The 70,614-nt window shown below is 49.1% G+C and overlaps 1 protein-coding gene and 1 long non-coding RNA gene across 2 annotated transcripts; both read left to right on the top strand.

Annotated features, from left to right (window-relative positions):
• The first annotated feature begins 22,191 nt into the window (after positions 1-22,191).
• On the top strand, positions 22,192-62,219 carry NSUN4 (NOP2/Sun RNA methyltransferase 4). Its single transcript, XM_073563951.1, has 6 exons — positions 22,192-22,649; positions 23,305-23,606; positions 61,021-61,172; positions 61,250-61,404; positions 61,474-61,598; positions 61,673-62,219. Exons 1-6 carry the CDS (start codon positions 22,560-22,562, stop codon positions 61,947-61,949), a joined length of 1,101 nt encoding a protein of 366 aa, XP_073420052.1. The 5' UTR covers positions 22,192-22,559; the 3' UTR covers positions 61,950-62,219.
• Positions 29,367-31,736, top strand: LOC141076468 (uncharacterized). The gene is made up of 2 exons (XR_012227501.1): positions 29,367-29,700; positions 30,261-31,736. It is a non-coding gene; the product is annotated as an uncharacterized lncRNA (long non-coding RNA).
• Positions 62,220-70,614: the final 8,395 nt, after the last annotated feature.

Genomic DNA, 70,614 nt, shown 5'->3' with positions numbered 1-70,614 from the left:
GGCCAAAGGGATTGTCTAGGCCAGTAGAATGTACAGGTTACCTGGCCGTTAGACTTGGTCCTGTCTGTTGTGCTCCCCCCAGCGTGTAGCTGAGCATGGCGCGCCCCTGCTCCATGGGTCTGACCGATGATGGGCTTCTGCAATCTTCTACCTGATCATAAACCAGAACCTGCAGGTTGATGCCGCAAGAAGCAGAGCAGTAATCCCCCCCCCCCCCCCCACACACACACACTACCTGAGCCTTCTGCTTGCTGCTTGGATCTGATGTGTTCGTGGGGGCGCAAGATGGTTATTCCAGACTTTAGGGTATAGCCCAGCAATGAAACTGCCTGAATACATAGTGGGGCCTGTGTCAGACGACGTCCGAACATAGATCAGCCTGAATTATACCCATTCACCCAGCTATTCTTCCGACAGGTATGTCCATCCACCCAGCTCTCCTGCTCTCCTGCTGTCTGTCTATGAAGGACACACAGTGCGTCACCCAGCTTTGCACATAGACTTGCCTCTGCACCTAGCATTCACATGGTATGTCCATCCACCCAGCTCTCCTGCTCTCTGTCTATGAAGGACACACAGTGCGTCACCCAGCTTTGCACATAGACTTGCCTCTGCACCTAGCATTCACATGGTATGTCCATCCACCCAGCTCTCCTGCTGTCTGTCTATGAAGGACACACAGTGCGTCACCCAGCTTTGCACATAGACTTGCCTCTGCACCTAGCATTCACATGGTATGTCCATCCACCCAGCTCTCCTGCTCTCCTGCTGTCTGTCTATGAAGGACACACAGTGCGTCACCCAGCTTTGCACATAGACTTGCCTCTGCACCTAGCATTCACATGGTATGCCTTTCAGCTAACCCCAGCTTACCCCAGTGTTATTTATGACCTTGTTTACTCTGGCTTGATCATATACATCTGGTCCACTCTTAATTGTCTGGCCAAGATGAGCAGAGACCACTCCTCTCTGCTAAACACCTGACTGCACTTAGTTGTACATATATTGCAGAGCACAAGTCTGCATACACTTCAGTCTGCATTGTGATTGCTATAAGTGTGTGCTAGAAGTGTGAAGATTAATTTAAGAATTAAAACCAGAATTGAACCAGAAGGGAACTGAAGGTAACTGGACACAGTCACTGTAAACAATGTTTCTGTCACTTTCACCCCAATAATCCTTCACTTTCTGCTAATTCCCCTAATCCCTACTCCTAGTAAGGAACTGTTCATCTCTTCTTCAATCCTCCCCATCCACCTCACCTCCGCCTCAAAACTGTTCCTTAACATACAATCCTCTGTCTCCAAACACAGACAGCCCCCTCATGCCCTCTCCTGCTCCCACCTGCTAACACTTTCTCTGCTCCTTCTCACTGCTGGTGATATCTCTCCAAATCCTGGTCCTCCTCACCACATTCCCACAGTCATTTCTACCTCCCATCCACGCTCTATCACAACCTTCCGTAACCTCTCCAACCTTATACCCATTCACCCAGCCCCCGCTTCCCCAGTCCCACTAACAGGAGCTCTGTGGAACGCTCGCTCTGTCTGCAACAAGCTTTCCTACATCCATGATCTTTTTGTTACTACCAAACTCTCCTTCCTCGCCATCACCGAAACCTGGCTCACCCCTTCTGACACAGCCTCTCCTGCTGCACTTTCGTATGGCGGCTTCCACCTTTCTCACACCCCCCGCCCCAGCAGCAAACATGGTGGAGGAGTTGGTTTTCTCCTGTCAGATACCTGCTCCTTCACCCCAATCCCACTGCCACCCTCTGTTACCCTCCCTTCCTTTGAGGTGCACTCTGTGCGCATCTACTCCCCCTCCAACCTCCAACTGGCTGTCATCTACCGCCCCCCAGGGCCAGCCACCACCTTCTTTGACCACTTCACCACCTGGTTACTTCATTTCCTTTCCGCGGACATCCCTACTATCATCATGGGCAACTTCAACATCCCCATTGACACTTCCCTCTCAGCTGCCACTAAACTTCTATCTCTCACTTCCTCCTTCGGCCTCACTCAATGGTCTTCTACAGCCACCCACAAAGATGGCCACACACTGGACCTCATCTTCACCCGCCTCTGCTCCCTATCTAACCTCTCTAACTCACCTCTTCCTCTCTCTGACCACAACCTGCTCACATTCTCTTCCCTCTTCACTCCATGTCTACAATCCCCACCCCACAAACTTTCACACCCTCGCAGGAATCTTAAACACCTTGACCTACACTCATTCTCCGAATCCCTCCTCCCTCTTACAGATATAAGTTCCTTACACAATGCGGATGACGCTGCCGCTCTATATAACACCACAATAGCTGTAGCTTTGGAATCCGCTGCCCCACTTACACATACCAAAACTCGCAAAATCAACAGACAGCCCTGGCACACCAGCCTGACCAAAGAGCTGAGGCGAGCTTCCAGGGCTGCTGAGCGCAGATGGAAAAGATCCCACTCCAACGAGCATTTCATCGCATTCAAACAGTCCCTCACTACTTTCAAGACCACACTCGCCACAGCTAAACAAACCTACTTCTCATCTCTCATATCCTCCCTGTCTCACAACCCTAAACAGTTATTCAACACCTTCAATTCTCTCCTCCGCCCCCCAGCACCTCCTCCCTCCCCACTCATCTCAGCTGAAGACTTTGCCTCATTTTTCAAGCAGAAAATTGATAACATCAGGGACAGTTTTGGTCAACAACCCCCAGAGCCCTTCCTCCCGACTTCCCAGCCCTCCACCTTCAAAACCAACTTCTCCACCATTACAGAAGATCGACTCTCCACTCTACTCTCAAGATCACATCTCACCACCTGTGCACTCGACCCGATCCCATCCCACTTCATCCCAAACCTCACCACAGTCTTCATCCCAACCCTAACCCATCTCTTCAACCTATCACTAACAACTGGTGTTTTCCCCTCAAGCTTTAAACATGCCTCCATCACACCTATCCTCAAAAAGCCCTCTCTTGACCCATCCTCTGCATCTAGCTATCGCCCTATATCACTTCTCCCATACGCCTCCAAGCTACTGGAACAACACGTCTACCTTGAACTGTCCTCCCATCTCTCTTCTTGCTCCCTCTTCGACCGCTTACAATCTGGCTTCCGGTCACACCACTCCACTGAAACTGCCCTTACTAAGGTCACCAATGACCTCTTAACTGCCAAGAGCAAGCGACACTACTCTGTCCTCCTCCTCCTGGACCTGTCGGCTGCCTTTGACACAGTGGACCATTCCCTATTATTACAGACCCTCTCATCCCTCGGCATCACAGACTTGGCCCTCTCCTGGATCTCATCATACCTAACAGACAGGACATTCAGCGTCTCCCACTCACACACCACCTCCTCACCTCGCCCCCTATCTGTCGGAGTCCCACAAGGTTCAGTCCTAGGGCCCCTGCTGTTCTCTATTTACACCTTTGGCCTGGGACAGCTCATAGAATCTCATGGCTTTCAATATCATCTTTATGCTGATGACACACAGATCTACATCTCTGGACCAGATATCACCTCCCTACTAACCAGAATCCCTCAATGTCTGTCCACTATTTCATCCTTCTTCTCCACTAGATATCTGAAACTCAACATGGACAAAACAGAATTCATCATCTTTCCCCCATCTCACGTGACCCCCCCTACGAACCTATCAATTACAGTAAATGACTGCCCACTCTCCCCAGTCCCACAAGCTCGCTGCCTCGGAGTAATCCTTGATGCTGATCTCTCCTTCAAACCACATATCCAAACCCTTTCCACTTCCTGCCGACTTCAACTCAAAAATATTTCACGCATCCGTTCATTCCTCACCCAAGAATCTGCAAAAACCCTAGTCCATGCCCTCATCATCTCTCGCCTTGACTACTGCAACCTCATGCTCTGCGGCCTCCCCTCAAACACTCTCGCACCCCTCCAATCTATTCTAAACTCTGCTGCCCGGCTAATCCACCTGTCCCCCCGCTATTCCCCAGCTTCTCCCCTCTGTCAATCCCTTCACTGGCTCCCAATTGCCCAGAGACTCCATTACAAAACCCTAACCATGACATACAAAGCCATCCACAACTTGTCTCCTCCATACATCTGTGACCTCGTCTCCCGGTACTTTCCTGCACGCAACCTCCGATCCTCACAAGATCTCCTTCTCTACTCCCCTCTTATCTCCTCTTCCCACAATCGCATACAAGATTTCTCTCGCGCATCACCCCTACTCTGGAACTCTCTACCACAACATATCAGACTCTCACCTACCATCGAAACCTTCAAAAAGAGCCTGAAGACCCACCTCTTCCGACAAGCCTATAACCTGCAGTAACCACCGATCGACCAAACCGCTGCACGACCAGCTCTACCCTCGCCTACTGTATTATCACCCATCCCTTGAAGATTGTGAGCCCTCGCGGGCAGGGTCCTCTCTCCTCCTGTACCAGTTATGACTTGTATTGTTTAAGATTATTGTACTTGTTTTTATGTATACCCCCCTCACATGTAAAGCGCCATGGAATAAATGGCGCTATAACAATAAATAATAATAATAATAATGTGATGGTTCTGTGCCCCCGTAGTGGGTTCCTTCCAACTGCCTTTAGGTACATGGTGGGAACCACTGTGCCGAGTAGTGTGAGCGGTGATCTACAGCCTGAGACCGTGCGGACCCCCACACTCCGTGGACAGCACAGTACACATCTGCTTCCCTGCATACCCATCACGGTCTCACCTACAGCCTCTTCTGCCGTTTCTCACCTCTTTTTTGCTGACCTGCTTTCATTGTTCCACTTTTTGTACTGTGCTTCTCTGCCCCCCACTTCCTCTATGAACCCTCCAACTTTCCTCCGCATCCTATATCTCATGCCCTCATATTCTCCAGCCTCGACTTAAGCAACATCCTTTTCTGTGGCCTCCCTGGTAACACCCTCGCACCTCTCCAGTCCATCCTCAACCCTGCCGCCCGACTAATTCATCTCCTCGCTACTCCGCTTCTCCCCTCTGCAAATCTCTTCACTGACTCCCATTCCCTCAGCGTGTCCAGTTCAAATTACTAATACTGACCTACAAGGCCATCTATAACCTGTCTCCCCCATATGTCTCTGAACTAATCTCCCGATACCTTCCCTCACGTAATCTCCGGTCGTCCCAAGACCTCCTCTCCTCCACACTTATTCGCTCCTCACCCAACCGCCTCCAAGACTTCTCCCGAATAGCCCCCATCCTCTGGAATTCTTTACCCTAACACGTCCGGCTATCAACCACATTCGGATCCTTCAGATGGAACCTGAAAACCCACCTCTTCAGGAAAGCCTACAGCCTGCAATGACCCCACTACCTCCTCACCACTACCGGAGATATCACCTCAACCAACACTGGAACTGCTGCAAAACCCCAACCTACTGTCTCCATCCCCACCGTCCTGTAGCATGTAAGCCTGAAAGGGCAGGGTCCTCTCTCCACTCTATATCAGTCTGTGATTGTTTGTTTGCTGTGATAGCTGTAATCTGTATGTAACCACCCCCCCTTCTTATGTACAGCACCATGGAATCAATGGTGCTATATAAATAAATAATCTCCCCTCTTTCAGCTCTACGCTGTCCCTTACTCCTCCACCCCCCCCTTCCACTGTCCACCTTTCTCTGTCTTCTGTCTCCCCTATTCTCTACCCCCTTCCTCCTCTGCACCCTTGCGTTGTACTTTGTAATTCCTCCGTGCACCTTCTGTCTGCCCCTTCTCCACACATCTGGTCCCCTTTGCTGCTCTGGCCCCCCCTTCCTCCTAATCCATGTCCATCTCGCTCTCCTGTGTCCTCTCGGTCTACCCCTCCTCCGGTCTTCCCTTCCTTCTCTGTACCTCCTGTCTTCCTTTTTTTTCCTCCGTGCCCCCTCTGTTCCTCCTCCTCTGTCCATCCCCCCCCTCTTTTCTGTCCCCCTTTCTCTTCCTCCTTTCCCCCCTCGTCTGTTCCCTCTTCTCTTGCGCCTCCTGTCTTTCCCACTCTCTTCCTCTGCCCCATTCTCTTCTGTTTGTTCCCTATTGTCTACTGTCTGTTCCCCGCCATTCTCTTGCACCTCCTGTCCCCTGCCCTTCTCTTGCTCCTCCTCTGTTCCCCGTCCTTTTCTTCCTCCTCCATCTTTGTCTCCTCTTCCTCCTCGTCCCACTTCTCTTCCTCCTGTCTATCCGCCCTTCTCTTTGTTCCCCCTTCTCTTGCTGTTCCTCTTGTCTGTCCCCCCTTCTCTTCTGCCTCCTTTTCTGTCCCACCTTCTCTTCTACCTCCTTTTGTCTGTCTCCCCTTCTCTTGTCTGCCCCTTGTCTGTCCTTCCTCCTCTTCTAGTCTGTTCGCCCTTCTTCCTCCACCTCACTTCTCTTCCCCTCCTCCTGTCTGTCCTTTCTCCTCCTGTCTGTCCCCCTTCTCTTCCTCTTGCCTGTCCCCCCTTCTCTTCCTACTGCTGTCTGTCCCTCCTTTCTGTCCTCTTCCTACTCCTGTCTGTCCCCCTTCTCTTCCTCCTCCTCTTGTCTGTCCCCCTTCTCTTCCTCCTCCTCTTGTCTGTCCCCCTTCTCTTCCTCCTCCTCTTGTCTGTCCCCCTTCTCTTCCTCCTCTTGTCTGTCCCTCTTCCTCGTGTGTCCCCCTTCTCTTCCTCCTCTTGTCTGTCCCCCTTCCCTTGCTCCTGTCTGTCCCTCTTCTCTTCTTCCTCCTCTAGTCTGCCTCTCTTCTTCCTCCTCTAGTCTGCCCCTCTTCTCTTCTTCCTCCTCTAGTCTGCCCCCCTTCTCTTCCTCTTGTCTGCCCCCCTTCTCTTCCTCTTGTCTGCCCCCCTTCTCTTCCTCCTCCTCTTGTCTGCCCCCCTTCTCTTCCTCCTCCTCTTGTCTGCCCCCCTTCTCTTCCTCCTCCTCTTGTCTGCCCCCCTTCTCTTCCTCCTCCTCTTGTCTGCCGCCCTTCTCTTCCTCCTCCTCTTGTCTGCCCCCCTTCTCTTCCTCCTCCTCTTGTCTGCCCCCCTTCTCTTCCTCCTCCTCTTGTCTGCCCCCCCTTCTCTTCCTCCTCCTCTTGTCTGTCCCTCTTCTCTTCTTCCTCCTCTTGTCTGTCCCTCTTCTCTTCCTCCTCCTCTTGTCTGTCCCCATTCTCTTCTTCCTCCTCCTCTTGTCTGTCCCCTGTCTCTTCTTCCTCCTCCTCTTGTCTGTCCCCCTTTTCTTCTTCCTCCTCCTCTTGTCTGTCCCCCTTTTCTTCTTCCTCCTCCTCTAGTCTGTCCCCCTTTTCTTCTTCCTCCTCCTCTTGTCTGTCCCCCTTCTCTTCCTCCTCCTTCTCTTGTCTGTCCCCCTTCTCTTCTTCCTCCTCCTCTTGTCTGTCCCCCTTCTCTTCTTCCTCCTCCTCCTCCTCTTGTCTGTCCCCCTTCTCTTCTTCCTCCTCCTCCTCTTGTCTGTCCCCCTTCTCTTCTTCCTCCTCCTCTTGTCTGTCCCCCTTCTCTTCTTCCTCCTCCTCCTCCTCTTGTCTGTCCCCCTTCTCTTCTTCCTCCTCCTCCTCCTCTTGTCTGTCCCCCTTCTCTTCTTCCTCCTCCTCCTCCTCTTGTCTGTCCCCATTCTCTTCTTCCTCCTCCTCCTCTTGTCTGTCCCCCTTCTCTTCTTCCTCCTCCTCTTGTCTGCCCCCTTCTCTTCCTCCTCTTGTCTGTCCCTCTTCTCTTCTTCCTCCTCTTGTCTGTCCCCCTTCTCTTCTTCTTCCTCCTCCTCTTGTCTGTCCCCCTTCTCTTCTTCCTCCTCCTCCTCTTGTCTGTCCCCCTTCTCTTCCTCCTCCTCCTCTTGTCTGTCTCCCTTCTCTTCTTCCTCCTCCTCCTCTTGTCTGTCCCCCTTCTCTTCTTCCTCCTCTTGTCTGTCCCCCTTCTCTTCTTCCTCCTCCTCCTCTTGTCTGCCCCCTTCTCTTCCTCCTCTTGTCTGTCCCTCTTCTCTTCTTCCTCCTCTTGTCTGTCCCTCTTCTTCCTCCTCTTGTCTGTCCCCCTTCTCTTCTTCCTCCTCCTCTTGTCTGTCCCCCTTCTCTTCTTCTTCCTCCTCCTCTTGTCTGTCCCCCTTCTCTTCTTCTTCCTCCTCCTCTTGTCTGTCCCCCTTCTCTTCTTCTTCCTCCTCCTCTTGTCTGTCCCCCTTCTCTTCTTCTTCCTCCTCCTCTTGTCTGTCCCCCTTCTCTTCTTCCTCCTCCTCTTGTCTGTCCCCCTTCTCTTCTTCCTCCTCCTCTTGTCTGTCCCCCTTCTCTTCTTCCTCCTCCTCCTCCTCCTCTTGTCTGTCCCCCTTCTCTTCTTCCTCCTCCTCCTCCTCTTGTCTGTCCCCCTTCTCTTCTTCTTCCTCCTCCTCCTCTTGTCTGTCCCCCTTCTCTTCTTCCTCCTCCTCCTCCTCTTGTCTGTCCCCCTTCTCCTCTTCTTCCTCCTCCTCTTGTCTGTCCCCCTTCTCTTCCTGTCATGATACCAGTGCTGGGTGACCGGCACTTTTGGGTTTAATGTTTTGATCCCAGTGCATACTCTCACCTGGAGCTATGATTGTGGCCTCTCCCTGGTTCTGGGAGAGGCTTCTTGTAGCCTCAGGAAGCTTCCATCCCCCGTCAGTTATACTTTCGCCCTTGGCATAGTGTGGTGACCCCTGAGTGTGTTTTTGCTGTGTTCTGGTTGCTTGATTCTCTGTGTATGACTCGGTCTGTTCTCTGGATATTGCTTTGGATTCTGCTTGGTACCTTCTATGTCTGTTTGGTTTTGACTTCTGCTTGGCCCTGACTATCCGTCCTGTCTCATCCCTGGTACGTTACTGCTATCTCTGTGTATGACCTCCGTTTCTGTATAGTGTCCTGCCATCTCTGAAAGCAGGATGTTAAGCCCCGCCCCCTTGCAGTCACATGACCGTAGGTCCCGTGTCTGCTTGCTAAACTTCAGTGTCCACTGGTCCTGTGTATCTGTGCTTTCCGGCTGTACCTGACCCCGGGCCCCCCTACAGTGCGGGTGAGTCCCTGCTTAGCGGAGGCTGCACGCCAGCGCTGACAGGATCCTGACATTATAACGGACCATTAAGTTTTTTGGGGGTTTTTGTGCAGAGAGTTATGGATCCCATACAGTCTCTGGCTGACCGGATGAAAAGTCTGAGTCAGATGTTTCAGGGTTTATCTCTGGAGCAGCAAGCTCTGGCTCGTTCTCAGCAGCAGGTTTCAGAGACAGTGCGGGGGGCTTTATCTGCGGGGTCTCTGGGGGTTGGGGTGAGGGATGTTGTTCTGGTGTCCCCGGAACCACCTGTTAAACTGCCTGACTTTTTTTCTGGGAACAAAAAGGAGTTCAGGGTCTTCATGGAGGGGTGCAACCTTTTTTTAGTTTGAGACCACGTTCCTCTGGGGACAAAAACCAGAAGGTTGGGGTCATTATGTCGTTTTTAAGAGGGTCCCCACAAGCTTGGGCTTTCTCCCTTCCTCCCACTGCCCCTGAGAGAATGTCTGTGAATGCATTCTTTGAGGCCCTCGGGCACATTTATGATGAGCCTGACCGAGTGCGATTGGCAGAGGACATGGTGATGAGTGTCTGTCAGGGGAAACACACGGCTGAGTGGTTTTGTACTGAGTTCCGCCACTGGGCCGCAGAGGTCTCTTGGGACGACGACGCACTCCGAGGACTCTTTCGCAGAGGCTTGTCCGAGCGGCTGCAGGATGCCTTGGTGTCACATCCCCCACCTAACTCTCTCGAGGACGCCATGACCCAGGCCATCCGGATGGACCGCAGGCTGCGGGCCAGAGGGGTGATGCAGGTGGAGACTCCATTGTTCCCCAGTGGAAAAGAGACTGCCCCTGAGCTCACGGATGTAGCGCCCTCTCCCTGAAGGATACAGAGAGAAAATGCCGGAAGGACAAGCAGTTATGCTTTTACTGCGGTAAAAGGGGACATTGGAAAAGGGAGTATCCTGATTGCCCGTCTTCGACCCGGTCGGCGGGAAACGACTAGGTCTGGGTAGTCAACGGGGAGACTGCTCAGACCCTCAGGTACCATTTTCCTCGTTTTCTAAAGTGTTACTGCATGTGGAACTGTTTGTGGATGGTAGTTCTTTTCCCTCTACAGCCTTCGTGGACTGCCGATCATCGATTAACCTCATTGACTCCCAATTGGTCACACACTGCAAGATAGGGACAGTTAGGCTCAAGGTTCCGATCAAGGTGATGGCCATTGACTCATCTCCCCTCACTAAGGAGGGAATTCACTTTGTCTCACTTGTTTTCACTCAGAGTGGGCGCTACTCATCTGGAAAACTTAAGTTGTTTTGTTCTGGACAATCTACCTGCAGGGTTGGTGTTGGGCATGCCCTGGTTACAACGCCATAACCCAGTTATTAACTGGAAAACGGGGGAGATTGTTCAATGGGGGTTTAATGATTTTAAGTTATGTGATAAATCCGCACTGCTGGTTGAACCTGTTAAATCTGTGTCTGTATCATCTGTCGAGCTGGAAGGTATTCCAGAATGCCTGAAGGACTTCGAAGATGTATTCTCCGAAAGCGAGGCCGAGACGTTACCGCCACATAGACCCTTTGACTGCGCTATCGAGCTGGTCCCGGGGGCTAAATTACCTAAAGCCCATCTGTTTAATTTATCCGGCCCTGAGCGCTTGGCTATGAAGGAGTACATTGCTGAGAGTCTGCGCAAGGGACACATATGTCCTTCAGTCTCACCTGTGGCGGCAGGTTTCTTTTTTGTAAAGAAAAAAGATGGCGGGTTACGTCCCTGTCTCGATTTTCGGGAGCTTAATCAGATTACTGTACGGAATACGTACCCTCTTCCGTTGATTCCCGACTTGTGTAACCAACTATCAGGGGCAAAGTCGTTTTCTAAACTGGATCTTCGGGGGGCATATAATTTGATAAGGGTCCGAGAGGGGGATGAATGGAAAACTGCGTTCCTCACGTCCGAGAGACTGTTTGAAAATTTAGTCATGCCGTTTGGTCTTACCAACGCCCCAGCCATATTTCAGAATTTCATCAACGTGGTATTCTCGGATCTCATTGGTCGTTTTGTTATTATCTACTTAGATGATGTTTTGATATACTCCTCCGACAGGCATTCTCATCTGGAACATGTACGAACTGTTCTCCAAAGACTGAGAGAAAATCATCTGTATGCCAAATTGGAGAAATGTGTATTCTGTGTGCAAGAATTGTCTTTTTTGGGATTGTTTCCTGTGAGGGTTTTCGCATGGACCCCAAGAAGGTGCAGGCCATTGCGGATTGGGTGCAACCCCGAGATCTTAAGGGTCTTCAGCGCTTCTTGGGGTTCGCCAATTATTACCGCAAATTTATCCTGGGGTTTTCGCAGGTGGTCAAACCTCTCACGGATCTAACATGCAAAGGTGCGGATGTGAGAAATTGGTCCTCGCTCGCAAAAGAGGCCTTTCCGACGCTGAAAAAATGTTTTATGTCTGCTCCTGTGTTGGTACAGCCAGATCCTTCCAAACCATTTGTGGTGGAGGTGGATGCCTCTGAGGTTTCGGTGGGGGCAGTGTTGTCCCAAGGGCCTGCCACTCTAACCAACCTCAGGCCATGTGCTTTCTTTTCCAGGAAGTTCTCTGCTGCTGAAAGAAATTATGATGTAGGCAATAGAGAGCTTCTTGCGGTCAAGTTGGCGTTTGAGGAATGGAGGCACTTTTTGGAGGGGGCCAGTCACCCGGTTACTGTGATCACTGATCACAAAAATTTGTCATACATTGAGTCTGCTAAAAGACTAACGCCCAGACAGGCCCGTTGGTCACTTTTTTTTTTTCTCGTTTCCAGTTTACTATTACATTCCGTCCAGGGTCAAAGAATGTCAAGGCTGACGCCTTATCTCGTAGTTTTCACCGTGTCTGTCCCTGAGCCACCGTCCTCCATTCTGCACCCTGGGGTGGTGTTAGCAGGGATCTCGTCTGAATTGGAACGGGAAATTGAGGGGGCCCAGTCGCTGGCTCCTGCGGCCAAGCCAGGGGGCAAGTTGATTGTCCCAGAGCAACTTCGCCTTAAACTCTTGCAAGAGTTCCACGAATCCAAGTTGTGTGCTCACCCTGGTATATCAGCCACACGACTGGCGGTGGCTAGGATCTTCTGGTGGCCTACCCTTGGTTCTGATATAAAGAAATTTATATCTGGTTGTGGGGTCTGCGCTCATTCTAAAAGCTCCCATAGCCGGCCGGCGGGGGAGCTGATGCCCTTGGAAGTTCCCGAAAGACCATGGACCTATCTGTCCATGGATTTTATTACCAATCTTCCCTCTTCCAGGGGTAATACGGTGGTATGGGTAGTGGTGGACAGATTTTCAAAGCAGGCTCATTTTGTTCCCCTGTCCGCATTACCTTCAGCTGAGACCTTATCCAGATTGTTTGTGCAGCATGTGGTCCGCTTGCATGGGGTACCCCTGAATGTGGTGTCTGATCGTGGTGTGCAGTTTGTGGCTAAGTTTTGGCGTGCTTTCTGCAAAAAATTAGGGATATCTCTGTCCTTTTCGTCCGCATACCATCCTGAGAGTTATGGTCAGACAGAACGCACTAATCAGTCTCTGGAACAGATCCTCAGATGTCTGACTTCTGCTAGACAGAATGACTGGTGTGATATACTGCCGTTGGCTGAATTCGCCTTCAATAGTTGGGTGAGTCAATCCACTGGTATGTCCCCTTTCTTAATCAACTATGAGTTCAGTCCTCATTTTGGTGAGTTTTCTCGTCTGGATTCGGGGTGCCCCGGGGCTGAGGACTCTGTTCAGCGGCTAAAAGATACATGGGCAGAAGTCCAGCGGCGTATATCTAGGTCTCAAGGCAGGTATAAGTTTTTCGCGGACAGGAAACTAACACCTGGTCCCATGTTTCAGGTTGGAGAGAAAGTTTGGCTCTCCACGCGAAACATTAAATTAAAGATTCTGTCAGCCAAGTTGGGCCCAAAATTCATTGGCACGTCCAAGATTGTGGAAAACATCAACCCAGTAGCGTACAGGCTGTGCCTTCCACCCTCTTTCAAGATCCCTAACGTCTTCCATAGATCTCTACTGAAGCCTTTTGAAGCAGTCCGTGGAGAATCCGAGTCCGCTGCTCCTCTGGTTTCGGTTGAGGGACATGTGGAATATGAGATTGGTCACATCGTAGATTCTAGGTTGGTACGGCGGTCAGTACAGTACCTAGTTCATTGGAAGGGGTATGGGCCGGAGGACAGGTCATGGGTCCCGGCCCGGTTGATGCATGCGGATCGCCTGGTTCGGGCTTTCCATGCTAGGTACCCGGGCAAGCCTGGGGGTCCAGAGGCCCCCCGTTGAGAGAGGGGTACTGTCACGGGGTGGCTCAATTGAATTGATCAATTTTTTTGCCAAATATCTCATTTTTGAATACAGTTGGATATTATTTGCATATGCACTTCAATTTATGCGTTCTAACCTTAAGCAGTGCTGGCTTCCCCCCTATTTTCTTGTTGTTGGTTTGTGGCTCACCACCACTGCTGCCGTGCACGCTTGGCTATGTCCGCTATAAATTTTTCTGTGTTCATTATGATGGATCTAGGCTGCTGTGCACACACACGGCAGCCCCGCCCTGCCCCAAGCTTTATTTAATTGTGCACCTGTGTCCGGGCCAATATCGCCCTTCATCTATGTTTGCTGGTCGGGCAATGTGTGGAGGTCAATCCTGATATGTCTGTGTTCAGACCTGGTTGGCCTTCATCTGCACTTGTTTCATCTGGCTTCATGGGAGCGATCCAGCAATGTTCAGGTACAGATTGCACTTGATGTGGTCATGCTCTTAGGAGGCCGTAATGGCACAGTATTTATTATAAATGTAGAGTAGGACCCCCCACATGAGATTGCCTTGGCGCGGCGGGGTGGCTCAATTGAATTGATCAATTTTTTTTGCCAAATATCTCATTTTTGAATACAGTTGGATATTATGTGCATATGCACTTCAATTTATGCGTTCTAACCTTAAGCAGTGCTGGCTTCCCCCCCTATTTTCGTACTGTCACGATACCAGTGCTGGGTGACTGACACTTCTGGGGTTAATGTTTTGATCTCAGTGCAGACTCTTACCTGCACACCTGGGGCTATGATTGTGGCCTCTCCCTGGTTCTGGGAAAGCTTCTTATAGCCTCAGGATGCTCCCATCCCCATCAGTTATACGTTCGCCCTTGGCATAGTGTGGTGACCCCTGAGTATGTTTGTGCTGTGTTCTGGTTGCTTGATTCTCTGTGTACGACTCGGTCTGTTCTCTGGATATTGCTTTGGATTCTGCTTGGTACCTTCTATGTCTGTTTGGTTTTGACTTCTGCTTGGCCCTGACTATCAGTTCTGTCTCATCCCTGGTAATTTACTGATATCTCTGTGTCTGACCTCCTTTTGTCTGTCCCTCTTCTCTTCCTCCTCCTCTTGTCTGTCCCTCTTCTCTTCCTCCTCCTCTTGTCTGCCCCTCTTCTCTTCCTCCTCCTCTTGTCTGCCCCTCTTCTCTTCCTCCTCCTCTTGTCTGTCCCCCTTCTCTTCTTCCTCCTCTTGTCTGTCCCCCTTCTCTTCCTCCTCCTCCTCTTGTATGTCCCTCTTCTCTTCCTCCTCCTCTTGTCTGTCCCTCTTCCTCCTCCTCTTGTCTGTCCCTTTTCTCTTCCTCCTCCTCTTGTCTGTCCCTCTTCTCTTCCTCCTCCTCTTGTCTGTCCCTCTTCTCTTCTTCCTCCTCTTGTCTGTCCCTCTTCTCTTCTTCCTCCTCTTGTCTGTACCTCTTCTCTTCTTCCTGCTCCTGTCTGTCCCTCTTCTCTTCCTCCTCCTGTCTGTCCCTCTTCTCTTCCTCCTCCTGTCTGTCCCTCTTCTCTTCCTCCTCCTCTTGTCTGTCCCTCATCTCTTCCTCCTCCTCTTGTCTGTCCCTCTTCTCTTCTTCCTCCTCTTGTCTGTACCTCTTCTCTTCTTCCTCCTCTTGTCTGTACCTCTTCTCTTCTTCCTGCTCCTGTCTGTCCCTCTTCTCTTCCTCCTCCTCTTGTCTGTCCCTCATCTCTTCCTCCTCCTCTTGTCTGTCCCTCATCTCTTCCTCCTCCTCTTGTCTGTCCCCCTTCTCTTCCTCCTCCTCTTGTCTGTCCCTCTTCTCTTCCTCCTCCCCTTGTCTGTCCCTCTTCTCTTCCTCCTCCTCTTGTCTGTCCCCCTTCTCTTCCTCCTCCTCTTGTCTGTCCCTCTTCTTCCTCCTCCTCTTGTCTGTCCCTCTTCTTCCTCCTCCTCTTGTCTGTCCCTCTTCCTCCTCCTCTTGTCTGTCCCTCTTCCTCCTCCTCTTGTCTGTCCCTCCTCCTCCTGTCTTGTCCCCCCTTCTCTTCTTCCTCCTCCTCCTGTCTCTTCCTCCTCCTGTCTGCTCCTCCTGTCTCTTCCTCCTCCTGTCTGTCCCTCCTTCTCTTCCTCCTCCTCCTCCTGTCTTGTCCCCCCTTCTCTTCCTCCTCCTCCTGTCTCTTCCTCCTCCTCTTGTCTGTCCCCCCTTCTCTTCCTCCTCTTGCCTGTCCCTTCTCTTCTTCCTACTCCTTTCTATCCTCTTCTTCCTACTCCTGTCTGTCCTCTACTTCTCTTCCTCTTGCCTGTCCCCCTTCTCTTCCTCCTCCTCTTGTCTGTCCCCCTTCTCTTCCTACTCCTCTTGTCTGTCCCCCTTCTCTTCCTCCTCCTCTTGTCTGTCCCTCTTCTCTTCCTCCTCCTCTTGTCTGTCCCTCTTCTCTTCCTCCTCCTCTTGTCTGTCCCTCTTCTCTTCCTCCTCCTCTTGTCTGTCCCTCTTCTCTTCCTCCTCCTCTTGTCTGTCCCTCTTCTCTTCCTCCTCCTCTTGTCTGTCCCTCTTCTCTTCCTCCTCCTCTTGTCTGTCCCTCTTCTCTTCCTCCTACTCTTGTCTGTCCCTATTCTCTTCCTCCTCCTCCTCTTGTCTGTCCCTCTTCTCTTCTTCCTACTCCTGTCTGTCCTCTTCTTCCTACTCCTGTCTGTCCTCTTCTTCCTACTCCTGTCTGTCCTCTTCTTCCTACTCCTGTCTGTCCTCTTCTTCCTACTCCTGTCTGTCCTCTTCTTCCTACTCCTGTCTGTCCTCTTCTTCCTACTCCTGTCTGTCCTCCCCTTCTCTTCCTCGTCTGTCCCCCTTCTCTTCCTCCTCCTGTCTGTCCCTCTTCTTCTTCCTCCTCTTGTCTGTCCCTCTTCCTCCTCCTCTTGTCTGTCCCCCCTTCTATTCCTCCTCTTCTTCCTGTCTTGTCCCCCCTTCTCTTCCTCCTCCTCCTGTCTTGTCCCCCCTTCTCTTCCTCCTCCTCTTGTCTGTCCCTCTTATCTTCCTCCTCCTCTTGTCTGTCCCTCTACCTCTTCCTCTTGTCTGTCCCTCTACCTCTTCCTCTTGTCTGTCCCTTTTCTCTTCCTCCTCCTCTTGTCTGTCCCTCTTCTCTTCCTCCTCCTCTTGTCTGTCCCTCTACCTCCTCCTCTTGTCTGTCCCTCTTCTCTTCTTCCTCCTCCTCTTGTCTGTCCCCCCTTCTCTTCCTCCTTCTCCTCCTGTCTTGTCCCCCCTTCTCTTCCTCCTCCTCCTGTCTTGTCCCTCCTTCTCTTCCTCCTCCTCTTGTCTGTCCCCCTTCTCTTCCTCCTCCTCTTGTCTGTCCCCCTTCTCTTCCTCCTCCTCTTGTCTGTCGCCCTTCTCTTCCTCCTCCTCTTGTCTGTCCCTCTTCTCTTCCTCCTCCTCTTGTCTGTCCCTCTTCTCTTCCTCCTCCTCTTGTCTGTCCCTCTTCTCTTCCTCCTCCTCTTGTCTGTCCCTCTTCTCTTCCTCCTCCTCTTGTCTGTCCCTCTTCTCTTCCTCCTCCTCTTGTCTGTCCCTCTTCTCTTCCTCCTCCTCTTGTCTGTCCCTCTTCTCTTCCTCCTCCTCTTGTCTGTCCCTCTTCTCTTCCTCCTCCTCTTGTCTGTCCCTCTTCTCTTCTTCCTCCTCTTGTCTGTCCCTCTTCTCTTCTTCCTCCTCTTGTCTGTCCCTCTTCTCTTCTTCCTCCTCCTCTTGTCTGTCTCTCTTCTTCTTCCTCCTCCTCTTGTCTGTCTCTCTTCCTCCTCCTCTTGTCTGTCCCTCTTCTTCCTCCTCCTCCTCTTGTCTGTCCCTCTTCTTCCTCCTCTTGTCTGTCCCTCTTCTTCTTCCTCCTCCTCTTGTCTCCTTTAGGATAAGATATTTTAACTCAGGCTTACTGTGCGCTGCTGAGACCAGAATAAAATCACCATATGAGAAGTATTTAACTATTTATTCCCAACGCGTTTTAAAGTGAAAAACCACTTCTTCCTCAGGGGATGACATGTAGTGAATAGATACAGCCTTCTCTGGTTAAATACATACAATATTTGAATTTAGGCGCCAAAAATCACATGTGATGAGAGGACAGATGTCAAAGTTCAAGGGTTAATGGAGCGTAAAATACATTTACAATTGTTCTTATTCCTTAACAATTAAACCTTCTTGATTTCTGTTACAGGTGATATGTAGAAATATATTAAAAATATGTAGAAATATTCTTCTTCCTGCTCCTGTCTGTCCCTCTTCTCTTCCTCCTCCTGTCTGTCTCTCTTCTCTTCCTCTTGTGTGTCCCTCTTCTCTTCTTCCTCCTCCTGTCTGTCCCACTTCTCTTCTTCCTCCTCCTGTCTGTCCCACTTCTCTTCTTCCTCCTCCTGTCTGTCCCTCTTCTCTTCTTCCTGCTGTATGTCTCTCTTCTCTTCCTCCTCTTGTCTGTCCCTCTTCTCTTCCTCCTCCTCTTGTCTGTCCCTCTTCTCTTCCTCCTCCTCTTGTCTGTCCCTCTTCTTTTCCTCCTCCTCTTGTCTGTCCCTCTTCTCTTCCTCCTCCTCTTGTCTGTCCCTCTTCTCTTCCTCCTCCTCCTGTCTGTCCCTCTTCTCTTCCTCCTCCTCTTGTCTGTCTCTTCTCTTCCTCCTCCTCTTGTCTGTCTCTCTTCTCTTCCTCCTCCTCTTGTCTGTCTCTCTTCTCTTCCTCCTCCTCTTGTCTGTCTCTCTTCTCTTCCTCCTCCTCTTGTCTGTCCCTCTTCTCTTCCTCCTCCTCTTGTCTGTCCCTCTTCTCTTCCTCCTCCTCTTGTCTGTCCCTCTTCTCTTCCTCCTCCTCTTGTCTGTCCCTCTTCTCTTCTTCCTCCTCTTGTCTGTCTCTCTTCTCTTCTTCCTCCTCTTGTCTGTCTCTCTTCTCTTCTTCCTCCTCTTGTCTGTCTCTCTTCTCTTCTTCCTCCTCTTGTCTGTCTCTCTTCTCTTCCTCCTCCTCTTGTCTGTCCCTCTTCTCTTCTTCCTCCTCTTGTCTGTCCCTCTTCTCTTCTTCCTCCTCTTGTCTGTCCCTCTTCTCTTCTTCCTCCTCTTGTCTGTCCCTCTTCTCTTCTTCCTCCTCTTGTCTGTCTCTCTTCTCTTCCTCCTCCTCTTGTCTGTCCCTCTTCTTCCTCCTCTTGTCTGTCCCTCTTCTTCTTCCTCCTCCTCTTGTCTCCTTTAGGATAAGATATTTTAACTCAGGCTTACTGTGCGCTGCTGAGACCAGAATAAAATCACCATATGAGAAGTATTTAACTATTTATTCCCAAGGCGTTTCAAAGTGAAAAACCACTTCTTCCTCAGGGGATGACATGTAGTGAATAGATACAGCCTTCTCTGGTTAAATAAATACAATATTTGAATTTAGGCGCCAAAAATCACATGTGATGAGAGGACAGATGTCAAAGTTCAAGGGTTAATGGAGCGTAAAATACATTTACAATTGTTCTTATTCCTTAACAATTAAACCTTCGATTTCTGTTACAGGTGATATGTAGAAATATATTAAAAATGTGTAGAAATATTCTTCTTCCTGCTCCTGTCTGTCCCTCTTCTCTTCTTCCTCCTCTTGTCTGTCCCTCTTCTCTTCCTCCTCCTGTCTGTCCCTCTTCTCTTCTTCCTCCTCCTGTCTGTCCCACTTCTCTTCTTCCTCCTCCTGTCTGTCCCTCTTCTCTTCTTCCTCCTCCTGTCTGTCCCTCTTCTCTTCCTCCTCCTCATGTCTGTCCCTCTTCTCTTCCTCCTCCTCTTGTCTGTCGCCCTTCTCTTCCTCCTCCTCTTGTCTGTCCCTCTTCTCTTCCTCCTCCTCTTGTCTGTCCCTCTTCTCTTCTTCCTCCTCTTGTCTGTCCCTCTTCTCTTCTTCCTCCTCTTGTCTGTCCCTCTTCTCTTCTTCCTCCTCTTGTCTGTCCCTCTTCTCTTCTTCCTCCTCTTGTCTGTCCCTCTTCTCTTCCTCCTCCTGTCTGTCCCTCTTCTCTTCTTCCTCCTCCTGTCTGTCCCTCTTCTCTTCTTCCTCCTGTCTGTCGCCCTTCTCTTCTTCCTCCTGTCTGTCGCCCTTCTCTTCCTCCTCCTCTTGTCTGTCCCTCTTCTCTTCTTCCTCCTCTTGTCTGTCCCTCTTCTCTTCCTCCTTCTTGTCTGTCTCTCTTCTCTTCCTTCTCCTCGTCTGTCTCTCTTCTCTTCTTCCTCCTCCTGTCTGTCTCTCTTCTCTTCTTCCTCCTCCTGTCTGTCCCTCTTCTCTTCTTCCTCCTCCTGTCTGTCCCACTTCTCTTCTTCCTCCTCCTGTCTGTCCCTCTTCTCTTCTTCCTCCTGTCTGTCGCCCTTCTCTTCTTCCTCTTGTCTGTCGCCCTTCTCTTCTTCCTCCTGTCTGTCGCCCTTCTCTTCCTCCTCCTCTTGTCTGTCCCTCTTCTCGTCCTCCTCCTCTTGTCTGTCCCTCTTCTCTTCTTCCTCCTCTTGTCTGTCCCTCTTCTCTTCCTCCTCCTCTTGTCTGTCTCTCTTCTCTTCCTCCTCCTTGTCTGTCTCTCTTCTCTTCCTCCTCCTCGTCTGTCTCTCTTCTCTTCCTCATCCTCTTGTCTGTCCCTCTTCTCTTCCTCCTCCTCTTGTCTGTCCCTCTTCTCTTCCTCCTCCTCTTGTCTGTCCCTCTTCTCTTCCTCCTCCTCTTGTCTGTCCCTCTTCTCTTCCTCCTCCTCGTCTGTCTCTCTTCTCTTCCTCATCCTCTTGTCTGTCCCTCTTCTCTTCCTCATCCTCTTGTCTGTCCCTCTTCTCTTCCTCCTCCTCTTGTCTGTCCCTCTTCTCTTCCTCCTCCTCTTGTCTGTCCCTCTTCTCTTCTTCCTCCTCTTGTCTGTCTCTCTTCTCTTCCTCCTCCTCGTCTGTCTCTCTTCTCTTCCTCTTGTCTGTCCCTCTTCTCTTCCTCATCCTCTTGTCTGTCCCTCTTCTCTTCCTCCTCCTCTTGTCTGTCCCTCTTCTCTTCCTCCTCCTCTTGTCTGTCCCTCTTCTCTTCCTCCTCCTCCTCTTGTCTGTCTCTCTTCTCTTCCTCCTCTGTTCTGTCCCTCTTCTCTTCCTCCTCCTCTTGTCTGTCCCTCTTCTCTTCCTCCTCTTGTCTGTCCCTCTTCTCTTCCTCCTCTGTTCTGTCCCTCTTCTCTTCCTCCTCCTCTTGTCTGTCCCTCTTCTCTTCCTCCTCTGTTCTGTCCCTCTTCTCTTCCTCCTCCTCTTGTCTGTCCCTCTTCTCTTCCTCCTCTTGTCTGTCCCTCTTCTCTTCCTCCTCTGTTCTGTCCCTCTTCTCTTCCTCCTCTTGTCTGTCCCTCTTCTCTTCTTCCTCCTCTTGTCTGTCCCTCTTCTCTTCCTTCTCCTCTTGTCTGTCCCTCTTCTCTTCCTCCTCCTCTTGTCTGTCCCTCTTCTCTTCCTCCTCCTCTTGTGTGTCCCTCTTCTCTTCCTCCTCCTCCTCTTGTCTGTCCCTCTTCTCTTCCTCCTCTTGTCTGTCCCTCTTCTCTTCCTCCTCTTGTCTGTCCCTCTTCTCTTCTTCCTCCTCTTGTCTGTCCCTCTTCTCTTCCTCCTCCTCTTGTCTGTCTCTCTTCTCTTCCTCCTCCTCTTGTCTGTCTCTCTTCTCTTCCTCCTCCTCTTATCTGTCCCTCTTCTCTTCCTCCTCCTCTTGTCTGTCTCTCTTCTCTTCCTCCTCCTCTTGTCTGTCCCTCTTCTCTTCCTCCTCCTCCTCTTGTCTGTCCCTCTTCTCTTCCTCCTCCTCTTGTCTGTCTCTCTTCTCTTCCTCCTCTTGTCTGTCTCTCTTCTCTTCCTCCTCCTCTTGTCTGTCCCTCTTCTCTTCCTCCTCTTGTCTGTCCCTCTTCTCTTCCTCCTCCTCTTGTCTGTCCCTCTTCTCTTCCTCCTCCTCTTGTCTGTCCCTCTTCTCTTCTTCCTCCTCTTGTCTGTCCCTCTTCTCTTCCTCCTCCTCTTGTCTGTCCCTCTTCTCTTCTTCCTCCTCTTGTCTGTCCCTCTTCTCTTCCTCCTCCTCTTGTCTGTCCCTCTTCTCTTCCTCCTCCTCTTGTCTGTCCCTCTTCTCTTCCTCCTCCTGTCTGTCTCTCTTCTCTTCCTCCTCCTCTTGTCTGTCCCTCTTCTCTTCCTCCTCCTCTTGTCTGTCCCTCTTCTCTTCCTCCTCCTCGTCTGTCTCTCTTCTCTTCTTCCTCCTCTTGTCTGTCCCTCTTCTCTTCCTCCTCCTCTTGTCTGTCTCTCTTCTCTTCCTCCTCCTCTTGTCTGTCTCTCTTCTCTTCCTCCTCCTCTTGTCTGTCCCTCTTCTCTTCCTCCTCCTCTTGTCTGTCCCTCTTCTCTTCCTCCTCCTCTTGTCTGTCCCTCTTCTCTTTCTCCTCCTCTTGTCTGTCTCTCTTCTCTTCCTCCTCCTCTTGTCTGTCCCTCTTCTCTTCCTCCTCCTCTTGTCTGTCCCTCTTCTCTTCCTCCTCCTCTTGTCTGTCTCTCTTCTCTTCCTCCTCTTGTCTGTCCCTCTTCTCTTCCTCCTCCTCTTGTCTGTCCCTCTTCTCTTCTTCCTCCTCTTGTCTGTCTCTCTTCTCTTCCTCCTCCTCTTGTCTGTCTCTCTTCTCTTCCTCCTCCTCTTGTCTGTCTCTCTTCTCTTCCTCCTCCTCTTGTCTGTCCCTCTTCTCTTCCTCCTCTTGTCTGTCTCTCTTCTCTTCTTCCTCCTCTTGTCTGTCTCTCTTCTCTTCCTCCTCCTCTTGTCTGTCTCTCTTCTCTTCCTCCTCCTCTTGTCTGTCCCTCTTCTCTTCCTCCTCCTCTTGTCTGTCCCTCTTCTCTTCCTCCTCCTCTTGTCTGTCTCTCTTCTCTTCCTCCTCCTCTTGTCTGTCCCTCTTCTCTTCCTCCTCTTGTCTGTCTCTCTTCTCTTCTTCCTCCTCTTGTCTGTCTCTCTTCTCTTCCTCCTCCTCTTGTCTGTCTCTCTTCTCTTCCTCCTCCTCTTGTCTGGCCCTCTTCTCTTCCTCCTCCTCTTGTCTGTCTCTCTTCTCTTCCTCCTCCTCTTGTCTGTCCCTCTTCTCTTCCTCCTCCTCTTGTCTGTCCCTCTTCTCTTCTTCCTCCTCTTGTCTGCCCCCCTTCTCTTCTTCTTCCCCCTCATGTTCTTCTATGAGGATGGTAGTGATGTCATTTATCTATTTGTTATGATCTGACCGACAATGATCAGACACAGTCGGACGATCTCTGACGACGTTTAGAGGTGTGAGTCGCCCGAGCTCGCAGCCCCGCGGACGCTACCTCCGGTGTAGCGGTACAGGAAGAGAGCGGAACCATCAATGGAAACGCGGCTTCTGGGCGGAAGGATTTCGTAGTTGCACATAGACATGGCGGCCTCCATAGGAGCGAGACTGATCCGCAGGAAAGTGCGGGAACCGGTGCAGGTGATCTGCAGATACCGATACAAGAAGAAATGGGTGAGAGCAACGGGAAGGCCCCCAGACACCACAGCGCCCCGGGTAACGGGAAGACCCCCCAGATACCACAGGACCCCGGGTAACGGGAAGACCCCCCAGATACCACAGCGCCACGGGGAACGGGAAGACCCCACAGATACCACAGCGCCACCGGGTAACGGGAAGACCCCCAGACACCACAGCGCCCCGGGTAACGGGAAGACCCCCCAGATACCACAGCGCCCCGGGTAACGGGAAGACCCCCAGACACCACAGCGCCCCGGGTAACGGGAAGACCCCCAGACACCACAGCGCCCCGGGTAACGGGAAGACCCCCAGACACCACAGCGCCCCGGGTAACGGGAAGACCCCCAGACACCACAGCGCCCCGGGTAACGGGAAGACCCCCAGACACCACAGCGCCCCGGGTAACGGGAAGACCCCCAGACACCACAGCGCCCCGGGTAACGGGAAGACCCCCAGATACCACAGGACCCCGGGTAACGGGAAGACCCCCCAGATACCACAGAACCCCGGGTAACGGGAAGACCCCCAAATACCACAGCGCCCCGGGTAACGGGAAGACCCCCCAGATACCACAGGACCCCGGGTAACGGGAGGAGCCCCGGGTAACGGGAAGACCCCCATATAACACAGGACCCCTCCTCTCTTCCAGGCCACCAGCTTTGTTGGCCCCTCGTCGCCCCGTCTCGCCCTGCACTTCTTCGATGTAATGTACAGCGCGCAGTTTGGTGATGTTTGGCCTTCGGTGCGGATCGCTCTCCTGTCCGAGCAGAAGTACGGCGCCCTCCTCAATAAGTTCTCCAGCGTGGATAGTGTGATCCACGGCCTGCGCTTCCGCAATGCCACCGACTTCATGTCTGAGGCCCGCTCCGCCATGGCGGGGTTGTCACACTCATCCAACCTCACATGCTTTACCTTCCCTCGTGGTGACATCAGCCGCTTTCCATCCTCCAGGTATCTCACTGGTCCTGGGCTCCTGGGGCCACATCCTGTCTGATCGCAGCAACAGTTGCTTTTCGTCTAGATCACAGAGGATTTGTATCTTTAGGCTGAAGTCACAGAATCGTAGAAAAGAATTGGCTCGCAGTGTGGCTCCAGCGTGACTTGCAGTGTGGCTCCAGTGTGGCTCGTGCGCGGATACAGCGTGACTCGCAGTGTGGCTCGCCCGTGGTTCCAGTGTGGCTCCAGCGTGACTCGCAGTGTGGCTCGCCCGTGGTTCCAGTGTGGCTCGCAGTGTGGCTCCAGCGTGACATCCAGTGTGGCTCGTGCGCGGCTCTAGCGTGACTCGTAGTGTGGCTCGTGCGCGGCTCTAGTGTGACTCGCAGTGTGGCTCCAGCGTGACTTGCAGTGTCTCCAGTGTGGCTCGTGCGCGGCTCCAGCGTGACTCGCAGTGTGGCTCGTGCGCGGCTCCAGCGTGACTCGCAGTGTGGCTCCAGTGTGGCTCATGCGCGGCTCCAGCGTGACTCGCAGTGTGGCTCGTGCGCGGATCCAGCGTGGCTCGCAGTGTGGCTCCAGCGTGACTCGCAGTGTGGCTCGCCCGTGGTTCCAGTGTGGTTCCAGCGTGACTCGCAGTGTGGCTCGTCCGTGGTTCCAGTGTGGCTCCAGCGTGACTCGCAGTGTGGCTCGCCCGTGGTTCCAGTGTGGCTCCAGCGTGACTTGCAGTGTGGCTCCAGTGTGGCTCGTGCGCGGCTCCAGCGTGACTCGCAGTGTGGCTCCAGCGTGACTCGTAGTGTGGCTCCAGTGTGGCTCGTGCGCGGCTCCAGCGTGACTCGCAGTGTGGCTCCAGCGTGACTCGTAGTGTGGCTCCAGTGTGGCTCGTGCGCGGCTCCAGCGTGACTCGCAGTGTGGCTCCAGCGTGACTTGCAGTGTGGCTCCAGTGTGGCTCGTGCGCGGCTCCAGCGTGACTCGCAGTGTGGCTCCAGCGTGACTCGTGTGGCTCGTGCGCGGCTCCAGTGTGACTCGCAGTGTGGCTCCAGCGTGACTTGCAGTGTGGCTCCAGCGTGACTCGTAGTGTGGCTCCAGTGTGGCTCGTGCGCGGCTCCAGCGTGACTCGCAGTGTGGCTCCAGCGTGACTCGTAGTGTGGCTCCAGTGTGGCTCGTGCGCGGCTCCAGCGTGACTCGCAGTGTGGCTCCAGCGTGACTTGCAGTGTGGCTCGTGCGCGGCTCCAGCGTGACTCGCAGTGTGGCTCCAGCGTGACTCGTGTGGCTCGTGCGCGGCTCCAGTGTGACTCGCAGTGTGGCTCCAGCGTGACTTGAAGTGTGGCTCCAATGTGGCTCGTGCGCGGCTCCAGCGTGACTCGCAGTGTGGCTCGTGCGCGGCTCCAGCGTGACTCGCAGTGTGGCTCCAGTGTGGCTCATGCGCGGCTCCAGCGTGACTCGCAGTGTGGCTCATGCGCGGCTCCAGCGTGGCTCGCGCGCGGCGCCTGTGTGACAGCCGTATGCGTTGCTAACATCTTTTACATGCTGTAAGGCTATGTGCACATGTTGGGTTTTGCTGCATTTTTCAGGATCCCAAAGTGCAGCTTTGCTCCCACCACGGAACAATGCACGGCGTTAGGTCTAATGCAACACGTGTGACACCACAAAACCATTTTGGAGAAAGGTAAATTTGATCAGATTATTTAGTGGAACAGATTTTCTTCCAGAAACAATCCCGATTCCAGATGTAAGAGCCTGAGAGGGGAAGTGGTCGGGAATAGTTTACCAAAGACATTGGCAGAGCATTAGGTTTGTAGGACACTGTGAACATTCACACTTTGGTCGGCCCTTGAGTTGCTCAGGAATTGTTCAGTTTCACACCTCGGTCGGCCAATGCTTACTTTACACAACACTAATTTAATTAACCCCTTCAACCTGGTGTCTGTTTCCACCTTCCTGAGCAGGTCAGATTTCTTCATTCTGACCACTGTCACTCTATGTGGCAATTAATCTGGAGCTTCAGCTGATCCCACTGATGCTGAGACTGTTTTCTCATGACATTGTGGTGACACTTCTTTGATATGACTTGGGTTTATTTGTGAAAATATTGAAACTTGGGCATAAATGTGGAAAATGTTGCAATTTTCAAACTTTAAATTTTTATGCCCTTAAATCAGTCGTATCTCCCACAATAGTTACTAACATCTCCCACATGTCTACTTTACATCAGCACAATTTTGGAAACATATTTCACATTTTTACAATAAAATTTACAAAACCATTTTTTTAGGGACCACCTCACATTTGAAGCGACTTTGAGGGGTCAATATGGCAGAAAATACCCAAAAGTGACACCATTCTAAAAACTGCACCCCTCAAGGTGCTCAACACCACGTTCAAGAAGATTATTAACCCTTCAGGTTTTTTCACAAGAATTTTACTTTAGACCTAATTTTTTTAATTTTCACAAGTGTAACAGGAAAAAAATGGACCCCAAAATTTGTTATGCAATTTTTCCTGAGTACACCCATACTCAATATGTGGCTGAAAAACACTGTTTGGGTGCACGGCAGGGCTCAGAAGCGAAGGAGCGCCGTTTTTTTTTTTTTTTAGTTAAACATTTTCTGGAATAATTAGCAGACACCATATTGCGTTTACAGAGCCCCTGATGTGCCTAAACAGTGGAAGTGACCCCATTTTGGAAACTAGACCCACCAAGGAGCTTATCTATATGTGTGGTGAGCAGCTTCAACTTCCAGGTGCTTCTTAGAAGTTTATAACTGTCACGGGGTCCTTCTCCGATACCACACAATCAACAGAGCAAGGGAAGTGTGAACAATCCCAAGACCTTTATTATAGGCAAAACTAAAAGGTCCATAAACAATCCACCACACTGAGGATACAATAGTCCAGAACACGAATGCAGTTCAGTAACAGGATGAATGTCCAGGGAGATGAGAGTCCAATAATCCAGCAGACAGAGGATAAAATGGGTCAATATGCTTCCCCTTCTCTCTGACGTGCTGTCATCACACGATCATCACCACACAGGGTCTGACTTGTACAGCTCCTGTCCTCCCCAGCACCCTCCTTATGTCCAGGGGTAGTCAGACAGGTTGGGGTGGTTTTCAGGCCTCCCAGACCTGACAAAGGTGCCTTGGGGATTAAGGCACTACAGGGGGTTCATCAAGAGGCATAGATACAGTCAGGCTGCAGACGGTAAAGGTACTGTCACACTAAGGCTGGTTTCACATTTGTGCTTTTGTGCGCAGCGCATCGTGCGCACTGCGCACCTATGTTTAACATGACGTGCGCACGGTCTTGCGCACACTTGCGTTTTCGTGCGCATGCGTTTTTTTGTCTTTTGCGCCAGGCGCGCCAGACGCAACATGTTGCATTTTTTGGTGCGCCCTGTCTCGGCAAAAAAACGCATGCACACGCTTGCGCACGGAATGCGCAAAAACAACACATTGAAGTCTATGCGCATGCGTTTTTGAGTGAAACAAGTCTAGAATGTTCTCTAGACAATGGAAAAAATGTCACACCTAAAAACGCATGTGCATAAAAAAACGCAAACGCATGCAAAAACGCATGTAAAACGCAAGCAACGCTGCGTTTTTTTGACGCATCAGCGTGCGCATGACGTAAAAAAACGCGCGTTTTTCTTTGCGTTTTTTTATGCGCACGATGTGCTGCGCAAAAAAATGCTAATGTGAAACTAGCCTTAGCGATGTACCAGCGATCCCGACCAGTGATATGATGCGGTCAGGATCGCTGGTACATCGCTAAGTGATCGCTAGTGAGCTGCCACACAGGCAAATCTCACCAGCGACATCGCAGGGGTCGGGGGTCGCTACTTACCTGTCAGACGAGGCGATCCTGACGTCCTCCCGCCCGCATCCGCTCGTCGTTAAAGCAGGAAGCTGACAACGAGAAACGGCTAAGGACGTTCTCGCGTGATCAGCGATAACCAGCGGGGGAGCGGTCGGAGGTAAGTATTAGACATAGCGATATCGCTAGCAATATCGCTATAACGTCACAAAAACCAGTGCCGTTATAGCGATATTGCTAGCGATATCGCTTAGTGTGACAGGCCCTTAAGTGAGCTAATTCAATTATCAGTCTTTTGGAAGGCAATTGAGACTCTAGATGATATGGGAATACACGGAATGATACAGGGCAACAAGAGAACACTATGGAAATCCGTAAAATATAAATATACACAAAATGATACCCACATAACATATCACACCATCACAATAAAGTTGAGTGGTGAAAATAAAAAAAATATTTTCCCCACAAAAATACTTTTAGCCCCAAATTTATTTTTATATGGGTAACAAGAGAAAATGAGCCCTAAAATTAATTGTGCAATTTCTCCTGAGCACGCGGATACCACATATGTGGGAGGAAACTACCGTCTGGGCGCACGGAGCACGCAACGCTCAGAGAGATGAAGTGATGTTTTGAAATGCAGGTTTTGATGGAATGGTCTGCGGATGTTGTTGCATTTGGAGATCACCTGATGTGCCTAAACAGTGGAATCCCACATAAGTGACCCCATTTTGGAAACTAGACCCCCCAAGGAACTTATCTAGATAATAATAATCTTTATATAGCGCCAACATATTCCGCAGCGCTTTACAATTTAACAGTTTCAAACACAACACTCATAAGTAACAACCTTAACAATAATACAATGATTAAAGCAAAATGCCCCTGCTGGTGAGAGCTTACACTCTACAGTGAGGTGGGGGAGATACAGAGGACAGGGGTGTATATACAATGGTGTATTTACAATGATGGTCCAGCCATCTTGAGGGAGTGAGGGATGGATGGAGATAGTGAATGGGCGACACACGCACACTTACACATAGAATGACTTCGATTACAGAACGTGATAGGCCGCTCTGTACAGATGCATTTTGAGGGAGCGTTTAAAGCTGTGCAAGTTGTGGATAGTCCTAATTTCTTGGGGTAGAGCATTCCAGAGGATTGGCGCAGCACGGGAGAAGTCTGGGAGTGGGAGGTGCGGATTAGTGCAGAGGTTAGTCGAAAGTCGTTTGCAGAGCGCAGCGGTCGGTTAGGCCAATAGACAGAAATGAGGGAGGAGATGTAGGGGGGTGCCGCACCGTGGAGAGCTTTGTGGGTGAGAACAAGTACTTTGAATTGGATCCTATAATGAATGGGCAGCCAGTGTAAAGACTGGCAAGGAGCGGACGTGTCCGAGTACTGATTAGCCAGATGGATGACTCTGGCTGCTGCATTAAAGGGGTTGTCCGGGCTTTTCACATAATCTCAGTGCATATCTGGGCTGCAGAATGCTGACAATAAGTAATTTACCTTCTGTCACCAGTTTGCAGGGTTTACTAGATATCTCTTGCTTCTATGAAAAACGTCCAGGGGAGGTGTGTTCTGGCATTGAAATGAGAACTGGTACTTTCTTCCTCACTAGTTTCACTTTCCATAGATCACTGTTCAGTGTGTGTCTGGGGGAGGAGCAGCTGGGTGGTTCTGCTCTCTGCACTGAGGCTGCTAGAGGGGGAGGTTTTGTTACTGTGTGAGAAGGGATAGGCTTGTTCATGTGGTCGGGGAGGGCCTGTTGCTATGGAGGGTGGGGTTGTTGCTATAGAGGGCAGGTTTTTAGTAGAGTAGGAGGAAACGACCAGCTCTCATTTCAATGCCAGAAAACACAACCCCCCCCCTTGGACGGTTTTCAAAGAAGCAAGAGATGATATCTTGGAAACCCTGCAAACTGGCCACAGAAGGTAAATTACTTATTGTCAGCATTCTGCAGGCCAGATATGCACTGAGATTATGTGAAAAGCCCGGACAACCCCTTTAAGTATGGACTGGAGAGGGGGAAGTCGAGTGACAGGGAGGCCAATTAATAGAGCGTTGCAGTAATCCAGGCGGGAGTGGTTCAATGCTACAGTGAGGGTTTTTGTTTCCATGGTGAGAAACGGGCGGATTCTAGAGATGTTCTTTAGGCGTAAGCAGCAAGAGCAGGCAAGAGATTGTATATGGGATGTGAAGGAGAGATTGGTGTCAGACATAATACCCAGACAGTGCTCCTGCTGCCAGGGTGTTATTGTGGTACCACCCACGGAGAGGGAAATGTCAGATTTAGGCTGGTTTCACATTTGCGCTTTTGTGCGCAGCGCATCGTGCGCACCCGTGCGCATGCGCACTGCGCACCTATGTTTAACATGACGTGCGCATGTTTTTGCGCACACTTGCGTTTTCGTGCGCATGCGTTTTTTTGTCTTTTGCGCCAGGTGCGCCAGACGCAACATGTTGGATTTTTTGGTGCGCCCTGTCTCGGCAAAAAAACGCATGCGCACGCTTGCGCACGGAATGCGCAAAAACAACACATTGAAGTCTATGGTAACGCATGCGTGCGCATGGTCTTGCGCACGGTTGCGTTTTTTTACGCATGCGTTTTTGAGTGAAACAAGTCTAGAATGTTCTCTAGACAATGGAAAAAACGTCACACTTAAAAACGCATGCGCATAAAAAACGCCAACGCATGCAAAAAACGCATGTAAAACGCAAACAACGCTGCGTTTTTTTTACACATCAGCGTGCGCATGACGTTAAAAAAACGCGCGTTTGTTTTGCGTTTTTCTTTGCGTTTTTTATGCGCCCGATGCGCTGCGCAAAAAAACGCTAATGTGAAACTAGCCTTAGAGAGGTTAGTAGACGGCGGGAGCAAAAGAAGTTCAGTTTTAGAGAGGTTGAGTTTCAGATAGAGAGCAGACATGATGTTGGAGACTGCGGACAGACAGTCAGTGGCGTTCTGTTGTAGTACAGAGGGGGTAAGGTCGGGGGAAGATGTATATAGTTGTGTGTCATCAGCATAAAGATGGTACTGAAAGCCAAATCTGCTGATGGTCTGTCCAATTGGGGCCGTGTAGAGAGAGAAGAGAAGGGGGCCAAGGACTGAGCCCTGAGGTACCCCAACAGTGAGAGGAAGAGGAGATGAAGTGGAGCCAGAAAACAGAACACTGAAGGAGCGGTCAGAGAGATAGGAAGAGAACCAGGAGAGAGCGGTGTCCTTAATGCCTAGTGACTGGAGCCTAGAGAGTAGGAGATGGTGGTCAACAGTGTAGAAAGCTGCAGAAAGGTCAAGAAGAATGAGCAGAGAGTGGTCACCGTTAAATTTTGCTGGCAGAAGGTCATTGGTTACTTTGAGTGCAGTTTCAGTCGAATGTAGGGGGCGGAAGCCGGACTGTGAAGGGTCTAGGAGGGAGTGAGTGGAGAGGTAACGGGTAAGGCGGGAGTAAACTAGGCACTTTGAGTTTAGAGATGAAGGGGAGATTGGAGACTGGTCTGTAGTTGTTTGTGCAGGATGGGTCAAGAGCAGGTTTCTTTAGTAATGGAGTAACGATAGAGTGTTTGAAGGAGGATGGGAAAATGTCAGAGGAGAGGGAGAGATTAAAGATTGTAGTTAGGTGAGTTGTGACGACTGGAGAGAGAGACTGGAGATGTGAGGGAATGGGGTCGGTAGTGCATGTAGTTGGACGAGAAGAAGAGGAGTCTGGAGACTTCTTCTGTGATGGGATCAAATGTGGAAAGTGAGCCAGAGGAGATGCAGGAAGGAATGGGAGTCACTGCCCCTGGTGGTTGGGAGAGGATTTCCTGACGGATATTATCTATTTTCTCTATAAAGTGGGAGGCCAGGTCATCAGCACAAATGTCTGTGATAGGGGCTTGAGCTTTTGGCCTGAGGAGGGAGTGAAAAGTGTCAAATAGTTTCTTGGGTAGTGAGGAGATCAGGGTGGTGAAGTAGGTCTGTTTGGCGAGGTGAAGGGCAGCGTTATAGGTTCTTAACATAAATTTGAAGTGGATGAAGTCTTCTGGTGTGCGGGTTTTTCTCCATAAGCGTTCAGCACTCCTAGAGCATCGCTGGAGAAGTCGAGTTTGCGATGTGAGCCAGGGCTGTTTTACTCTGTGCCTGGAGGTTCTGAGGGTGAGGGGAGCTACTTGGTCAAGGGTGCTTCTAAGAGTGTCATTGTAGTGATGAACAGCCAGATCAGGACAGGTAAAAGAGGAGATTGGGGACAGGGATGAGTGTAGGGAGTCTGAAAGTGTCTGAGGGTTAATGGCTTGTAGATTTCTGACTGTGGTAGGTAGGAGTGAGCTGGGGTGGGCGAGGATTTGTGAGCGTGAAGGAGAGAATCTTGTGGTCAGAGAGTGGAAGCGGTAAGTTATTTAGGTAGGAGATTGAACAGAGCCGGCCGAAGAGCAGATCAAGGGTGTTACCGTCTTTGTGTGTCTCAGAGGTTGAGAGCTGTGAAAGGCCGAGAGAAGTGGTTAGTGATAGAAGCTGGCATGCAGCTGTGGAAGTAGGGCTGTTAGTTGGGATGTTGAAGTCTCCCAGGATAAGGGTTGGTAGTTCTGAGGCCCTGAAGTGTGGCAGCCAGGCCGAGAAATGGTCAAGGAAGTGGGTGGCTGAGCCTGGGGGCTATTCTGAGGGAGAAGGGACAGAAGAACCTGATGGTGTGGACCTCAAAAGAAGGGAATATGAGTGATGGAACTGGGGGGATGACCTGGAAAGTGCGTTGTGGGGACAGGAGTATACCGACTCCACCACCATGTCTGTTTGTGGGTCTCGGGGAATGGGAGAATTGTAAGCCACCATGGGAAATGACAGCAGGAGAGACAGTGTCAGAATCCTGAATCCAGGTTTCAGTGAAGGCCAACAGATTCAGAGAGTTGTTCAGAAAGTAGTTGTGCAGGAAAGGAAGTTTGTTACATACAGACCGTGGATTCCAGAGGGCACAATTAAAAGATGGAGATGAGGGAGTGCAAGTAATATTAATAAGATTATTATGGTTTCGATATGAGGTAGGGTAGGGGTTGAGGTTAGGGGATGGTGGACCAGGGTTGGGGGAGATGTCCCCTGCAATCAGTAGGAGTAGGAAGATAAAGAGCAAATAGTTGTTGGAATTGTAAGTAGTTTTTTTTCTGAGATGTGTTTGGGCAAGACGGGCTGAGGTTTCTCAGGAAGGTGAGGAGTGCATGGGAGCTGTACATGGGAGAGGGAAGTATAGAGGGGCTGATGTGTATGAGTGGTGATGGAGGGGGGATGGGGCAGTGAATGTGGATGGCAAGTAGCCCAGGAGGATTGAAATAAAGCACATGGTTAAAGGGGAAAGCAAAGTGTGGGTACCTGACTCCTGCCCTGAATAACTGCTTTTTCTTGATGCTTAGCTTCTGGGATGCTTTGCTTATGGGATGCGTGCACCCCCACACTGCTTGCACCCCTTAGAATGTTTCTAAATATATAGCTCACACTATAGGATCAGGAGAGAGGGATTTTGGGAGCTGGTTTTGGATAATTTGGCAGCTGGAGCCAGCACACCAGGGGGTGGCTAGATAATCAAAATCACTGGGTCTGGCTGCTTGTGGTGTAGTGGACACTATGTCCGCTAGGGGGCGCTGTGTGGGTGTCCCAGGATGGGCCTACAGGCATATCCATTGTGGTAATGGGTATAGGATGCTGAATGACCGTTATGTATCCCAAGGTAGGAGGCCTTGTGATGGAAGCTTGAATACGTATATTGATCAGCAGAGGTACTGCTGACGTTTCCGTTACAATGTGTCAGGGAAGCCTGTGTGTGGATGTCTGTAATAGGACCTTTAGTGAGGTCATAGCCATGTGATCACCAGTGGGTGTGGTTATGGACCATATAAGGTACCTGAGGTCTGGTCACAAGAGAGAGCGCATGGATCTGATTGGGCCATGTGGAAGGTCCCGGCAGGCCTATGTGGAGGAAGGGGTTCTACCTTCCTGAAGACCACGTGCTGAGGCTGCTGACCCGGTGAGGCCTGTGTACATTGGCTGTGTGCGAGGAGGGATAAGCCTCCTGTGTTTGCTGAGGCTCCAGGACTGAGCCTGAAATCACGGACACTTATGATTGCTTTTGCCTGAGCTAAAGGCTATTCATTGTGTTATGTGCTGCTTTATGGGTTATGAAGCAATAAACCCTATGAACTTTTAAAGGAACGTGCCTCCTGATTGACTCCCGTGGCTCCTGAGCGAGTTTAATCCCTACAATTGATAACAGACTGCGGGAAGCGGGTCCAAGAAGCACATGTTGCCGTACTGGCGGCTCTGAACCAGGAGAATAGACGGCCGTGGAAAATCGTGAGTAATTCAATGTGAAGCAAAAAAAGAAGAAGTATGCAGCACTCACCGATAGAGCTGAAAAACTGTGAGTCTTTATTTCACATAATTTCCATCAAATGTGTGGACATGCAGGACGTAGAGGAATGCTGGGGGAGGGAGGTGCTGAACAACGGCCGTTTCGCGATTACTCGCTTCGACGGGTCCAGGTGAGGGGATTAGCTAAAGGTCATTCCCTTTATAGGACCACAGACCTTACTAATTAACATATATAACAAGTTGTGAAACAAACATTTACAAAAAAATATATAGTTATACAATATACAGAGTGCAGGATACTAGTAAAGAATAAATCCATATCGATTTACAAGATAATCTGTATTTTTACAATATCATAGGAAGATTATAATCTAAATAACTTTACATACAATTTTTTATATAACATTTTTTATAAAAATACTGATAGATTGATCCGGTCATTTAGTCCCAAAGGACCTTGTGCGTTGGCTTTCAGGATCCATTTTGCTTCTTGTGGCAGTGAAGCTTTGTCATGGTTGCCTCCTTGAGGTGGAAAATTGACCTTTTCAATCCCTGCAAAACTCCACATTTCTGGGTTCGCTTTCTGCACATCTTGAATATGTTTAATTAATCGCAGTGAGCCCTTTCCTGATGTAATAGATCTATAGTGTTCACCAAAACGTATCGTAAGTGGTCTTATAGTTTTTCCAATATAAAAATAACCACATGGACAAAAAATATAAACCACAAATTTAGTTTGACAAGAAATGTAGTTTTGTACCTTATGTTCCATAGAGCCAAAATGTATAGAATTCCCAGTCAGGTGAAGATGACAGTATCTGCAGTGACCACATTTATAATTTCCTTTTATTGATAAATCTCGTAGCCAGTTTTTTTGAGGGGAGCGAAGTCTATGATGTGCTAATAAATCCCCTATATTATCTGCCCTTTTGTATGCAAATTGAGGAACTAATTTACCATCTGTGTGTGAGGTTTTTTCTGCATCCATGAGACGCCAGTGTTTCCTCACTGCTGCATGTATTGCTCTATCCATTGCACTATGTTTGAAACAAAAATTAAATGTTTTTGTAGGTTTGACTACACTATTTAATTTTTTAGTCCTTTCCTTTAATAAATCCATCTGAGAAAATTTTCTTTACCCTTTCATGTGCTTCATTGAATAAAGTCATAGGGTAGCCCCTTTCCAAAAAACGTTGTTTCAGCTCAGAAATTTGTTCTTTAAAAATGGTTTCATCATTATTCAGTTTTCTTACTCTTAGCATTTGACTATATGGAAATCCCTTTTTAGTGTGTAGTGGGTGAGTGCTCTTATAATGTAAGTAATTATTTGTTGCGGTTTCTTTTCTAAACACTTCTGTTTTTAAAGAGCCATTTTTTATTTTAAATTTGACATCAAGAAAATCTATTGTGTTTCCCCCAAACGAAAATGTGAAGCGCATGTTGTCACTGTTCACATTGTTCAGGTATTGTACAAAATCTGCAAATTCTTCCTGAGATCCGCCCCAGATAATAAAAATATCATCCACTAAGCGAAAATATGCTTGTAAATGTCTTAAGTGTGGATTTAGGGCTGTTTTTATATAAAACTCTTCAAATTGTGCTAGGAATAAATTTGCATAAACACAAGAGACTGGCGTGCCCATTGCTGTGCCCACCCTTTGTATGACACAAGAGACTGGCGTGCCCATTGCTGTGCCCACCCTTTGTATGACACGAGACTGGCATGCCCATTGCTGTGCCCACCCTTTGTATGACACGAGACTGGCGTGCCTATTGCTGTGCCCACCCTTTGTATGACACGAGACTGGCGTGCCTATTGCTGTGCCCACCCTTTGTATGACACGAGACTGGCGTGCCCATTGCTGTGCCCACCCTTTGTATGACACAAGAGACTGGCGTGCCCATTGCTGTGCCCACCCTTTGTATGACACAAGAGACTGGCGTGCCCATTGCTGTGCTCACCCTTTGTATGACACAAGAGACTGGCGTACCCATTGCTGTGCCCACCCTTTGTATGACACGAGACTGGCGTGCCCATTGCTGTGCCCACCCTTTGTATGACACAAGAGACTGGCGTGCCCATTGCTGTGCTCACCCTTTGTATGACACAAGAGACTGGCGTACCCATTGCTGTGCCCACCCTTTCTATGACACGAGACTGGCGTGCCCATTGCTGTGCCCACCCTTTGTATGACACAAGAGACTGGCGTGCCCATTGATGTGCCCACCCTTTGTATGACAAGAGACTGGCGTGCCCATTGCTGTGCCCACCCTTTGTATGACACAAGAGACTGGCGTGCCCATTGCTGTGCCCACTCTTTGTATGACACGAGACTGGCGTGCCCATTGCTGTGCCCACCCTTTGTATGACACAAGAGACTGGCGTGCCCATTGCTGTGCCCACCCTTTGTATGACACAAGAGACTGGCGTGCCCATTGCTGTGCCCACTCTTTGTATGACACAAGAGACTGGCGTGCCCATTGCTGTGCCCACTCTTTGTATGACACAAGAGACTGGCGTGCCCATTGCTGTGCCCACCCTTTGTATGACACGAGACTGGCATGCCCATTGCTGTGCCCACTCTTTGTATGACACAAGAGACTGGCGTGCTCATTGCTGTGCCCACCCTTTGTATGACACAAGAGACTGGCGTGCCCATTGCTGTGCCCACCCTTTGTATGACACGAGACTGGCGTGCCCATTGCTGTGCCCACTCTTTGTATGACACAAGAGACTGGCGTGCCCATTGCTGTGCCCACCCTTTGTATGACACGAGACTGGCGTGCCCATTGCTGTGCCCACTCTTTGTATGACACAAGAGACTGGCGTGCCCATTGCTGTGCCCACTCTTTGTATGACACAAGAGACTGGCGTGCCCATTGCTGTGCCCACCCTTTGTATGACACGAGACTGGCGTGCCCATTGCTGTGCCCACCCTTTGTATATACCACTTATCCAGAAATTTGAAGGTATTATGTGTCAAAACATAATCGAGTGACTCGATAATAAAGGAAGTAAAATCCTGTGACTTGTTTGTGTTATGTAAAATCTCCTTTATTGCTGCTATGCCTTTATCTTGGGGGATGCGGGTATATAGACTCTCAACATCAATAGATGCGAGGGAGAAATGTGGTTGCCAATGAAAATCTTTCAATTTTTTCAATAAATCTCCTGAGTCTTTTACAAAGGATGGCACAGCTTTTAGTAAAGGTTTTAGTAGCCAGTCTAAGTATTGTGAAAGTGGTTCAGTGAAAGAGTTTTCCCCTGAAATTATAGGGCGACCCGGAGGCTCTTTTAAAGACTTGTGCACTTTTGGCACACTATACCAATAGGGAATTTCTGGGCATTCTGGAAGGAGTTTTTCTGCTCTCTTTTTTGATAATATCCCCAATTGAACATACTTTCTTAAAAGAGATCTTAATTTGTCCTTATATTTATGCACAGGGTTGTCATTTAGCATACAGTAGGTATTACTATTATTCAAGTGATTTAGGGTATCTTGTCTATAGTATGTCTTATCCAAAAGAACCACATTCCCTCCTTTATCAGATCTCCTGAACACAGTATCACTCCATCCCTTCATTTCTTGCAAAGCTTTCATCTCAGATGCTCTCAAATTTTTTTCTGACATGGGATAGAGTAAAGCTTCTACATCCTTGATGACCATATCATGGAAAAGATGGATACTGTTCCCAGGAGATATAGGAGGCATGAAACTTGATTTTATTCCTCCTTTAAAAGGTATTGGTATTTCTTCGTTGGAATTAACGGATTCCAGGGAGAAATCCGGTTCAGTTATACTCATTAACATTTCAACATCACCTAAAAATTGTCTGGGACAGATATCTGAATTTAGCATAAAGCCTAAAGGACCAATAGATGGAGGTTTCTCACCTTCATGTATAGGAACAGAAACTGCAGCTGAAACACTGGAAAAAGATTTTTTAAGATGTAGCTTTCTTATACTTTTAAACAATTCAATCCTAAAATCGACATAATCAAATTTTTCTGGAATACAAAAATGTAAGCCTTTAGATAGAACTTCAGTGTGTTCACTGGATAATTGGCGCTTTGAAAGGTTTATTATACGTAGATTGTCCATTGGAGGTGTTATTTCCTCCATGATGCTTGTTTGCGTTTCTTTCCTTGATTTTGTAATTTTCCGGCCTCATCTTGTTTTTTTTCCTAAAGGGGGCGTATTATTAGAGGTAGAAGGAACAGTAAGCATGCTTGAGTCCGAATCCGTGGTCCATCCTTCATAGTTATTTTTCTTTTTATGAGCCATGTTCTATCTCCGTTTTTTTAGAAAAAGAGGAACGATTTTTATTCCAGGAAAAAATCATGTTATTTTCGTAGTCATTTTTATCTCTCAAAAATTTTTCTTTTTTCTTCTGTTTAATATCGATTTGTTGTAATACGAGTTTTTTATCCAATTTTTTGTAAAAATTTGTATTTTGGTTTTCTGTGTAGCGTGACTTTAATTCTGATTTCGCTTTCTCCAACTGTTCAGTCAGGTGATCATACTCCTGCTCGTTTTTCTCTGCTACCAATTGTAATAAATTGAGGGAACATTGGTGAAGGAGATCAGTCCATTTCTTTTGGAAAATAGGATCATCTTGAAATTGTGAAATTTCCTTGAAGATACGTAAACCTCTCGGGACTCTCTTGCATTCAGTGTATGATTTCAGTGATTTTACAGTCCAGAATGATCGGATTTCTCTCTCAGCTAATGATTGTATTTTAAATTCGAGCGATCTTGTGCTGATAATATGAAGCTCTTCCTTAAGATTGCGCTCTGCAAAAAACTCCCCTGCATCCTCTCGTCCTGCTAAAAGTCCCTGTTCAACCGCACTCATATCAGAAAGCTCTATATTTTCATCTGTGTCCATTGTATGGATAAAAAGTGAGTGAAATAAACCCTGTGCTCAGTTCAGTTACACAAGTTGAATGATCCCAGCAAAGAGCAAACAGATGAACGGCAAACTAGGGCACAAATCACCACATTACCAGACGGAGCTCTGTATCTGAACTATTGCGGCATATGATTCAGTCCAAAAACGGAGGTGCTTGCATGAAAAAACATGAATATTTCAATGTGATGCAAAAAAAGAAGTATGCAGCACTCACCGATGTAGCTGAAAAACTGTGAGTCTTTATTTCACATAATTTCCATCAAATGTGTGGACATGCAGGACGTAGAGGAATGCTGGGGGAGGGAGGTGCCGGACTCAGGAGATTTATTGAAAAAATTGAAAGATTTTCATTGGCAACCACATTTCTCCCTCGCATCTATTGATGTTGAGAGTCTATATACCCGCATCCCCCATGATAAAGGCATAGCAGCAATAAAGGAGATTTTACATAACACAAATCACAGGATTTTATTTCCTTTATTATCGAGTCACTCGATTATGTTTTGACACATAATGCCTTCAAATTTCTGAATAAGTAGTATATACAAAGAGTGGGCACAGCAATGGGCACGCCAGTCTCTTGTGTCATACAAAGGGTGGGCACAGCAATGGGCACGCCAGTCTCTTGTGTCATACAAAGGGTGGGCACAGCAATGGGCACGCCAGTCTCTTGTGTCATACAAAGGGTGGGCACAGCAATGGGCACGCCAGTCTCGTGTCATACAAAGGGTGGGCACAGCAATGGGCACGCCAGTCTCTTGTGTCATACAAAGGGTGGGCACAGCAATGGGCACGCCAGTCTCTTGTGTCATACAAAGGGTGGGCACAGCAATGGGCACGCCAGTCTCGTGTCATACAAAGGGTGGGCACAGCAATAGGCACGCCAGTCTCGTGTCATACAAAGGGTGGGCACAGCAATAGGCACGCCAGTCTCGTGTCATACAAAGGGTGGGCACAGCAATGGGCATGCCAGTCTCGTGTCATACAAAGGGTGGGCACAGCAATGGGCACGCCAGTCTCTTGTGTCATACAAAGGGTGGGCACAGCAATGGGCACGCCAGTCTCTTGTGTTTATGCAAATTTATTCCTAGCACAATTTGAAGAGTTTTATATAAAAACAGCCCTAAATCCACACTTAAGACATTTACAAGCATATTTTCGCTTAGTGGATGATATTTTTATTATCTGGGGCGGATCTCAGGAAGAATTTGCAGATTTTGTACAATACCTGAACAATGTGAACAGTGACAACATGCGCTTCACATTTTCGTTTGGGGGAAACACAATAGATTTTCTTGATGTCAAATTTAAAATAAAAAATGGCTCTTTAAAAACAGAAGTGTTTAGAAAAGAAACCGCAACAAATAATTACTTACATTATAAGAGCGCTCACCCATTACACACTGAAAAGGGATTTCCATATAGTCAAATGCTAAGAGTAAGAAAACTGAATAATGATGAAACCATTTTTAAAGAACAAATTTCTGAGCTGAAACAACGTTTTTTGGAAAGGGGCTACCCTATGACTTTATTCAATGAAGCATATGAAAGGGTAAAGAAATTCTCAGATGGATTTATTAAAGGAAAGGACTAAAAAATTAAATAGTGTAGTCAAACCTACAAAAACATTTAATTTTTGTTTCAAACATAGTGCAATGGATAGAGCAATACATGCAGCAGTGAGGAAACACTGGCGTCTCATGGATGCAGAAAAAACCTCACACACAGATGGTAAATTAGTTCCTCAATTTGCATACAAAAGGGCAGATAATATAGGGGATTTATTAGTACATCATAGACTTCGCTCCCCTCAAAAAAACTGGCTACAAGATTTATCAATAAAAGGAAATTATAAATGTGGTCACTGCAGATACTGTCATCTTCACCTGACTGGGAATTCTATACATTTTGGCTCTATGGAACATAAGGTACAAAACTACATTTCTTGTCAAACTAAATTCGTGGTTTATATTTTTTGTCCATGTGGTTATTTTTATATTGGAAAAACTATAAGACCACTTACGATACGTTTTGGTGAACACTATAGATCTATTACATCAGGAAAGGGCTCACTGCGATTAATTAAACATATTCAAGATGTGCAGAAAGCGAACCCAGAAATGTGGAGTTTTGCAGGGATTGAAAAGGTCAATTTTCCACCTCAAGGAGGCAACCATGACAAAGCTTCACTGCCACAAGAAGCAAAATGGATCCTGAAAGCCAACGCACAAGGTCCTTTGGGACTAAATGACCGGATCAATCTATCAGTATTTTTATAAAAAATGTTATATAAAAAATTGTATGTAAAGTTATTTAGATTATAATCTTCCTATGATATTGTAAAAATACAGATTATCTTGTAAATCGATATGGATTTATTCTTTACTAGTATCCTGCACTCTGTATATTGTATAACTATATATTTTTTTGTAAATGTTTGTTTCACAACTTGTTATATATGTTAATTAGTAAGGTCTGTGGTCCTATAAAGGGAATGACCTTTAGCTAATCCCCTCACCTGGACCCGTAGAAGCGAGTAATCGCGAAACGGCCGCTGTCCGGCACCTCCCTCCCCCAGCATTCCTCTACGTCCTGCATGTCCACACATTTGATGGAAATTATGTGAAATAAAGACGCACAGTTTTTCAGCTACATTGGTGAGTGCTGCATATTTCTTCTTTTTTTGCTTCACATTGAAATATTCATGTTTTTTCATGCCAGCACCTCCATTTTTTGACTGAATCATATGCCGCAATACTTCAGATAAATAGCTCCGTCTGGTAATGTGGTGATTTGTGTGCCCTAGTATGCCGTTCATCTGTTTGCTCTTTGCTGGGAAAATCGTGAGTAATACTGACCGAGGTCAGAGAAAGTGACTGTTTTGATATTTGTGGGATACTTCTGAGGAGAAGAGGCGTCCGGGAACCTGTGTGGCCGTCACCAGCAGGTAACAGACAGGAGTCTGTGTACTTGGTGAGTTCAGTGAGGAAAGGTCCTGGAGGGTCAGTGCTGGGAAAAGAGTCGTATCCCGGGAGCACGTGGTGTGACCTTCGACATGGTGAGGCGTGAGTGTTGGGCAGTCTCAGGCGGTGACAGATGTCCTGAAGAGCACACGCCAAGCCCCTGGACCTGGTGAGGCCGGTGTGTGGGGAGACCCTGGGAGGAGGGTCGCTCCCTGAATCACACCCGATGCGCCCTGTGTGTTGGATGGTCTCAGGTGGAGACAGGAGCGTCCTGAATAGCACACAGTCAGGACACGTGAGTTTTTTTGTGGTGTTTTTTTTTTTTTTTCCTCAACTCAGCCTGCAGTGGCTCAGTGGGAGTCAAGAAGGGGACAAGCGGCTTCCGGTAACTCGGCGGGGTTACGAAGGGGACAAGTGGCTTCTGGTAACTCAGCGGGGTTACGAAGGGGACAAGCTGCTTCTGGTGGATCGACAGGTCCACGAAGATGGTGCAGCAGGAGCTGCAGTGACACCAGCAGCTGCTTGTCAGCGATAGCCGGAGGTGCTGGTGATTTGTGACAGCAGGAGCTGTGGCAGCGCCAGAAGGAACTGGTGTGGTGTCGTGCTTAAAGGGCCAGTACCAGCCCAAAAAGTCATAAACTGTGTGAACTGGGGCATAAGAAGTTCTGCAGAACGGACATGGGGAAATCCCGAAAGGGGGTGGTGACCCAAATTGGGGTGGTAACCCAAAAGGGGGTGGAGTCTCAGGAGGGGGCGGCGGCCCAAATTGGGGTGTGTCAGGAAATGGTAGCACTGGTTGCCTCAGTGGGTATGTCTGGAGTACCGCAGTGTGTGTGTATGAGTTTTGAGGCGTGCGGCATGTATATTCCTGATAACGATGGGCCACAGGTGTGTACCGTGATGCTGCAGCGGGAAGGAGTCCCTGGTAGGCTGGACTCAGAGTCAGGTGACTCTGACAGGAACTCCTCGTTTTATCTCTGACCGAGAAAAATGTCAGGGTTCGCTGCGACCATGAGGTCATTGTGAATTATACGGTGGACAGAGTTATGATTGAGATGACAAAGGGGAAGTGTCAAGGTGGTAGTATGCCACCAAACTTAGTGCATACCTTTGAGAGGGGCCGAGACTTTGTCGTGTTTGAGGACGTATGGTTGGACGATGAAGACCTTTCGACTGTGGGGCCAGCGGACACTGAGACGGTGACGCCTCCTAAAGTGGACAGGTCAGAGGTAGAACTGACCGGAAGAAAAGGTACATCTGCCCAACTTACGGACCTGACGTCTCGTGACATGACGGATGGTGGGCTGGGAGATGAGACTGACGGGACTGACCCAGTGGTACCCTTTGACAGTATAATTAAAGAGGTAGTGGTGCGACACGTGCTGGCCAAAAGAGAACAAGATCAGGAGATACAGTTAATAAAAGAGACACTCAAGGAACATCTCGAATGAGAAAGAGTCATAAGGCAAGCAGCTGAGCACAGAGTGGATGAGCTGGAGAAGGAAGTCTCTGAGCTCAGAGGTCACCTGTCAGCGTGTCAAACTATGAACAAAGCTATATTGAAGGATATGGAGGTGCTCAGAGAGGCCCAAGAGAAGCATCAACAGGAGATTCTCCGGAGAGAGGATGAGCGTCGCTACCTGGCAGAGGAGCGGGATAAAGTTCTCCAAGAACTCAGAGGAGTAGTAAAAGGTCTTCTGCGGGAGAAGAAGTTGATGGGCGAAGACTTACAGTGGCCATGCCCGACTGATAGCAAGGCAGAACTGCTAAAGCCCATCTTGGAAAAGGGTCCTGAGGACTGTAAATCTCAGGAAGATTGTGAGCCAAAAGCTGAACAAGATATTCACCCGGTCATGGCAGATATCTTGAGGAAAGTGTCCGTGGTAAACCAGGAGCCATCTGTCCATGAAGAGAGTGAGGCTTCGCTCTTCAAGTATGTGATGGAGGTACCCGAAGACGGGCGAGAAGCGAGGGTGTGCATGAGACCTTTAAAAAGGCAGTAAAGGCCTATAGTGTGAACTGGGCACCAGAGACAGACCAGTTGGTGATACTGGCAGAAACGGAAGACACAGAGAAGGGTGGCTGTCCTGAAGAAGATGCACCTAGAATGTCTTCTCCGCACGAAACAGATGCTCGTGGTGCGTAATAGGAAAGCCGCTCGACGTCTGGAGCTTGCGAGGGAAGTTCAAAGTTGGCTGGGCTTTGTGGAAGACATAATCCTGGTACCCAGAAATCTGGTGGGGAAAGTAGTTGGCAGACTTGGAAAGGTGATGCAGGATATGGTAAATCGATCCAGTGTGTAGAGAGCGAGGATCCCACCTGCTGGGGAAATCCAAGTAGCTGTTGAAGATGACATGGTTCCAGTCATTGTGGTTGGCTCGATGGAAAGCATTGGGAACCTTTGCATGCTCCTGGAATATCGGGTAGCGTACCTGAAGGAGAGAGAGCAGCTAAGACCGGATCGACTGCAGATGAATAAGCAGATACACAACATCAGGTGGCATCCACCTCCAACCCAAGGTGTAAGGACCCGAAGGGATCCTCCAAATAATGAAAGGTCAGGTAGTCGAAGACAGGAACGTCGAGAGTCCGCAAGTGACATACTTGATAAAATAGGCCAACAGTGATTTAGAACTCAGATTTGCGATTAACAACAATCACATCCACAAATATACAAAAAAAATGGAAGACTTGGAACAACAAATTCCATATCAAATAGACCTATTAAGAGGTATTATATTTTGAGGCCTAAACATGGCCGTTGTAGTACCGGGATGTTGTAGCTCCTTCCAAGAATGTTACCCCATAATAAGAATTGGCGATTTACTTTTCCTTTTATGTTATTTGCTATATGCTATTTAATGCCTATTTGTGGGTTCTCTAGTTTAAAATTTTTTCCGTACCTGTACAAGGTTCTTCACTTCCCATTCCCTTTCCTCCCTTCCTACCTTCCTTCCCTTACCCTGTTTAATTACTGAAAACCAATAAAATTATCTGAAAAGAGAGCCCACAAGTGGCAGTTCTAATCTTAGTAGCATGGGCACGAGACCCGGTGGTGGACGTAACGACAGAGGGTCAGACTCAGGCCAGCCAGTTAGCCCAACTGGACGTGGGACTCATGACCGTACAAACTGGGAGAGCCGGCCAGTGAGAGAAAGGTCGGGTGACGGAGCGCACTGCAGACAGGTGGAGAATAAAGTGTCTGGTCACGCTGACGGATGTTGATGGGAAGGCCAAAGCCCAAGGCCGAGATACTGACCGCTGGGGGCGGGGGAGGCCTAGCGTAAATATGATGCAGTATGACTACCGAAACAGACGGAGATGGTCCTCTCGACTTGTAGGGCAAGGTGACATGGGTGCCCGGTCTCGAGATCCCTGGGTGGTCATGTGTTCAACTCCACAAGTTTGAACAGAGGGGGGAGGTATGTGGTGTAGTGACCACTATGTCCGCTAGGGGGCGCTGTGTGGGTGTCCCAGGACGGGCCTACAGGCATATCCATTGTGGTAATGGGTATAGGATGCTGTATGACCGTTATGTATCCCAAGGTAGGTGGCCTTATGATGGAAGCTTGAATACGTGTATTGATCAGCAGAGGTACTGCTGACGTTTCCGTTACAATGTGTCAGGGAAGCCTATGTGTGGATGTGTGTAATAGGACCTTTAGTGAGGTCATAGCCATGTGATCACCTGTGGGTGTGGTTATGGACCATATAAGGTACCTGAGGTCTGGTCACAAGAGAGAGAGCGCATGGATCTGATTGGGCCATGTGGAAGGTCCCGGCAGGCCTATGTGGAGGAAGGGGTGCTACCTTCCTGAAGACAACGTGCTGAGGCTGCTGACCCGGTGAGGCCTGTGTACCTTGGCTGTGTGCGAGGAGGGATAAGCCTCCTGTGTTTGCTGAGGCTCCAGGACTGAGCCTGAAATTATGGACACTTATGATTGCTTTTGCCTGAGCTAAAGGCTATTCATTGTGTTATGTGCTGCTTTATGGGTTATGAAGCAATAAACCCTATGAACTTTTAAAGGAACGTGCCTCCTGATTGACTCCCGTGGCTCCTGAGCGAGTTGAATCCCTACAATATTCTATAGCACCTTTCACCAGATAACATCTAGTTACCCCATGGATATACAGCAGTGAGTAATAAGTACAATGCAAAAAATGAATTATACCAAAGATTTAGCAGGCACATTAAGATATGTTGCTAGATGGTAAAGCGGCAGATCAGATACAGCAAGCAGAGATGTATACCATTAGAGGCTGCTTGCTGACGTAGAATAGAGTGAACACATGCAGGAGTTGAATCAGTGCAGGAGTTGAATGTGTAGTGAGCTTAAACCCCCCAGATGCTTCGCAGAAATTTACAACAATGAGCCATGAAAAAAAACAAAAAATCAAATTTTTGCCTTCGCCCACGACAGCACCACCTGATAGAGGGTGTCTGCTCACCAGCACTGGAAACCTAGGCGGTACCTCTCCTCTGCATCAGTTCGGTTTCCTGTCCTCATGGGAACCTGCAGAAGCAAGCGGTACACTTAGGCTGGGTTCACATCGCGTTATGTCCATGCGTTTAATGCATCCGTTACTTATCGGCTCTAACGCTATGTAGCGGATGCGTTAACGCACCCATTGGCTGCTATTATAGTAACGCATGCCAAATTTGGCATGAGTTAGTGATGATGCGTTACTTTGTGACGCACCCTCGAACGCGGTCTACCGCCTTCTAGGGTGCGTTAGGTCTGACGCACAGCGAACGGACGCGTTCGCTGTGCATTGACCTGTATGGCTAACGCACGGCAACAAAATGCTACCATGCGTTAGCGCATACATTACCGCTAGGGGTTAAAAAGATGTCAAAAATGACATCAGCGTTAGCGTATCTGTTTAAAGGATACTTTAAACGGATACCCCTAATGCAATGTGACCCTAGCCTACCCGGGAGGGTGTCCGGGAATTCAGGATGCCGTCTGCAGGTGAGGTAACGCTGACAAGGAGGTTAGTGCAACGCCGTGCAGGCGGAGAACTGTTGTGTAAATGTCTCCTGCCTGCCCCGGTCTGCACGCACTGGGGATTGCAGGAGCGTCCCAGCGATGTGCGCCCGGGACGCGGGTCTGTGCACGGCCGGGGACGTTGGGGGAGCCGGCGTGGCCTGAAGTCGAGTGTGCTGGAAAGCGAGGTCTCCCTGGTCTGCGCATGTGCGGGACGGAGGAAGAGGTCCGTCGCATCTCTCGCTGACATAGCGTGCTGGGGACATCAGAGGTCACCGGGTCTACATGCGCGGGACGCAGGAGAGGATCCGGCTCGTCCCATTGACGTAGCATGCCTGGGACGTCAGCGGCCATCCGGGTCTGCGTGTGCGCAGGGCTAGGGGATCCCCTGCACACAGTGCGCCTGATTAAGAGATGAAAGAGGCGGAGCCACCCAATATTTAAAGAGAAGTGCCCAGGAAGATGTTGGCATTTCCTGCAGCATCCAGACATGGATGAGCCACAGCAGCGGCGCCCAATGCTAGCGCAGCAGCCGCCATCACTACCACCATCATCTTCCTTACAATAATCAAACACAGGAACCCCTCCAGCGCCATCAGCAGCGTCTTGAAGGGTGCAATGGCAGTCGGACAAGCAGTAGGACCAGCATGAAGAGTAAGGCAGGTCACGAGCCCACTGCCAGAGGGAGACGTTCTTTGTAACCAAATCGGCCTCCGTCTCCGGTACCATAGATTGATCAGCTGGATGGTGAGTGATCTACGTGAATGAACACTATACTAAAAACAGCCCCCTTCTCTCTGTTTCCTTGATAGGGAAGACCCCTGAAGCGCAGTTCCAAACAATATAATAGGGAATATGCCCCATGCAAAGGAGATCTACCTAGTTCCTATAATAAGAGGCTCTGCCCTATGTTTCAGAGGAGACACCCGGTTGTACTATGGATATAAAGTCCCTCATTAGATCGGAGGTCCAGGAGTCCTTAAAAGACCCGATGGGGCAGAAATGGAAGGGGAATCATAGAATCGTAGAGTTGGAAGGGACCTCCTGGGCCATCTGGTCCAACCCCCTGCTCAAAGCAGGATTCGCTAAATCAGCCCAGTTAGATGTCTGTCCAGCCTCTGTTTGAAGACTTCCATTGAAGGAGAACTCACCACTTCTCGTGGCAGCCTGCGCCACTCATTGATCACTCTAACTGTCAAAAAGTTTTTTCTAATATCTAATCTGTGTCTCCTCCCATTCAGCTTCATCCCATTGCTTCTAGTCTTTCCTTGTGCAAATGAGAATAAAGTTGATCCTTCTACAATGTGACAGCCCTTTAGATATTTGTAGACAGCTATTAAGTCTCCTCTCAGTCTTCTCTTTTGCAAACTAAACATTCCCAAATCCTGCAACCTTTCCTCATAAGACAGGGTTTGCAGACCGGTCACCATTCTGGTCGCTCTTTTCTGAACTTGCTCCAGTTTGTTGATGTCTTTTTTAAAATGTGGTGCCCAAAACTGGACACAATATTCCAGATGAGGCCTGACCAAAGAGGAGTAGAGGGAAATAATTACTTCACGTGATCTAGACTGTATGCTTCTGTTAATACATCCTAGAATTGCATTTGCCTTTTTTGCTGCTGCATCACACTGTTGACTCCTATTCAGTCTGTGATCTATTAGTATACCCAAGTCTTTTTCACATGTGCTGTCACTTAGCCCTATTCCTCCCATTCTATATATGCTTTTTTCATTTTTATTGCACAGATGTAGTACTTTGCATTTCTCCCTGTTAAAAACCATTCTGTTAGTTGCTGCCCACTTCTCCAGTTTATTTAAATCTTTTTGAATCCTCTCTCTCTCTTCTCTAGTATTAGCTATCCCTCCTAGCTTTGTGTCATCAGCAAATTTAATCAGTTTACCCTCAATTACTTCATCTAAATCATTGATAAAGATGTTGAACAATACAGGGCCCAGGACAGAGCCCTGTGGTACCCCACTTGAGACATTCTTCCAACTGGATGTGCAGCCATTTACGACCACTCTTTGGGTCCGATCACTAAGCCAGTTATGAATCCACCTAACAGTTGCCTTGTCCATTCCATACTTAGTCATTTTTTCAATAAGGATTGTATGAGAGACTTTGTCAAATGCTTTGCTGAAGTCAAGATATGCTATATCTACAGCATTTCCTTGATCCACCCAATCAGTAATACCGTCATAGAAGGAAATTAAATTAGTCTGACATGACTTATTAGTTACAAACCCATGCTGACTCTGTTTAATCACTTCATTCTTATCCAGGTATTGACATACATGTTGTTTAATAATTTGTTCAAAGATCTTTCCTGGTATAGAAGTCAGACTCACCGGCCTATAGTTGCCTGGGTCCACCTTCTTCCCCTTTTTGAAGATAGGAACAACATTTGCTCTTCTCCAGTCTTCTGGCACTTCTCCTGTTCTCCAAGAATTTTCAAAGATTATGGAGAGGGGTTCAAAAATTTCTTCTGCTATCTCCTTCAGTACTCTGGGGTGTAATTCATCTGGACCTGGAGACTTGAATTCATTTAGGTTAGCTAAGTGTTTCCTCACTATCTTTCTGTTTATAGATATCCTGGATTCTTCTATTCCCTTAATAGGACAGTGAATAACAGTTGATGTTACATTTCCTTTCTGAGAGAAAACAGATGCAAAATAGGAATTTAAAAGTTCAGCCTTCTCAACATCCTGTCTTACCATTTCATCATTTTCATCCTGTAAAAATCCTATAGCATCTTTGACTTTTCTTTTACTTTTGACATATCCCCAAAATCCTTTATTATTGCTTTTGACATCTCTTGCAATCCTCAATTCATTTTCAGCTTTAGCTAATCTGATTTGTGCCCTGCAGGTTCTGCAGACAGCATTATATTCTTCTTTAGATATGCCTCCCTCTTTCCATTTTATAAACATTTTTTTCTTCCTTTTTAGCATGTGCTTAAGTTCTGTGTTCATCCATCCTGGTTTCCTTAAATGCTTCCTATTCTTCCCTCTTTTCGGAATTGTTAACAACTGTGCTTTGAGGCCAGAACCACTGTAATCAGAGTCTAAGGGATCAGTGGAGCTTGGAGGGGAGAGTTCAGACCTGGCGGAGTCATCCTCCTCTTCCTCCTCCAATGACGATATGGGGGTAGGTCCTGCTTCCCACCGGAGGATACTGACAGACTGGTTAGAGCCATAAGGTCCAGTATGGGCATTTCGGATCCCAAGTCAACCAAGACTTTTCAGGACATTATGTTTGGGGGCTTGGGTCAGAGAAAGAGGCGTTCCTTTCCGGTTAATGAGAACATCAAAATGCTCATCAACAAAGAATGGAAAAAGTCAAGAGAGGAAAGGGCTGCTGCCATCTTCTTCGAAAAAGGAGATATCCTTTTGATGAGGATGCAGGCATTAGGTAGAAAACCCCAAAGATTGACGTTGTAGTGTCTAAATCAGTTAAAAAAATCCGCATTGCCCTTTGAAGACCTGGGGACTCTAAGAGATCCGTTGGACAAGAAGGCTGAAACCTTCTTAAAGCAAGCCTGGAAGTTTTCGGCGGGTTCATTAAAAACGGCGATAGCTGTAACCTGCACTGCGAGATCATTGATGGTGTGGCTACAACAGCTAGGCGACCATCTGAGAGACAATACTCCAAGGGAAGAGATTCTGGCGGATCTTCCACTGTTGCAGGGAGCAGCTTCCTTTTTGGCCGATGCCTCGGCTGACTCGGGTTAGCAGCAAGATCGGAAAACCTTTCTAACGCTGCCCGTAGAACTCTATGGCTCAAATCCTGGCTGGGGGATACTCGGTTCAAGACTAGGTAGGCTATATTTTATTCTGTGTGAGGGCAGATATCTTTTTAGTCAAGCTTTGGTGATATTCTTGATAAGGAAACAGACAAGAATAAAGGCTTCCCTACTGTATCACTTCCTCAGTTTAAAACTTCCTTTCAGAGAGAAAAATTTAACAGGAGTAGACACCCGAAGAAACAGGGTGACTGGAGAGATAAGAAGCCAAAAAGCAAGGGTTTCATGTTTGGGGGTTCCTTGTCAAGGAGCCAAAAATCCTCCAAGTGATAGGCTGTCCCAGGTAGGAGGAAGGCTGTCCCACTTCCAAACAGCCTGGGAGAAGATCTTGGCCAATGCGTGGGTGCACAATATAATAAAATCAGGGCTGAAACTAGAGTTTGCATCTGTTCTCAGGCGCAGCTTCAGGATCTTGCCCCCAGATCCTGGAAGGAACAACAGGCCCTGGAAGCGGAGGTGTTGCTCTTGCTTCAAAAGAGGGTGCTAGTAGAGGTGCCTGATCATCAACAGGGGAGGGGATTTTATTCTCCCCTGTTTCTGATAGAGACCAGACCTGTCATACAGGACTGAAAGGCCTCAACAGATTCCTGGTCTACACACAATTCAAAATAGAGTCAATAAAGACAGCAGTCAAGATCTTGTTCCCGAGCTGTTATACACTGCTTAAAAAAATAAAGGGAGCACTTAAACAACAGAATATAACGCCAAGTAAATCAACTTCTGTGAAATCAAACTGTCCACTTAGGAAGCCACACTGATTGTCAATCAGTTTCACATGCTGATGTGCAAAAGGAATAGACAACAGATGGAAATTATTGGCAATTATCAAGACACCCTCAATAAAGGAGTGGTTCTGCAGGTGGGGACCACAGACCACATCTCAGTACCAATGTTTTCTGGCTGATGTTTTGGTCACATTTTGAATGTTGTTTGTGCTTTTACACTCGTGGTAGCACGAGACCGACTCTACAACACATAAGTGGCTCAAGTAGTGCAGCTCATCCTGGATGGCACATTAATGCGAGCTGTGGCAAGAAGGTTTGCTGTGTCTGTCAGCGCAGTGTCCAGAGTCGCTACCAGGAGACAGGCCAGTACACCAGGAGACGTGGAGGGGGTCATAGCAGGGCAACAACCCAGCTGCAGGACCGCTACCTCTGCCTTTGTGCAAGGAGGAACAGGAGGAGTTCTGCCAGAGCCCTGCAAAATGACCTCCAGCAGGCCACAAATCTGCATGTGTCTGACCAAACGGTTAGAAACAGACTCCATGAGCCCAACACCGTGCAGCCCTCCAAAGAAATGCCACCCCACACCAGGATAGGCCTGTGCCAGCTCCGAGAATGCCTCCGTGTGATGTGAACTTGGTCCTGGAATCCTTAACAAAGTTACTCTTTGAGCCCATACATGAGGTGCCAGATAAGATGCTAGCACTAAAAACGGTAATTCTAGTAGCCCTAACGACGGCGCATAGGGTTAGTAATTTGCAGGCCCTATCCATTAATCATCCTTTCATGCAAGTGATAGAGCATAGGGTGGTATTGAGGCCAGATCCGGCTTATCTCCCCATGGTGGCCTCCAAGATTCATAGGTGTCAGGAGGTAGTTCTTCCCTCCATCTATAGTGAACCAAAGACTGCAGAAGAACACAGGCTTCACACTTTAGACGTCAGGAGGGTCCTGATACAGTACCTAGACAGAACTAAGCAATGTAGAAAGGATGAGACCTTATTTGTATCATTCCAGGGAAGCAGGAACGGGTGTGGTGTTATAAGGGTGACCATAGCTAGATGGATAAGGAACGCCATTAGCTTAGCCTACACCTCTAGCAGTAGACCAGTTCCTGGAAATCTGAAAGCCCATTCCACAGGGCTGTGGCAACCTCCTGGGCTGAAAGAGCGGAGGTGTCCATTGACAAAATATGTAAGGCGGCCACATGGTCTTCCCCTTCTACCTTCTATAGACACTATTGCCTCTACTCGGTTGACCTGTCCTTTGGGTTGAAGGTATTACAAGCAGTGACCTCTTCCTAGAGTGGTTTAATCTTTATAAATCTCTCAGATGGTGCTGCCATGGGAGAAGGGAAAAAATCTAAATTACTTACCGTTAGCGGGATTTTACAGAGCCCATGACGGCACCCTTATATTCCCTTCCCGTTTTGTCACTTGTGGTGTGCACTATTAAGGGTGTTAATATGAATGTATTTGGTGACGGTTGTGTTACTGTCTGGAGGTCCTCTCGTGCTCTGAAACCAAACTGATGCGGAGGGGAGGTACCACCTTTTTATTTAGTAGGTTTCCTGTCCTGTGGGTGGATACGCTTTCTCAGGTGGTGCTTTCATGGGCTCTGTAAAATCCCATTATCGGTATGTAACTTAGATTTTTCCCTACAAAAAAGTGTTCTTTTATTTATGGCCCCAAATGTTTTATTTTCACAAGAGTAACAGGAGAAAATGAACCCCAAAAATTGTGCAAATTCTCCTGAGTACACCAATACCCCATATGTGTTCGGAAACTACTTTTGTGGCACAGTGCAAAGCTCAGAAGAGAAGAAGCACCATATTGGAGTTCAGATTTTGCTGGCATGGTTTGAGGGTGCCATGTCACATGGGCAGAGCCCCTGAGGTGCCAGAACACCAGAACGCCCATAAGTGACCCCATTTTACAAACTACACCTCTCAATGAATTCATCTACGGTGCAGTGATCATATTGACACCATAGGTGTCACAGAATTTTATACCATTGGGCAGTGAAGAAAAAATAACTACATTTTTATCTCCAAAATTTAGTTTTAGCCCCAAATCTTACATTTTCACACAAGAAATGGGTAAAAATGGCACGAAAATTTATCCCACAATTTCTGCTGAAGGTGGAAATACCATATATATGGCTGTACTACTTTGCCATATGGAATGACTCGGGAGGGACGGTGCAGTGCAATATTTTCCTCCAGAAGAGCATATTTTGCTAGAATAGTTTGCGGACTCTATATACAAATCCCCTAAGTGCTAGATGAGCAGAATCCCCCTCAAGTGACTCCAGTTTGGAAATTATAACCCTTTGGGAATTTATCTACAGATGTGATGATTTTGGCTCCATGGGTGTTTTCCAGGAAATTGCAAACTGCTGTTATAGTGACCAGTACACTGTAGTCCCCAGTGCGCTGTTGTGACCAGCTCATGCTTCTGGAGACATGCACCTGTAGATTAGGCGGATTGTCATCACTACAGAAATGCCAATCATGTAGATGCTGTATACTGTGGGGCTCAGTAGTGAGGGGGCATTTGGATTTGGGAGTGCAGAATTTCCTTAATTTCTTTCAGGTGGTGAGGAGCTATTTTTCTTTTCCAGAGCCTTTGTGCTACCAGTAACGTGGAAGCCCCATATATTTTCGTTAACCGATGACGGGCCTGAGTGGGGACTTGCTATTTTTATGGATTGAGTTGAAGCTTTTATTGGGAACATTTTACATAACGTTTGGGATCACATTTATCCTGCGCTCTACGCTGAGCACTTTGGGGTTTTTATCGAAATCTCCGAGTGACGTGACAGGTGAAACCTCCACTGGATCCATTCACTATAATGAAGCAGCAGATTTACTCTGGACTCCGTCTGGCCTCTGTTCTGCGGTTTCCTTCTTTTCAGAGGTGCAGAAATCTGTGGCAGACTGCACTTTTATGCAATTCTAAAAAGATGGACACCACCAGATCACTGGTCCTATGTCGTTCACAGTGCCTCCATCTGCCTCATTTTAGGGAATCTTCCGCCAGAGGTTCCACCTGAATCATGTATTTTAGAGATTTACATGGAAACCCCAATGTAAGGGCTCAGCGCAGAGTGCAGGATAAATGTGCGCTGATGACCAAATCAACAGCATGTGAAGAATTGTTTTTATTTATTTTTTACGTTGTTCCTCGTGCGGTATTAGTGATTAGGCGACTTTATTCTTCGGGTCAGTGTGATTACAGCGATACCAGATTTATATCAGGTTTTTTATGTTTGGCTGCTGTCACACACTAAAAGACGCTTTTTATTGCAAAAAATATTTTTTGCCTACCTGTATGTAGACAGCTATAATAGCATTACATTTTATGATCGCTTTCTATTCGAATTTTTGGGAGGCAGAATGAACAAAAAAAAATACAATTCAGGAATTTTTTTTATTTTTAATTTTTTTTTTTATACCGTTCCGTGTGGTAAAATTGATAAAGGGGTTTTATTCTTCAGATCAGTAGGATTACAGCGATGCCACATTTATAGAGGGTTTTTTATGTTTTGGCGCTTTTACACAATAAAAACTATTTTAGAGAAAAAACTATTTTTGAATTGCTTTATTCTGAGAGCTACATTTTTATTTTTCCGCTGATGACGCTGTATGGCGGCTCGTTTTTTGTGGGACATGATGACGTTTTCAGCGGTACCATCTTTATTTACATCCATCTTTTTAATCGCGTTTTATTCCATTTTTTGTTTGGCGGTACAATGATAAAGCATTGTTTTTTGCCTCGTTTTTAATTTTTTTTACGGTGTTCACTAAAGGGGTTAACTAGTGGGACAGTTTTATAGCTCCGGCTGTTTCAGAAGCAGTGATAACAAATATCTATAATTTGTGTATTTTTGTTTTTACATAAAAGTATTTGTTGGAATAATATTGTTTTTGTTTTTTGTTCTTTATTTTGCGATTTTATGTATTTTTTCAGTTTTACAATTTTTAACTTTTTTTACATTGTCAGGATGGGACCTCCGCTTCACTCTGATAGATCGCTGATCTAATACTCTGCAACGTTTGTGCATTAGATCGGCGCCTGACATGAAGGGAGGAGATGTGTGAGCTCTGCACAGGAGCTTATAGGCCGCCATCCCTGGGTGACCCCACATCTATCTTTCAGCCCAGGGTCACCATGGAGACCATTGGCATAGTCAATTGCATTGCGTTGTGCCGATGGGAGCACAGAGGGAGCTCCCTCCCTATGCGATTCCCTGCAGTGTCGCTGTCACTGTTGACGGTGGCATGAGCGGGGTTAAACGCCCTCAATCGGTGCTAGCACCAGTTGTGGGCGTTGCTGCAGGGTATATATAATCTTCCTTCTCATCCCTCACTGGGGGTGGTCTTTGTTGTCCTTCCTCATTCTTGGGTTCTTTCGCAGGATCTTGGTTGTTCCCAGCATTACGCTCTTCTGGACAGAGAGCTCAGACGTTGCTGCTGGGATCTGTTGTAGCCATTCTTCCATCTTAGGGGGTCACTGCTCCAAGTGCTCCTCTCACCACTGGTATCTCTGTGGTCTTCACCTTCCACATCTCCAGTTCTCCTCTGAGGTCCTGGTATTTCTCCAGCTTCTCGTATTCCTTCTTTCTGATGTTGCGGTCAAGGCCGGAGACCCTGGATCTGATCTGTGTATTGGCCCACATGATCACGGCGACGTGTATATAATTCAGAGCAGTGTATGTACGGCGCCTGTCACGGAGGGGTTAAACAGTCCTGACCCTGCCTGCCATTCTCGGGCGAGGACACCCAGACATTATGGGGTAAACTCCAGGCACGAGGATCCATTTCCCATCCGGCTTTATGTCATTGATGCCGCACGGCCTGACGCCCCCCGCGCTTCTCGCTGCAGGTTTTCTGCAGTTGCTCTTTGCTTTCTTTCACCCAAAGTGTGAGCATAACCTAATAATCTGCCACTAACAGCCGGCTTCCAAACTAACCTAGCAACCTCCTATCCAGATCTAGATGGTACAGAGTAGATATGGATAAAAAAAACTAATCTGAACTGAGAAAAGTAAGTTAGTGTGTATACACAATGCAAGTGCATATTAAGTGCATATATGGGTGTGACCGCCCACTTTCTGAGCTGGGAAAACCATCCTGTCTGGCCTAAGCTTTTACTGGTGGTTCAGCTGCTCGATCCTTGTTCACATTCACGTCACTTGGCAAGTGAAAAGGTTTTAAATACTAGAGTAGGGACTGTCCCACAAGGGTTGCCGTGACGTGGCGGGATGGCTTGTACATTATATTGATCAGAATTATGTTTACTAAATACCCTTATTATTACCTTTATGCATTATTTGCAGTTTATTTTTTACTTTTTAGTTCAGGATATTTGTGTTTTTTGCTTTCTGTTTTCTCAGAGTAGATAGATATGTAGGAAAAAACGGCACACTGTTAGAAGATCGTGTGCTCCGGCCTCCCAGCAATACCTCCATTACCTGCCAGAATTCCAGAGAAACCCCAAGGAAGGCAGCGATCCATAGTATTCCAAGGGATAGTGGATTTCAGACCCACATGGCGTGGTGAAGAGAGCCTTTGTCAAGCACTTGAAATAATAGATGATAGCGATACCGTGCCTTGAGAAAGTATTCAGCCTCCTGGAACTTTTCAACCTTTTCCCACATATGCTTCAAACAAAGATACCAAATGTAAATTTTGGGTGAAGATTCAACAACAAGTGGGACACAATTGTGAAGTTGAACGAAATTTATTGGTTATTTTACATTTTTGTTGAAATTCAAACACTGAAAAGTGGGGCGTGCAATATTATTCAGCCCCTGTAACTTAATACTTTGGTGCGCCACCTTTTGCTGCGATTACAGCTGCAAGTCGCTTGGGGTATGTCTCTATCAGTTTTGTACATCGAGAGACTGAAATTCTCACCCATTCTTCCTTGGCAAACAGCTCGAGCTCAGTGAGGTTGGATGGAGGTCATTGGGGAACAGCAGTTCACAAACCTGTGTATAACAAAACATGTGGAATTACAAAAATGATCTGGGAGAAATGCTTAATTTTCTTGAACAATTTCAAGGGTGCCAACACTCTCAACTATGACTGTAATTATTACAGCCCCCTCCGTCTCTGGGGATTATTACAGCCCCCTCCGTCTCTGGGGATTATTACAGCCCCCTCCGTCTCTGGGGATTATTACAGCCCCCTCCGTCTCTGGGGATTATTACAGCCCCCTCCGTCTCTGGGGATTATTACAGCCCCCTCCGTCTCTGGGGATTATTACAGCCCCCTCCGTCTCTGGGGATTATTACAGCCGTCTCTGGGGATTATTACAGCCGTCTCTGGGGATTATTACAGCCCCCTCCGTCTCCGGGGATTATTACAGCCCCCTCAGTCTCCGGGGATTATTACAGCCCCCTCAGTCTCCGGGGATTATTACAGCCCCCTCAGTCTCCGGGGATTATTACAGCCGTCTCTGGGGATTATTACAGCCCCCTCCGTCTCCGGGGATTATTACAGCCCCCTCCGTCTCCGGGGATTATTACAGCCCCCTCCGTCTCCGGGGATTATTACAGCCCCCTCCGTCTCCGGGGATTATTACAGCCCCCTCCGTCTCCGGGGATTATTACAGCCCCCTCCGTCTCCGGGGATTATTACAGCCCCCTCCGTCTCCGGGGATTATTACAGCCCCCTCCGTCTCCGGGGATTATTACAGCCCCCTCCGTCTCCGGGGATTGGTACAGCCCCCTCCGTCTCCGGGGATTATTACAGCCGTCTCCGGGGATTATTACAGCCGTCTCCAGGGATTATTACAGCCCCCTCCGTCTCCGGGGATTATTACAGCCCCCTCAGTCTCCGGGGATTATTACAGCCGTCTCCGGGGATTAGTACAGCCGTCTCCAGGGATTATTACAGCCCCCTCCGTCTCCGGGGATTATTACAGCCCCCTCCGTCTCCGGGGATTATTACAGCCGTCTCCAGGGATTAGTACAGCCGTCTCCAGGGATTATTACAGCCCCCTCCGTCTCCAGGGATTATTACAGCCCCCTCCGTCTCCGGGGATTATTACAGCCGTCTCCAGGGATTATTACAGCCCCCTCCGTCTCCGGGGATTATTACAGCCGTCTCCAGGGATTAGTACAGCCCCCTCCGTCTCCAGGGATTAGTACAGCCCCCTCCGTCTCCAGGGATTAGTACAGCCCCCTCCGTCTCCAGGGATTATTACAGCCGTCTCCAGGGATTATTACAGCCCCCTCCGTCTCCGGGGATTATTACAGCCCCCTCCGTCTCCGGGGATTATTACAGCCCCCTCCGTCTCCGGGGATTATTACAGCCCCCTCCGTCTCCGGGGATTATTACAGCCCCCTCCGTCTCCGGGGATTATTACAGCCCCCTCCGTCTCCGGGGATTATTACAGCCCCCTCCGTCTCCGGGGATTATTACAGCCCCCTCCGTCTCCGGGGATTATTACAGCCCCCTCCGTCTCCGGGGATTATTACAGCCCCCTCCGTCTCCGGGGATTATTACAGCCGTCTCCAGGGATTATTACAGCCCCCTCTGTCTCTGGGGATTATTACAGCCCCCTCCGTCTCTGGGGATTATTACAGCCCCCTCCGTCTCTGGGGATTATTACAGCCCCCTCCGTCTCCGGGGATTATTACAGCCCCCTCCGTCTCCGGGGATTATTACAGCCCCCTCCGTCTCCGGGGATTATTACAGCCCCCTCCGTCTCCGGGGATTATTACAGCCCCCTCCGTCTCCGGGGATTATTACAGCCCCCTCCGTCTCCGGGGATTATTACAGCCCCCTCCGTCTCCGGGGATTATTACAGCCCCCTCCGTCTCCGGGGATTATTACAGCCCCCTCCGTCTCCGGGGATTATTACAGCCGTCTCCAGGGATTATTACAGCCCCCTCTGTCTCTGGGGATTATTACAGCCCCCTCTGTCTCTGGGGATTATTACAGCCCCCTCCGTCTCCGGGGATTATTACAGCCCCCTCCGTCTCCGGGGATTATTACAGCCCCCTCCGTCTCCGGGGATTATTACAGCCCCCTCCGTCTCCGGGGATTATTACAGCCCCCTCCGTCTCCGGGGATTATTACAGCCGTCTCCAGGGATTAGTACAGCCCCCTCCGTCTCCGGGGATTATTACAGCCGTCTCCAGGGATTAGTACAGCCCCCTCCGTCTCCAGGGATTATTACAGCCCCCTCCGTCTCTGGGGATTATTACAGCCCCCTCCGTCTCTGGGGATTATTACAGCCCCCTCCGTCTCCGGGGATTATTACAGCCGTCTCCAGGGATTATTACAGCCCCCTCAGTCTCCGGGGATTATTACAGCCGTCTCCAGGGATTATTACAGCCGTCTCCAGGGATTATTACAGCCGTCTCCGGGGATTATTACAGCCCCCTCCGTCTCCGGGGATTATTACAGCCCCCTCCGTCTCCGGGGATTATTACAGCCGTCTCCAGGGATTATTACAGCCCCCTCCGTCTCCGGGGATTATTACAGCCCCCTCCGTCTCCGGGGATTATTACAGCCCCCTCCGTCTCCGGGGATTATTACAGCCGTCTCCAGGGATTATTACAGCCCCCTCCGTCTCCGGGGATTATTACAGCCCCCTCCGTCTCCAGGGATTATTACAGCCGTCTCCAGGGATTAGTACAGCCCTCTCCGTCTCCGGGGATTATTACAGCCCCCTCCGTCTCCGGGGATTATTACAGCCGTCTCCGGGGATTATTACAGCCCCCTCCGTCTCCGGGGATTATTACAGCCCCCTCCGTCTCCGGGGATTATTACAGCCCCCTCCGTCTCCGGGGATTATTACAGCCCCCTCCGTCTCCGGGGATTATTACAGCCCCCTCCGTCTCTGGGGATTATTACAGCCGTCTCCGGGGATTATTACAGCCCCCTCTGTCTCCGGGCATAATTACAGCTTCCTCTGTCTCTGGGGATTATTACAGCTTCCTCTGTATCGGGATTATTACAGCGGTCTCTGGGGATTATTTCAGCCATCTCCGTGGATTATTACAGCCCCCTCTGTCTCTGGGGATTATTACAGTTTCCTCTGTCTCTGGGGATTATTACAGCTTCCTCTGTCTCTGGGGATTATTACAGCCATCTCTGGGGATTATTACAGTTTCCTCTGTCTCTGGGGATTATTACAGTTTCCTCTGTCTCTGGGGATTATTACAGCTTCCTCTGTCTCTGGGGATTATTACAGCCATCTCTGGGGATTATTACAGCAGTCTCCAGGGATTATTGTAGCCGTCTCCGGGCATTATTACAGCTTCCTCCGTCTCTGGGGATTATTATAGCCGTCTCCGGGCATTATTACAGCCCACTCCGTCTCCGGGCATTATTACAGCCCCCTCCGTCTCTGGGGATTATTACAGCCCCCTCCGTCTCTGGGGATTATTACAGCCCCCTCCGTCTCTGGGGATTATTACAGCCCCCTCCGTCTCTGGGGATTATTACAGCCCCCTCCGTCTCTGGGGATTATTACAGCCCCCTCCGTCTCTGGGGATTATTACAGCCCCCTCCGTCTCTGGGGATTATTACAGCCCCCTCCGTCTCTGGGGATTATTACAGCCCCCTCCGTCTCTGGGGATTATTACAGCCCCCTCCGTCTCTGGGGATTATTACAGCCCCCTCCGTCTCTGGGGATTATTACAGCTCCCTCCGTCTCCAGGGAATATTACAGCCCCCTCCGGGGATTGTTACAGCCGCTTCTGGTCAGTGGTTGGTGCTTGTGCCTCTGTTGGTCGGATGCCCGTCGTACGTTTCTTTTTTTACGTGGCCTCGTGGATTAAAGATAAAAGTCCTCTATGATCTGTTAGTGAAGCGGCCGCTGCGCTCTGTGCCATTGTGAGGATCATCCATTAATAATCTTCCCCGTCAGGTCCGGCGCCCGTGGCCTCCTGGATTATTACCTGCTGGACGCCGCCTCTCTTCTTCCTGTCCTCGCTCTGGATGTCCAGCCCGATCACCGTGTCCTGGATCTGTGCGCCGCTCCGGGGGGGAAGACACTGGCACTGCTGATGGAGAACTGCAGTAAGCGGTGGTTGTGGGTCGGGATGGATTGGTGGGTGCAGATAATTTTATGCTGTCACTTATTGTCTCCACTGCAGGATTTTTGGCAGCCAATGATGCCTCTGTCTCCCGCTGTAACCGCCTGCGGCGCGTCCTGCACTCCTACATCCCAGGGGAGTTTCGCACAGAGGGCCGGGTGCGACTCAGCTCCAGGGACGGTAGAGACTGGCCGGAGGATGCCATGTATGACCGAGTAAGTATCGGAGGATGGCGCACAGCGAGGGCCTGCAGCACTTGTGACATATGACCCTTCCACGAGCAGGTCCTGGTGGATGCACCATGCACCACAGACCGACACTCACTGCTGGAGGAGGAGAACAACATTTTCCACCGCACAAGGACAAGAGAGCGCCACAGTCTCCCGCTGCTGCAGAGTCGCCTCCTGCTGTAAGTGTGTGACCCCACCACAGAGCATCGCACGCTGCACCAGGGCTGACCTTCTTGTCTTTGCATTTCCCCAGATCTGGCCTGCGGGCAGCGGCACCAGAAGGCGAAGTCGTCTATTCCACCTGCACACTGTCGGCCCTGCAGAATGAGTGTGTAGTGGAGCAGGTGCTGGGACTTGCAGCATCTGAATACGGCATCCGCGCTGAGGTCCAGGATCTGCGCTGCTTCCGGGAAATCTTCAGAAAGACATTTCATTTTCATCTAGATACTCGACTGGGAGAACTGGTCCTGCCGCATCTCACCGCCAACCACGGCCCCCTGTACCTGTGCAAGCTGCGGAGGGTGCAATGAGACAACCACCTCGACATTTGGGCCTCCTACCCACTGTACACACAGTAAGAAAGTGTCACGGCCGCTGCACCAAATTAGTTCTGTTGGAGGCTAATGACAGAGTGATCGCTTGTAGTAACCCTTCCTAAAAGTTTCCTACCCCAGTAGTTGCTGGTAACAGGGAGTAATAGATTGTAGTCTCCTGTTGTTTTGCCAAGTACTTAAAAGGGTCGGATATGGCTTTAAACAAGGCGATTAATTTTATTAAAATAATTAAATGATTACAGGAAATAGTGTGATATTGCGTACACTTTTGCATAATATGAATATAATATAAATTACGAAGATACAGTACTTACATTACACACTACACAGGAAAAACTTCACCAGGAATAGTACACATCATCTGTCCGGTAACATCAGCTATGAGAAGTAAACAGCGAAGACAAATTCCTGGGATACCAACACTGGACCCACGAGAGTCCCCTCCAATCCACAGATTAACAGGCTTCTGTCTTAGCTGAAGTCTTCCCCAGCTTATGTATTGTTTAGAAACAAATGCTTGCGTAACCAAGTGTTAAACTAACAACTTCTATTTGTCCAATATAGTATCTTTCGTCTGAGTGGCCAACTCTTCAGATGTCAATCAACATCAGACAAAATACATCACTGGATACGACATACCAAAACCTCTCCTGGTACCGGATGTTCTACCATACTATACACACGACATTTCTCATGAAACATTACTAGCGAAGCTACGCAGTAATTCTAAACATATGCTTTCCCACTAGAGATACTGTAAACATATGATAAAAGAACCATGTGGTACTGGATGATACTATAACCATGCACGTTCTCATTAAATATTGATGGAGATATGCAGCCTCCAGGAGTTAGGAAAATTACAGAACATACAAAGCTAAACTATTACTGTTTAATATCTTAGCCGGTCTTTAAAGACCTCTTTATCAATATGGATTACTGATGATCTATCCTAAAGTCTCCTCCCCAGTAATGGCTGATAACAGGGAGTAATAGATTGTAGGTCTTTTTTATTATTATAAAATCCTTCACGACATTACAAAATAAAACACAACAGAACAAACATAAGAACAAAAACTCCAATCAGAAACAATATGACAAAATCAGACACAAACACAAAGAGATAAACCAGAAAGGAAAACAATAAGGGAAATTCTCGACCTACAAAACGGGAAATTAAAATAAAAAAAAACGAAAAGGAACAAGATTACCATATTTACACCAGCACCCCCTTAAAATAATAAATAAAATCATGTAAAACCCCCGACCCGGCTCCATTCACACTATTATATACAACCCTGAACTACATTTACACCGTCCTATATACAATATTATATACACTATATACAATATAAACATATGACACCAGTCCGAATATTGTACATGACACCAGAACACACCTAACACCCTCTGGTCCCACTGCCTTACCTCACAGCCTCCCCTTTACACCGCCACATTCACACTTACGACAAAAATTACAAACATAGTATACAAAATTAACAAATGTATATATATATTTTTTCTTTTTTTCCTTTTTTTTTTATACTTTATATAAAACACACATCTACTCTAACTATCCCACCACCCCTGATCCAGCTCTGGCCACAAAGTTCAGGATTTCTCCGAGCTAGGATCAGGCCCCAAAGTTTTTCCCCAGGCGGGGCCTGGACCAGGCCAGATCAGTCTCTTATCACCGCTGTTGAAAACCCCCAATCCCCCCACCCAACCTAACTAAAGACCCTCTATTATACACAATATATACAATACATACTTTACGCTATATACAATATATACATAAACCAACGTTACAGAACATAACCTACGTACTCACCACTTAAGGCTCAAGTTCGATGCCTGCAAACCTTCTATTCAGGAGACTGAAATTCAAAGCAAAACTCTAGAGTGAAAAGGCATCAGCCCACCACCAGGATATAGGAGTACTAACGGACTAAGGCACCCCGAAGGAGAAACCCCTCCAGAGATGGGCCGCCCTCCGGGCACCCAGTCTTTCATACTCCAGAAAGCGGACGATCACCAGGGCACCTAGGATGCTGCTATAAACTTCGTCTACACGGAGGATTTTACTCTGCGTCGAAACTAAAACCCGTGCGTTCCACGTGAAGTACCTGACCACTGCGCTGACTATAAATAAAGTGACTCTGTCCCTTCTCCCGAGGTCTCCGAATGCTCCATAGGCCCACTCGGCATAGGACAGAGTAGCCAGCCGCGGCCAACCAATGGAAGCTCCCACCCTGTTGTACACCTCTGTATTAAAGGGACAATGAAGCAGGAAGTGCTCCATGCTTTCCAGCATGTTGGCACAAGCCTCACGGGGGAAATTCCTGTCCTCGGAGCTCCTGTACTTCAGATTGTCCCTCACATACAACTTACCTTGGAAGCAGCGCCAAGTCAAGTCCCAGTACTTCTTGGGGATCCTATTACAATTTAACAAACTCAACCTAACCTCTAGATCCCGACTTGGGCAGTCCTTGAGGACCAATGGACTCTGAAAATGCGAAAGCAAGACCCGCATGTCGAGGAGTTTCCTCGGGAGGGACCTCACCTCCCACATTCCCAGACCCCACCGGCGCATCATCTTCAGAACCGGAGTAACATAAGCCGGGAGATGCCCATGCGGTCGAAGATCCTTCAATCTTCCCCGTCTCCCATTCCTGGAAGAAAGGCTGAAACCATCCCTTGCAGGAGAATACCCACGGAGGAGCCCTCTCTTTCCAGAGGTTTGCCAAGTTGACCTTCAAAAAGGTGTTCACTAGGAACACCACGGGGTTCACCATATTCAACCCCCCTAGTCTCCTCGTGTGGTAAGTGACCTCCTGCTTGACTAGGTTCAGTCTATTCCCCCATAACATCTGAAAGAACAGACTGTAGACCCGAGTCCAGAGAGGCTCTGGCAAGACACAGACGCTGCCCAGGTAGATTAGTAAGGGGAGCAGGAAAGCTTTGCACAGGCCAACCCTTTCCCTCAGGGTCAAAAACCAACCCTTCTATTGGTCCACTCTTTGAGCGACACCTTTGATTCTGCCTTCACAGTTTTTTGTGGGGTAATCACCTTGACCAAATTCGATGCCTAGGACTTTGGCGTGTTCTTGGGGTTCGGGGAGGGTGTCCGGAAGATCAAACCCGGGATCCCCGCCTCCCAGCCAGAGACTCTCACACTTGTCCTGGTTGACCTTGGACCCTGAAGCCTCCGAGTAGCTCTCCACTTCTGACATCACCACCATCGCCTCCTCTCGTGAAGAAACAAAAACTGTGACATTGCGTAGGCCACTACCCTCAGGATAGCCTCTGGGGCCACCCCGCCCATCCTCACCCCCGCCAACGGTCCACACTCGACCCTTCTGAGGAAGGGATCAATCGCAAACGCGTAAAGCAAAGGGCTAAGAGGGAAGCCCTGACGGACACCAGATCTTACCCCGAAAGTTTGTCCAATCCACCCATTTACCAGAGGGAAAGTCTCAGCCCCAGCGTATAAGGTCTTAAGCTAGTCCACAAAACCCCCAGGCCGACCGTACCTCAAAAGAGTGGACCAGAGGTACTCGTGGTCAACCCGATCAAAAGCCTTTGCCTGATCCAGGGTCAGCAGGAACCCCTTCCAAAGGCCCGCCCTGCCGTGCTCCACGGCCTCTCGGACACCTAGAACAGCAATGAAAGTGCTACGGCCAGGAACGCAACAGTTCTGAGCCTCCGAAAGGAGCCGCGGCGCAAACTTCACCAGCCTGTTGAAAAGTATCGTAGCCAAAACCTTCCTATCCACATTGAGAAGTGCTATGGGATGCCAATTCTCAATGCGTGACAGATCCTTACCCTTTGACAAAATGATCAAAGCTGACCTCCTTAATGATCTCGGCAGGGTGCCCGAGGAGAGACACTCATTAAACACCTGAGTCAAGAGGGGGACCAAGGAGTCCCTAAAGGTCCTAAAGAACTCGGATTTTAAGCCGTCCGGACCTGGTGATTTTTTGGGCCTGAGCCCATCGATCGCCAGTCTCACTTCCTCTTCTTTGATCGCTTCTGCCAAAACGTCCAGCGAGAGGTCAGCCCCTGGCTCCGGAACAGCTTCAGCCAGGAAAGCCGACATCCTGTCACGATCCAGTTCCCTCCTTCCCAAGAGGTGTGAGTATTATGAACTGACGACCTCCAAGATCCCTGATCTGGACCTCTTCAAGGATCCCGTACTGTCCATCAGCCCCATCACTATCTTACTATTCACTGACATCTTGCAGCTTCTGTAAGGGTCGGGCGAGTAGTACTTCCCGTAGTCCCTCTCAAAAACCAAAGATGCGTGCCTATTGTACTGACACCTCTTCAGCAAGGACTTCACACCGGAGATCTCCTCGCTGCTACCTCCAGTCGAGACAAGATGCTCGAGTCTCCTCCTCAGGCTCTGATACAGGCGATCCCTGTTCAGGCTTCTGAGGTTCGAGAGTTGCCGGAAGAATTTCGCCACCCGATGTTTGAACATCTCCCACCACTCTGACTTAGTGTTACTTAGGCCCAGCAGCGGTACCTGGCTCTGAAGAAAATCCTCAAAAGACCGTCTTACAGATTCTTCCTCAAGGAGTGATGAATTCAGCTTCCAATAACCTCTTCCCATCCTAGGAGTCTCTGTAACGTTCAGAGAAAACAATCAAACAGTGGTCGGAGAACTCCACTTCCACAACCGACAACGGCGAGGAGACGGCTTCCTCCTTCAAATAAAACCTATCCTAGACCTGCACTGACTACCTCTAAAAAAGGTGAATCCTGTGTTGCCTGTGTTGTGGCGGATGTGGACATCCACTAGGCGTGCCTCACTTACTATCCTGTTTAGCGCGACGCAATCATAAGTCAGCCGGTCCCCAGAACCTCCTCTATCAGGGTCTTGTGACGTTGTTGAAATCCCCTCCAAAGACCACCTGCCGACTTGAAAATAAGAAAGGTTTGATCTTCATGAAGAGACATTTGCGGTCCCACTTGGATTGGGGACCGTAGATGTTAATGAGCCGAAGCTCCTGTCCCCCCATGGAGAGACATCTCGGATCAAGCATCTCCCCATTTCTAATTCAATTAATCGTCTGCATTCAACCGCTGCAGTCTTAAAAAGGACCGCCACCCCGCTATACGGCTCAGCCGCAAGAGACCAGTAGGAGGGCCCATGCCTCCACTCCCTCCTTTATGCATGGTTGATAGGTCTGTCAACCTGGTCACCTGCAAAAACAAAATGTCGGCATCAAGTTGGCCGAGAAAATGAAAGGCCGTGTACCTTGCTGCTTCTGACTTTATGCTGGCAACATTAATGGTTGCCAGCGTCAACGGTGTGGGTGCCGCCGTCATGATTGATTGGATTAGATAGCCTTTTTCTTCCCACCCCCAACAGCTTCACCCTTTTCCTCAGACAATGATGAGCTTTTAGTGCGCTTAAGACACACAGACTCATCCATTCTCTCCTTACATACACTCTGGCCCTTGTCTGGTGGTCCCGAGGTAGTCCCCCCCCAGAGGGCCCTTTAATTGCTCCCTGAGAAGAAGACTCAGTGACCCCCTGAGCCCCAACATCCTTGTCCGCAACCTCCGGCTCCGGGCTCCCGTCCTCCCCCTCTGCAGGGGAGTCCTGGAGGGCCCCGAACCGGTTGGAGAGATCCACCAGAGGGGGGGCGGCTGGACCTTCCAATGGCACCTGGATCTGGGCTAGAGAATCAGAGGGGTCGCACTCCAGAGCGGAGGCTCGAGACCCGGACCCACTCTTACCCTTGGTTGTTTTCCGGTTACCCTTTTTCCTTTGTTGTGACCATTCCCCCTCTCCCTCATCCAGACTGTCACCGGATGAGGGTTCCTGGGAGGACATGGCGTCCGCCTGCTCCTCCCTTTCAAGTCTCCTGACTTCCTCACTCAATTCGCTGTCTTTAGGATCCTCAGCTGCAAGTGAAGTACCCGGGTCAGGGTTTAGGGTCATTACTCCCTGCCCCCTGTTCCCATGGCGTTGCTCCTGCCGCCTGATGTTGGATGGTGGCAGCTTGCTCCTCACCGGTTCCCTGCCTCCTCCGCCCCTAGTGGTCCCTTCACCGGCAAGATTAGTCCTGGCTTTCGCCTGTCCCGCACTCGCCGCTTTCAGGACTGCATTGGCAAAGGAACGCGGACAGCGACTGAATGGATGACCGAGGTCACCACACAAGTTACACCTAATCCTGCCACAGCAGCGAGATGGCCAAGGTCCCCTGAAGTGTGTGGGGATGCCGCACCTGTGACAAACCTTAGGCTGCCCCTGGTAGAAAATCAGGATCCTGTCCCTCCCCAAAAATGTAGAGGAAGGTATATGGGTAACAGTGTTTCCTGAAACCTTCAATTTCACCATGAAGGTCCAGCCCTGACCAGATACCATGGTCGTCGCGGGTCTTCTCAGGAATGCCGACGATGTCGCCATATCGACCAATCCACGTGGAGATGTCCATGCAGGAAAGTGACTCGTTACTGGTCAAAACAGTCACCTTCCTGACCGAGTTCTGGCGGGATATTGCGACAGGGGCGAAACCTTGCCATTCGGGGCGACCCCGAGCCAGCTCATGGCGAGACCAAAAAAGCTCAAGGCCCTCCGGTCTCATGAAGCTGACATCGAATTAGGAGGTCCCATAGGGATGGATCAAGGCAAAGATGTCATATGCCGCGAAGCCCATCCCCAGCAGGAGCTCAGCAACCTTTGACCGATCAGGACAGGCATCCTTGCTTACCCACTGGAGATGGGCCACGTTCCTACGGTTACTCCTCTGCCCCGGTGTCGGCAGAGACCAGACAGAGTCTGCCCCTCTATCTCGGAAGGCGGAAAGACCGTGTATCTCTATCCAGAAAGACAGATCAACCTCCCTCCCCTCTACATTGAAGAAAGGGGAGAGTTCCATCAGGGCGTCCAGGAAGCGCTGCTGCAAGTCACCGTCCTCGGGGCCTCCAGACAAGGGCGCACTACTACCCCCAGCAGTGACAGCCCCCGAATAGCTAGGAGCTGAAGCCCTCGCCACCGCTGGGGGGGCAGTGGGACCACTACCTACTTCCCCTCCACCAACACCAGTGCTGCTCTCCTCATTCACTCCACCAATACTCCCATCATTTGCAGCACCACAACTCCCACCATTCACTCCAGCAGTACTCCCATCATTTGCGGCTCCACAACTCCTATCATTCACTCCGCCACTTGTCCCATCATTCACTCCACAACTAATCCCATCATTCACTCCATTACCACTGTTCTCTGCACCTTCCACAGTCACATCCATTCCCTCCTCCCTTGTGTCTGCAGTCTCTGCACTCACACCTGCTGGGTCGGGGGAGCGGTGCAGCACCACACCCGTTTTAATTAGCTCAGTGCTGACATTGTGCAGTTCTTTTGGAGCACTGTGCCCCTTATTGTCCTGGGCTGCCTGCCCTGTAGCTACAGACTTCGGGGTGCTGGTATCACGTTTAGGGGCATGCTGTCCCCTCGTTACGACAGAGCGCACAGTGTTCCTTGTTGATGATGTTCCCTGCTTTTGCTGTGTATTATTTATTTATTTTTTTTTCCCATGGCTCTGTCTCAGCTGCGCGCCTCCTCTCCTCTGTTGAGGCGCACTGCGCCCCTGTCACAACAGTGCGCCCCCCTTTCGCCGCACCATGCTCCTCGGCCCTGCCCCCCACAGCCCCGGCGTCGGCCGGCTCAGCTGCATGGAGTCTGCCCACACCGTCCCCCTTTCGCAATGGCGTGGACATCCCCACCGCTCTCCTCGGCCCCGGCGATAACCGGCTTAGCCGCAGCAGGCAGGGAGGGAAACTCCACGGGATCCCCTATGTCCGGCGCCGTGAGTACCTCCACAGCTTCAGCCCCTGCACTGTTCCCCGCACAGACGGCAGCATTGCTGGACATCCTCCTCCTCGCCTATGCCCCGGACCCACTGCAGAGCCCGTGCTTTTAGGTTTGGTGGGGTTTACACAGGAGGTGGTAGGTGTAACATCAGACATTGGTACATATTTGTAACTCACCACCTCCTGTGTCATCTTTGTCTTCCTCCTCTTTTTGGTATCCTCCGCTGGCTCGTCCTCCCCGAAGGAGAATCTGGTCAGATCTACAGGAGACTCCAGCTCTCTGATCTCCCTCAAGAGACCGCACTCCTCCTCTTCCTCCGCTGACACTCCAGCATGGGTTGTCGGAGTCCTCTGCCGTGCCGGGAGTCCGCTTCCTTGTTGGCTCTGCGACTCTTTATCCTGGCTTGTTCCAGCACGTGAGACTCCAGCCACGACTTCGTCGTCCTCCTCCTCCTCGCTTAGGATGCCGGCTGGCAGTTCTCCCGAGGTATTTACCCCTTCATTTCCGAGAACCGCCGCTGGTTCTTAAACCTCTCCAGGAAGGGGCCTGCGCTTTTCTCAATCCCCTCCCGGAGGAGCACTAACCGGACCACCTCATCTCTGAGGGCTTTAAACCTCTTGGAGGTCGCGGGTCTTTCCTTGTTAGAGGCACGGCTGTTCAGGATCCGTGCCTCCCGCAGCTGCTCCTTCAGCCCGGTCAGTGCTTTGCCGGCGTCCTCGTACTCTCGCAACATGGCGACCACTCGGGAGGAGAAGGAGCTCGTGGACTCGCTGGAGGTTATCTCACCCCATGATGTTGCTGGGCTCTCCCTGG

The sequence above is a fragment of the Dendrobates tinctorius genome, unplaced genomic scaffold (assembly GCF_039654945.1).
Source record: "Dendrobates tinctorius isolate UK_male_01 unplaced genomic scaffold, ASM3965494v1 ptg000410l, whole genome shotgun sequence".
Classification (NCBI taxonomy): Eukaryota; Metazoa; Chordata; class Amphibia; order Anura; family Dendrobatidae; genus Dendrobates; species Dendrobates tinctorius.
The sequence above is the reverse complement of the archived record's forward strand: the minus strand, read 5'-3'. Positions and strand labels throughout refer to the sequence as shown.

Excerpts from the sequence above, each read along its gene's own strand:
- NSUN4 (XM_073563951.1), top strand. The coding sequence starts at position 22,560 with ATGGCGGCCTCCATAGGAGCGAGACTGATCCGCAGGAAAGTGCGGGAA. Across the intron at positions 22,650-23,304 it reads ACCGATACAAGAAGAAATGG|GCCACCAGCTTTGTTGGCCC; the intron begins GTGAGAGCAACG and ends CCTCTCTTCCAG. Across the intron at positions 23,607-61,020 it reads AGCCGCTTTCCATCCTCCAG|GTCCGGCGCCCGTGGCCTCC; the intron begins GTATCTCACTGG and ends CTTCCCCGTCAG.